The sequence below is a fragment of the Cornus florida genome, unplaced genomic scaffold, assembly GCF_030987335.1.
Source record: "Cornus florida cultivar Cherokee Brave unplaced genomic scaffold, ASM3098733v1 CherokeeBrave_3.0.0_Hap2_Chr09, whole genome shotgun sequence".
Classification (NCBI taxonomy): Eukaryota; Viridiplantae; Streptophyta; class Magnoliopsida; order Cornales; family Cornaceae; genus Cornus; species Cornus florida.
In genome coordinates this window covers 94,205,606-94,267,081 of record NW_026775579.1, presented here as the reverse complement: position 1 = coordinate 94,267,081, position 61,476 = coordinate 94,205,606, and the positions used below count along the sequence as shown (strand labels likewise).

At 36.8% G+C, this 61,476-nt stretch overlaps 3 protein-coding genes and 2 pseudogenes across 3 annotated transcripts; 4 read left to right on the top strand and 1 right to left on the bottom strand.

The window, feature by feature from the left end:
* Nucleotides 1–5,876: 5,876 nt before the first annotated feature.
* On the top strand, nucleotides 5,877–13,216 carry LOC132273175 (acetate--CoA ligase CCL3-like; annotated as a pseudogene).
* Nucleotides 13,217–14,189: 973 nt separating this feature from the next.
* On the top strand, nucleotides 14,190–16,523 carry LOC132273174 (putative pentatricopeptide repeat-containing protein At3g16890, mitochondrial; annotated as a pseudogene).
* A 3,244-nt stretch (nucleotides 16,524–19,767) lies between these two features.
* Nucleotides 19,768–28,769, top strand: LOC132275335 (AMSH-like ubiquitin thioesterase 3). Its single transcript, XM_059776799.1, has 14 exons — nucleotides 19,768–20,054; nucleotides 20,855–20,919; nucleotides 21,008–21,083; nucleotides 21,179–21,376; nucleotides 21,702–21,796; nucleotides 23,446–23,551; nucleotides 23,629–23,675; nucleotides 23,888–24,218; nucleotides 24,348–24,437; nucleotides 24,533–24,595; nucleotides 25,213–25,287; nucleotides 25,413–25,475; nucleotides 27,124–27,176; nucleotides 28,272–28,769. The coding sequence occupies exons 1-14, from the start codon at nucleotides 19,938–19,940 to the stop codon at nucleotides 28,444–28,446; spliced, it is 1,554 nt and encodes a 517-aa protein (XP_059632782.1). The 5' UTR covers nucleotides 19,768–19,937; the 3' UTR covers nucleotides 28,447–28,769.
* Nucleotides 28,770–38,691: 9,922 nt separating this feature from the next.
* On the top strand, nucleotides 38,692–40,148 carry LOC132275333 (GATA transcription factor 16-like). Its single transcript, XM_059776798.1, has 3 exons — nucleotides 38,692–39,118; nucleotides 39,264–39,395; nucleotides 39,510–40,148. Exons 1-3 carry the CDS (start codon nucleotides 39,098–39,100, stop codon nucleotides 39,831–39,833), a joined length of 477 nt encoding a protein of 158 aa, XP_059632781.1. The 5' UTR covers nucleotides 38,692–39,097; the 3' UTR covers nucleotides 39,834–40,148.
* A 3,433-nt stretch (nucleotides 40,149–43,581) lies between these two features.
* Nucleotides 43,582–44,466, bottom strand: LOC132275332 (leucine-rich repeat extensin-like protein 1). Its single transcript, XM_059776797.1, has one exon. The coding sequence runs from the start codon at nucleotides 44,293–44,295 to the stop codon at nucleotides 43,786–43,788; it is 510 nt and encodes a 169-aa protein (XP_059632780.1). The 5' UTR covers nucleotides 44,296–44,466; the 3' UTR covers nucleotides 43,582–43,785.
* Between the last annotated feature and the right edge of the window lie 17,010 nt (nucleotides 44,467–61,476).

Sequence of the window (61,476 nt, the reverse complement as noted above, 5' to 3'; positions counted from 1 at the left end):
AATAGAAGTTTTTTCTTCATCTGCGGGGTCCATAGGAATCTGATTATAACCTGAATATGCGTCCAGAAAGGTTAAACGCTCATACCCAGTGGTGGCATCCACCATTTGATCAATCTTAGGCAACGGGAAGCTGTCCTTCGGACAGGCCTTGTTCAAATTGGTGAAATCAATGCATACTCGCCATTTCCCATTTTTCTTCTGCACCACAACGACGTTGGACAACCACTCAGGGTAGTGCACTTCTCTGACAAATCCCACATCAAGCAGCCTATCGACTTCTTCCGCTATGATCTGATTACGTTCTGGAGCAAATCTTCGCTGCTTCTGTTTCACTGGTTTGAAATTGGGATTGACATTCAGGGAATGACAGGATACGGAAGGACTAATTCCAGGCATGTCTAGGTGACTCCATGCAAATACGTCGACATTGTGGGACAAAAAATCCACTAGCTCTTGCTGCTCTTCTCTGGTCAGTCTTATACCTACTCTGGTAGTTCGTTCTGGCCTGGACTGATCGATCTGCACATCCAGAAAGGGCTCCTCGGTCAAGTCGACTGACTCCTCCACCCTATTCTGTTCGAGCGGAGGTTTCTGTAATTGCTATCTGGGGCTTGTCGAACGGACGGGCGCCTTTCCTTTCCCAGCATGCTTTAGTGTGACGGAATAACACTCTTTGGCTGCGACCTGATCCCCCCGAATGTCTATTACTTTATCTCCATCGGGCCCGAGGCACCTCATGACCTGATGCAGAGTTGAGGGTACACCTCGGACTCTGTGAATCCATCCTCTTCCCATCAGGAGATTATACGAGGGGTGAATTTCTACAACCACAAAAGTTTCCATAAGAGCTCGTTCTGCAGCTTGAACTTCCACTTCCACCATCCCGACGGGTTCCACCCTCTTCCCATCGAACCCTAATAAGGGATTTCCGGTGGGCTTGAGCCTCTCTGGTTCAATGTCGAGCCTGTCAAATGTGTCCCTCGGCATGACATTCGCACTGCTCCCAGGATCGATCAGAACTCTGCGCACCAAGCAATCTGCCACTGTCAAACTGACTACCAACGGGTCGTCGTGAGGCAGTTGAACACGCTGCAGGTCTGTCCAGTCGAACTTTATCTGCATTGATGGGCTCTGCTGGCGTAGAGTAGTCACATTGCCGACCCTTTTCTTCATCTGCGCCTGTCGCAGGCGCACCCGGAGCAGCTCATCTGACTCTTCACTAGGCTCGGGTCGACCATGGATAGCATTGATTATACGAACTGGTTGCGAATTATGGGAGCTTTGTTTATGACTCCTTTTTATTTGTTCCACCGGTCGATTCTGCTCCATCGCCGAACCTTGAACATAACTCGCAAACTCCCCTCTAGCTATCAACATCTCCACTTGCCTCCTCAGGTTCCTGCATTCGTTAGTCTGATGACCGAAATCAGAATGAAAAGCACAATGTTTAGTTTGATCCCTCTGTTCGAGGGGTTGCCTAATTGGCAGTGGTGGATGAAACTTGTCTTTGTTCTCCTGATACAGCCTCGCCAGAGTGACCTTCAGCGGAGTAATCAACTCTTCCTCCCTGGACCTTTTTTCGGCCTTCCAGGTGGTCTGACGTTGCGGCTGAGCCTGCTTCTGCCTGATCTTTGCCTTGGACTTTTCCTCGGTCGACACAAGCGACGTTGTCCGAGCATTAGCTGCCTCCTCTTCTTCTAGGCGCACAAAGCCATCGGCTCTCTCATTGAGTTCATCCATAGTAGTCGGCGTGTTCACTACCAGACTGGTGTGAAATGGAGTTCCGCGTGTCATGGCTAACTTGAAGGCTTGAACTGCCGTTGAAGGGTGGCATTCGATCACCATACTCTTAGTGAGATTAAACCTGGTAAGAAAGGCCTGGAGACGTTCATCCTTGTGCTGCCGCATCGTGAATAGGCTCGAGATGTCCTTCGGCGGGCGTTTGTTCCCATAGTACTGGCTTATGAACCGATCGCACAGGTCTCTGAAACTACCAATGGAGCTCCTAGGCAAGTTTTTGAACCAGCTGAGCGCCGGTCCGGCCAGGCTTGTAGGGAAACATTTGCACATTAAAGAGTCGTTTTCCGTATTCAGGGCCATTTTCAACTGGATATGATACACATGATCGATCGGATCGGTCGTTCCGTCAAACAGAATAAAGACTGGCATAGCAAACTTCCTTGGATGCGGCGCATTCAAGATCTCGTCGGTGAATGGTGAATCCACCGTCCGAGCTGCGGATCGGAGAGCTTCATTCTCTCTCTGGAGTCCAGCGGTAGCTCTGTGAGTTACGGTTCTGCCCTCCGAACCGTGATGAGTGATAGTAACCATGGAGGGCCAGTAAGACGGATCGAACGACCGTTCCTCTATGAACTCTCTTTGCCAAGGCGACGCTACTCGACGGCGATCAACCTCCATCACTTCCTCTCGGTCAAACCTTTCCCGCTGCGGATCAACGTGAGTCGATCCTTCGTGATCTTCAACTCGACGAACATTTGGCGGCAAATTGTCCATCATCCTTTCATCACGGTGGTGAGCTGACTGATTGTTCTCGTCCTGATCGCCTTGATGCGCGATATTAGATGGAACACCTCCTTCTCCAACCGGAAGTGGATGCGAAACCGCAGGTATTTGCTGATGCTGCAGTCCAGCTTTCAATTCTGCATTTTCTTTTTTGAGAGCTTCAATCAAGTTCATCAACTCTTCAAGCTTTGTTTGCTGGACAGCCTCCATCGGATTGGAGCTTTCACCTATCATTATTCCCGAACGGAGTAAAGGCATTAATCTCAAGTTCGCGAGTAGATCTGAGCTTCGTGAGTAGGAATTTTTAGATCTGGCTTCTAATTCTCCGAATTACGCTCACTGTTTACGAGATCTGAATTGTCTGAACTCTAAATCCGTCAGATCCTGCCACAATCGAACAACTCGTAGATCTGAAGTCACTCCAAAGCTTCAAGAATTGTAATTCCTCCAGAGCAGGTCACAATCGCTCAGCTCTGGATTCAAATCCCAAAGATCGAGTCTCGATCAACCGAATTGGTTTGAATCCATTCGATATTCCTCATTGATCAACCAAACTTCCATGCGTTTCCCACAGACGGCGCCAATTGAAGATGCAAGAAATTCCTTCTCCTCTTTCTCTCTCTAGAATTCTTACACCTCAACCCCCAAAAAGCTCCTCCTCCATTTCATTCCATCTCCTATTTATAGATATTTACAAGATATTTACAAGATATTTACTAATTGCTGGATCTGGGCCTATTCCTTCGTAAGCCTTGGTCACCTTTGATGGTCTTACTCTCGTTCGGCCCATATGGCAGTGTCCTTCTATGGGCTGGCCCAGCTGTACGGACTGAATGCTATGTTTGCGAGTCGGATCTGGCCCATGTCATCCGGGGCCTCCTCAAACTCATTAACTCAGCTAATTAGAAATCAGATGAATGTGATTCATTATTATTAAGCTTCATTTGTTAAGTTGAAATATATGATAAGATTTTTGAGTCAGAGCTTATAATAACTCAGCTAATTGGAAATCAAATGAATGTGCAAAGACTCATTATTATCAAGCCTCATTTGTTAAGTTAAAATACTCTGTACAAGGTAAGAGGTTGAAATACAAGATAAGATTTCTAAGTCAAAGCTTACAACAACTCAGCTAATTGGTTATAAGTAAGGCTACAAGTTGGGCAAGTCCAACCCAGCTCGGTCCCAACCCTACCTCAACTCAAAGTTATACAAAATTGGGCTATGTCAGTAAGTCGACCCCGAATATTTTTGGGTCCTCTTTTTTTTTTTCTTTTTTCTTTTTTCTTTTTTCTTTCTAACAAATATGCAAATTACATATTTGTTTCCTTTCTCCCTTTGCAACCTCAAAATTTTTGAGAAATTTTTAATTCATTAATATTCTCTCTTTCTCTCCTTTTTTTTTTTTCATTAATATTCTCTCTTTCTCTCCTTTTTCTTTTTTTTTTGTCTCTCTCTCTCTCCAGATCAAACGGTTAGTATTGAGACTGAAGTATTCAATTATTAATTTTTGTGTACTTCCAACTCTAGTTTTAATTTTATGGTTCGAGTATTTTTGGGTCCTCTTTTTTTTCTTTTTCTTTTTTTCCTTACTAACAAATATGCAAATTACATATTTGTTTCTTTTCTCCCTTTGAAACATCAAATTTTTTGAGAAATTTTTAATTCATTAATATTATTTCTTTTTTTTTTTTTCAGATCAAACGGTTAGTATTGAGACTGAAGTATTCAATTATTAATTTTTTTGTACTTCCAACTCTAGTTTTATTTTTATTAAGACAAAAAAATATATATAACTTTCCTTATTTTATTTTAAATATAAAAATAAATAAATAAAAACTTTTAATTTTGGGTTTTGGGTTGGGTTCGGGTCGAGCCCGAGCCCAACCCGAATATACCTGGGTTTTGAGAAAACCTAACCCAATTTGAGTCCGATTTGAAAATTTAAAAATCCAAATTTTAAAAAATTCGACTGATTAGCCTACTCAAGTGGCACCCCTAGTTATAGGCATTTTTACTTTTTCATTTTTGGTCGCATTTATGAATAGGATAATTATATGGGTTGAACTTAACTATAATATGTTCGGGGATTGGTCAATAACAAATTGAAAAATAAACAAAAGAGAAAATAAAATGGACAATTTTGTGTTATTAGCTAGGAGTCTAGGACCATGTAATATAGTTGAAAAAATAAATCTAAAAAACTTACATAATTTATATTTTTTAGAACGACAAATGCATAATTAATGGTATTACATTTCGTGACTGCGAATTAGGACATTTACAAAACAAAAAAAAAAATTCTTTCAAATCAAATTCAATTATAACTAACAAAAAATTTATTATATATTAAAATTACAAAATATATAGAATTCGTATCAATTATCATCACTTTATACCAATATTAACACAATATATATTTATACACATATGTATTTACACAAAATTAGGTAGGCTGACACTGAATTTGGTTTGTCTGGTACCTCAGCTAGCACAGTTCAAGTTAGATTTGAATTCTAAAAAGTAGGTCAAAATTTTGGAACTGTATCAAACTGGATGAATTTTCTTTCACCCATTGCACCGTGTGTAGTAGGCACATTCAATCATTCATTAGCGTACGCACAATACAAAGTGTGGCCGCGTGAATTATAATCTGAATGTACTCATTGCACGGTGTAATGGACATATGGAAGTTTTCTCATACATTTGGTATAAATTATACTCATAAATGATAAAGAAATACTAAATTCTTATCTTCAAACCTACTTTGTTTCGGTAACTATTTTATAATTTTGAAGTGGTTCTCAACTCCAAGCATAGCCAAAAGTTTATGAAATTGAGTTTTAAATACTTTTTTTTTTGTATTAATAAATTTATTCTTATCATATTATAAAAGAATACTCGTAATTGGTGACACTTACATAATATTTAATTAATTCAATATCAAAAAAGATATTTTGGAATTATTATAAAAAATATATATACTACATTTATTTTTGAAATGAGACATATCACATGTATTTTGAAAAGTGTCAAAATAGAAAGATAAATATGAATTTTGGAAGGGAGGAACTAGGAAGTAATAACAACAATTTTAGTGTTATTTTAAAATTATATGGACGCTTAAAAAAAAAAAAAAAAAAAAAAAAAACCACAAAAATTTGACCCAATCAAAAGTTGTCTCAGCACAAGCGGTGAGTGTAAAAGTCCAAGCGTGCCTATCTACTTTTAATTAATCCATTTAGATATATATTACGTGGTATGTATGACAGTAACACATTGAGTGCATTGCTAAACTGAAGTGAGGCTGTTATTGAGAAAGAAAGAGAGAGGTGCAGCTCTGGAGTGTAGAGATGGTGTTGGAGAGAGACATAGACGATCTGCCGAAGAACCCAGCGAACTACGAAGCACTGACACCACTTGAGTTCTTGGAGAGAGCAGCTCTGGTGCATCCCTACCGTAAATATGTGGTCCATGGGTCTCTGCACTACACGTGGCTCCAAACTTACCAGCGATGCCGTCGATTGGCCTTCGTTCTTTCCAACCGCTCCATCGGCATCGGTTCCACGGTACTTCCATTGCTTCAACTGAAATTTTGCTCCACCCTCTGTTTGGTTGTTCAGAAAACTCAGGAAAAATACAAGATTCGAATAATTAAATTGTCTTCTATAACATTTATTTGCAACTCAACCGAACAGAGTTACGTGTTTTGTATATGCAATTTGATGACTTATTTGTTGACTGAATTACTATTTTGACCATCTTGTGGAGTCGTTCGGATTTAAATTATGCAATAGAACTGATTTTCTTGCTCATTTTTTATGTCGGATTTTTATAGTAATATATTCATACAAGATTCATAGTTATTTAGTTTGTTAAGATGGTTTGGAGATTTTTTTGGTTGGTGGATCGAGCTTTGATAAGGAAAAATCTGACCTTTGAGAGAAGATAAGAATTTAATCTTGACTTTGAAATGTTTCAATTTGAGGGACACTAATACATATTATACCTGAGTATTTCATAAGTGTGTGGAGAAGCAAATTACTGTATTGTTGCGTTTGGGAGCACCGAATCGACGGATTGGATTTGGAAGTGGAGAAAATGTATTTAAAACTTTGAACCAAACTTCTTTAAATTCCAAATCCAGATTCAGTGCTCCCAAACATAACAGATATATATTTGAGAATCCCAAATGAAATATCATTTTGTTCCCTGATTTCAGCATTTTAGTTGTATTGAGTCAAAACTATATTTTTGTGAGCTTGATTGAAGCTATGAAATATCAATTAAGTTGGGCTGCTTATATTTTAACCAACCATGCTTATCAATAAAAAAAAGTCTCAATTTCAACTGGAAGCTCACCTAATCAGTAAATGTATGAAATTCAAATTAAAATCATCATAGATCTTACCTTGAATTGCGCACTGATCAGGAAAGGCTATTGTGGAGTTAAGTTTATTAGATCTATAATCTTCACTATTATCTTATTGCTCTTATTTTGTAAAGCAATTGGCATTGGGGTAGGCATAATGATAGTTTCGATTTTTGCATAACATGTGTTGTATTTTATCGGCGGAATACTCGTTTGTCTAAGTAATGATATCAAAGTTTGCTTTGAAGGCAACCTAGGCAGTCTTGGTCTGATCTGAAATCTACCAGAGCCAAACATGTCTAACTGCCAACTCCTCTGGTGACTGTGGAAGCTAAAAATATCATAATCCTGAATATCTGTTGTGCATCTCAATGCATTTTTTTGTTGTTTAAGAATGATTTTTCCTTGTCACCAAGACCAAAATTTCTTTCTAATTAAACTAACGAAAATATGTATGTTTAAGTTTCTCTAATATTGAATATCACATGATATATTTTGTAGGGTAAAGTACAAGAAAGAAACCATCTAGTGGCTAAAAGATTAAACTACAAACTACAAAATAATGAATAATGGCTTTGCCATGTATAATATATATTTATGTGAGGTACTTGTTCACTTGTGCAATTTGTTTCAGAACTTGTTCAAACTTGGCAGCTTACTGTTATTTTTCCAACACTGGCAGGTGACCGTAATTGCACCAAATATCCCAGCTATGTATGAAGCTCATTTTGGAGTTCCAATGGCTGGAGCTGTCATAAATCCTGTCAATATTCGTCCGAATGCATCAACAATTACTTTTTTTCTAGGGCATTCGTTATCTGCAGTTGTAATGGTGGACCAAGAATTATTTCCCTTGGCAGATGAGGCTTTGAAAATTTGGGCAGACAAAAGCAGAAGCGATTTTAAGCCTCCACTTCTGATTGCCATAGCTGATGAAAGCTGTGATCCAGAGACACTGAAATATGCTTTAGAAAAAGGAGCAATAGAATACGAGAAGTTCCTGGAAATGGGTGACCCTGAATTTCCTTGGAAACCACCACAGGATGAGTGGCAGAGCATTGCTTTTGGATACACTTCGGGAACAACAGCTAGTCCAAAGGGCGTGGTGTTGCACCATCGAGGGACATATCTCATGTCTTTGAGTAATGTTGTATTATGGGGGATGAACGAGGGAGCTGTATACCTGTGGACATTACCCATGTTTCATTGCAATGGTTGGTGTTTCATTTGGACACTTGCTGCTCTTTGTGGGACAAATATATGCCTTCGACAAGTAACTATTCGTACTTTTCACTTGATTAAATGGGAAATTCACGTGCTTCCCCTTACGCGTCTCTTGTTTTAACTTTACTTGTCTCCTCTTTATCTTCATCCTATTACAAATTACTTGTCTCCTACTCATATAATTCACGGGTATGCAAATTGAATCCTTAAATTGCATGGAAGCAAGTATTAGACAATCCACTACCTAGTTCATGCAGATATATAAAGCTCGAATTGTGGTTTGTGATAGGTAGTTTTTAACCTAAAAAGAGCTGGTCTTTGGTATAACAACTAGCTTGTAGGTGGGAGAAGTGAAATTAACATTGATTATTAGATTTAACTGAAGTATTACATTATTTAGCAGTACTTCTTATTGCGAGATTTTGTTCTATGTTGCAGTGTCAATTTTCTACTTGATTGGGTTCTTCCACCATTTTAAAATTTGGATCTGGAACATAATTATTTTTTTTTAAAGTTTATTTGATTGTGGTTCAATTTGAGGCATTTGTTTGTTTGTTTGTTTGGTTTTTATTTATTTATTTATTTATTTTTATGCTGGTTATTAATTAATTCAATAAAATTTGCCTGTTTTAGCTCTATCACTAAGCACATTTAGCTCTGCATTTATACAGATAACAGCTAAGGCAGTTTATTCATCCATAGGAAAGCATGGTGTGACAAATTTTTGCGCTGCACCTGTTGTACTCAACAACGTAGTAAATGCTCCACAACATGAGATCATACTGCCGCTCCCCCATGTTGTCCGCGTAATGACAGCTGGTGCTACGCCACCCTCTTCTGTTGTCTTTGGAATGAGCAAACTTAGCTTCCGTGTTACCCACACTTATGGCCTCTCGGAAACGTATGGCCCTTCCACTGTGTGCGCCTGGAAGCCTGAATGGGATATGCTGCCTCCTGAAACTCAAGCTCGTCTTAATGCACGCCAAGGTGTTCGGTACATCGCCTTGGAGGGGCTGGATGTTGTTAGCACCAAAGACATTGTGATACCCCCTAATTTTGGAACACGGATTGATTAAGTCCGCGCACAAAATCAAGGGATATCAAAACAATTTAAGTATTTAACAAGCACAGAATACAAAGATGAATAATAAAGAATAAATAAACCGCTGAAGAAAACTAATAAATAAATATTACTTAATGATTCTCCAACAATTACAATTCGGAAATCCCATAACTCAAGGACCCCTTAAAACATTATCCAATAATCCAATACTATTTAAAAGTACACAAGATGAATAGACGAATGACAGTCTCCCAGCTGCGGATCCTCAACCTCGAGACTGGAACCTCTAATAACCTGAAAAATAAATCGTGGGTTAAACCCTACGAGCAAGTTCACTCTACCAGGCCTCTGAAAACCAATAAGCAGATCATCTCTGATCAAAACCAAACCTAATAAAGTTTTAACTTTAATAAAGCACGATATACATGTCTATATATAATTATATATACTATACTAATCACATCCATTAATAGGTTTATTAAATTTCCATACCTATTAAATAATTATTAAAATAATATTCATACCTAGACCAATCTACCATTTCATTTTATAAAAACTCCTTTGACCTTAATCCCATCCTAGTCAGTTGTTTAATCATTTTAACAACAAATTATAATAAAAGAAATACTCTATTTAATCCCAACCCGATAATGATTTTAATTGTTTAAATCACATATCCAAAATCCAAGTTTTGACAAATCATCCACGTCTTCCCCAATATTATTTTATTAATGGAAAATAATACACTAACCAGTAAGTACTAAACTATTCTCATTTAAGAATATCTAACCCTAATCCAATCCATACATACAACAACCATAGATGATATTTTAATCATCTAACACATAACAACGTAATTATGCTTTGGCAAATCAACCATGCCATTGTAAATATTTTTATTTATATATTGGCAATTTAACCATGCCTCCATAAGTATATTTATTTATACATTGGCAATTCAACCATGCCTCCGTGTATGTATATTTATACATTGGCAATTCAACCATGCCTCCGCATGTATATTTATTCATACATTTAATTAGCAATTCATCCATGCTTTCCATATATGTATTCTATTCATACAAATATTTAGGTAATATATTTAATCATTTGACAATTCATCCATGCCCACACTTTAACCATGAATTAACTTTAAAATTAACAATACGCTAAATCATACATAGCCATCACATGCATATTATACGCATATCATTAATTTAACAACCAGCCTATTAAGATATGCCAAATAAGAATGATAATATTAATCATCTTAAATGATTTATATATATATATACCTACACATATGTTATTTAATGTATATATGTGTTTAACACCTTCTTTAATAATCCTTGATTATTTAAAATCAATATACATACATACATACATACATATATATATATATATATATATATATATATATATATATTCATCCTTCCATACAACTCATAGACAAATTAAACTATATATACACATATATAAATAATTATATATATATATATATATATATATACCCTTCCTTCCATAACAAATTATTAATTTATTATATTTACCCAAATTAGTGCAACTAAATATGTCAGAAATAGTTTCCTTTAAATACTCCATACCGGTTTAAATAGTTTTCCGACACCGTCTCACTAAAACGTAAATATCTCTTATTAGGATAAGAATCTGATAATGAAATTGGTACCATTGGAAAGAGGACGAAAAATCCTTGAATTTGAGCTCAAGAATGACCCAATTTCGATTTAAGATGACTAAGTTATGACCGTTTTAATTTTATGTCACAAACAGACAAAATAATTGGCTAAGCTCAAACACTACTGTGAGCGCGCCCACACTTAATTAGCTCACTTGAGCTCACACAAACGCACCCACACCAGATTAGCTCACTTGAGCTCACATGTATGCACCCACACCAGATAAATCTTCTGTTGACCAAACTTAATCCATGGTCCAGATTCACATGCGCACCAAAGTTTTATGCGCCGCGATGCACCATATCAATTCACATAAGTTTAATTAATCAAATGGCCCTAATTGGCGTATACACCCTATTATCCTACACCGCACCGCACTGGATCAATTCTTTATTGTGCCGCCGCTCCACATGCGCCAGTTACCTAGTATATATATATATATATATATAATTATTTTCCTAACAAATAATAGGAAAATAAATCATAATAAATTCCTAAAAATATCAGAAAAATTCCAGAAAATTACAGAACAATTCTAGAAAATAAAGAAACCATAATTAACTCTCTTGGGTCACAAATCCACCTATAGATTGATTTTAAAATATACATAACACCTATATATATCAATTAAAATCCAATAATCTAAAAATCAAATATAATAGTTTATACTTTTTAATTATTCCGATCTAACCATAATTTTTAAACAAATAAATTTAATTAAAGCCTTGATACTCAAGGTGAAATCCTTATGAGTTCTAAGAGAAAAGTTAGAGAAAACTCGCCTGAAGGTTTCGAAACGAAACCGACGCTTTAAGCTTTAATTATCTCTTCCAATTCCGACGTCCTCCTTTTCAGATCCGACCTCCTCCTTGTCAGCCTTTCTTCTTCCTCTCTCTCTGTCTGTTTTATTTTTCTAACGTGTAAAACCTTTAACCCTAAAGCCTTATGTGTATTTTTATACACCTTAAATTCCAAATCCTATTCCAACTAGTATTATGAATTAAAATAATAACCTTTAAATAATTTATATCTATAAACATATATTATATATAAATATATATTCCTTCCATAATTAACTCATTAGTTAATTAAATCATATATACTTATAAATATCAATAAATATATATCTATATATATATATCTTTCCATAACAATTATTAATTAATTATATTTATATAGAATTATATATATATATATATATATATATATATATATATATATATATATATATATATATAATTGATACAAAAGTGATCATTTAAATAATTAAATAACCACGGACCTTCATTAAGTAACCCAATAAGGTTTCATACAAGCCCAAGACCACATCTTTTGGTCCAACTTTCCTTAAGCCCAATCCAATTAATTTAAATAAATAAGATAATTAATTAAATACAGAAATTAAAATACTAATTACATGAAGCACATAAACAAACAAGAATTTACAACTAAGCCATATAATACCAATAAAATCAACACACCAATAATTCAATCAATAATCAACCACACAAACAATCAATCATCATACATAATCACGAAATATAACTTAATTAAAATAAGATAATTAATCTAGCACTCAATAAAATAAAATAAATCATTGAAAAATAAAATAAAATAATTAATCCTAATTAATAAATCTTTTAAAATTATCGGGGTATTACAGACATAAAGCCTGTTCCTGCTGATGGAACTACCATTGGGGAGATTGTGATGCGGGGCAATGGTGTGATGAAGGGCTATTTGAAGAATCCTAAAGCCAATGAAGAGGCTTTCGCTAATGGCTAGTTTCATTCTGGTGATCTCGGTGTGAAGCATCCTGATGGGTATATAGAACTCAAAGACAGGTCAAAAGATATTATAATCTCTGGAGGTGAAAACATCAGTAGTGTGGTAATTGAGAATACTGTGTACTTGCACCCAGCAATTCTGGAGGCATTTGTGGTGGCAAGGCCGGATGAGCAGTGGGGAAAGTCGCCTTGTGCTTTTGTGACATTGAAGCAAGGGGTAGACAAGTCTGGTGAACATCGGTTGGCGGAAGATATAATGAAGTTCTGCGGTTCAAAGATGCCTGCATATTGGGTTCCAAAATCTGTAGTGTTTGGACCACTGCCAAAAATTGCTACAGGGAAGATACAAAAACATATGCTGAGGACAAGGCAAAAGAGATGGGACCAGTTAAGAAGAGTAGGGTATAATCTTGAGATGGTATAGGGCAAAATAAAATAAGGCATACATGTGGTGCTTATTTTCTGCTTCCTTTTTTTGTTCTTCTTTAGTTTCAAAACCTTACTCTTTTGTATAAAACATTTACTTATGGGGTTAATTTACAAACTTCTCTGCATATCAAATAAGCTTTTATCAATACTTAGTGCTAAGACTCATTCAAAATATTTGTCTTGAAATAGATTAGCACAAAGATATATATTCAGGAGGACTTTTCTTCACATTATTAACATACTATAACGATATAACCAAAAGCAATGGATGAAATCATCAAAATGAGCAGATTGTACAATAATATAAACTTTTGATAACATCATTGGAATCAAATAATTCAGATGGGCACCACAAAAACCAGTTTTTATGCGAGTAAGTCAAAAAGGACTTCCATACAAATAAAACAATATATATTTTTTTTTGAGTTTATGAATAGGATTTATGGAATTGGTTTTGAGATAATTATCTTTTTAGTCTCGAGAACCAACAATTTTCACATTGTCTCGGCTAATTACACGAGGTCGTATATGTAACCGTGTCAGACTTTTGCACTTGAGGGCGACTTTTTCTAAGAAAAATATGTTTAGGTCACTATAACAACCCTTAATTTGACACGGTGACCTAATTTATTTTGTACCCAAGCACATGTAGACTGCTTTTGATATGCTTTGGTTGTAGTCGTTGAGTTCTGACATTTTTATTATTGTAGTGTAGACGCAGACTTTTACAATAAATCGAGATGTCACATTGTTATTTTGAAACTATGAAATAATATTTTTGCAGTTTGATTCTTTAATTGAGGTTGCAATAAGATTATTTCAGTGTTGCATTATTATAAAATTATTATTATTATTTTAATTAGACAACAAAACTTAATTTAGATTTGGATATTATTTCAATGAATATTAAAAAAGTTAAAATTAAGGCGAACAAAACAAAAAAGCTTAAACTCTTCACTTTACCATATCCCCATAATAATTATGTTATAATCGATTGATTTTACATCCTCATATTACTGAAAATTGGTAAATACGGCAAAAAAATTATAATTTCAACTGCAACAAAAGGGTGAAAGACTAATGAGTATCTAAAATTTGGGTTTTTTTTTTTTTTTTTCTTTTCGAAATCCTAAATAAACAACATCGAAAGTAGTATTCTTGAACTTTTGTGTAGGGAGAAAAACCAGCCCGATTCATTGATCGGTCCAAGTTATACAAAGTTTTGTAGTCTTCACTTCCTCAGCAGTTGCTCCAAGGGACATGAGAGGGTTTTCTTCTTTGGCTTCTAGGGCTTTACTTGCAATCCGAAACCAATCTGAAAAATTTCACAATCAGCGAAAACAAACCCCAATTTTTGAAAATTTAACGGCTGTTGACCACAAACCTACCAACATCAACAACATCGAAGCTTCTTTTAGAGGCAAGTCTTCATTGAACTCTCAATTCAAAAACCCCAACTTGCCTTCTATTTCGAACAGTCACATTTCAGTTAATAAACACAAATTACATGGAAAACCAATCGACCATCAGTACATTTCTCATATACTTTCAAGGAAATACCGGTTCTTGTTGCTAAACCACGAGTTCAAAGTGAAGCGGATCAGTTTGAATCATCAGTTAATTGTGAGTATTCTACAAAATCAGGAAAACCCATTGCATCCTTTGAAATTTTATATCTGGGTTTCGAATATCGACCCTGTATTCGCGAGAAATGAATCGATTAGGGGTGTCTTAGCTAATTCCCTTTATAGAAAAGGTCGGGTAGTCTTATCAGTTTAGTTGATTCGAGATATTAGAAGCTCTGGGTGTCAGGTTACTGAAGATTTGTTTTGTATTTTGATTGGTAGTTGGGGGAGATTAGGGCTGGCAAAATACTGTGATGAAGTTTTCGGGCAAATTTCATATTTGGGTCTTAGTCCAACTACTAGGTTGTATAATGCATTAGTGAAATCCAATTCACTTGATTTGGCTTATCTGAAATTCCAACAGATGCCGTCGGATAATTGCAATCTTGATAGGTTTACATATAATATCCTCATTCATGGAGTTTGTAAAATTGGTGTAGTGGATGAGGCAATGCGTTTGCTGAAAAAGATGGATGGTTTGGGATATTCACCCAATGTGTTTACTTATACGATACTAATTGATGGGTTTTGTAATGCAAAAAGGGTTGATGGAGCGTTTAGAATATTAGAGAAAATGAGGGAGCAAAATGTGAGTCCAAATGAAGCCACGTATAGATCATTGGTTAATGGTGTGTTTCGTTGTCTACCTCCACAAAAAACATTTCAGTTGTTATCTACATTTGTGGAGGGGAAGCCGGTTTTGCCTAAAGTAGCTTGTGATACTATATTGCATTCTCTTTCTAATAATTCTTTGCCAAGAGAGGCGGCGGGGTTTTTGAAAAAGGCTAGCGAGAAAGGTTATTTTACTAACAGTTCAACATTTAATGTTACAATAACTTGTTTTATTATGAAGGGACTGGACCTTGAGGAAACATGTAAGATACTCGATGGTTTTATTGATCGAGGTGTGAAAATGGGGTTTGATACTTTTCTTCTTCTCATTGAGGCTCTGTATAAGTCCGGACGAGATGAAGAAGGTACTCGGTATTTAAATAAGATAATTCAGGATGGACTTGTGGCAAATGTCTTCTCATATAACATGGCAATTGATTGCTTCTCCAAAGCTAAAATGATGGACAGAGCATTGGAGACCTTCAGAGGGATGCAACAAAGAAATATTGCTCCTAACCTTGTCACTTTCAATACTCTAATTAGCAGGTTTTGCAAGACTGGGGAAGTAGGTAAGGCACGGGAGTTGTTGGAGATGCTCTTAGAACAGGGTTCAGACCAGATATTTTCACTTTTAGTTCAATAATTGATGGCCTTTGTCACATGCACCAGATCAAGGATGCTTTTGATTGTTTCATAGAAATGCCAGAGTGGGGCATCATTCCAAATGCTGTCACATGTAATATTTTGATCCGCTCGTTATGTATTGTGGGGGATGTTGCCAAATCAATGAAACTTTTGAAACAGATGCAAGATGATGGAATAAGACCCGATATATTCTCTTTCAATGCTCTTATCCAAAGTTTATATAAAATGAATAAGATTGAGAAAGCCCAGAAGGTTCTTGTAACCATGTTGACTTCAGATCTGAGTCCTGACAATTTTACTTATTGTGCTTTTATTAAGGCATTGTGTGAATCGGGGAGATTTGATGAAGCTACGAACTTGTTCTTCTCTATGGAAGCAAATGGATGTGTTCCTGATGCTTATACTTGTCACTCATTGATTGATGCCCTAGTTCAGTCAGCTTACTCTGAAGAGGCCAAGGATATAGTCAAGAAATGCAAAGAGAGGGAAATTATGTTATAACCCATCCTTATCTCATATAATGGGGTTTTCTTCAGATTCTTATGATTTATATTCATGAGGTTGGGCTGCTACGTTGAGCTTTTTGCTCTGAAAGTAGGTGGAGCTATCGATTACCAGGCTGCTATGTTGCCTGCTGCATTGTGGAATCAAGTACATTTCAGGTACATAACACGAACTCCAATGTTGTCCACACTGAACTTCCCCCCACCCCCCTTATTTCCTAGCTGTTTGCTGCATGCATTCCCGGTGGATATCCTTGTACAGTTTCTGAATTTGGATAGTTATAGTATGCAGTTAAAAATTCTTTTAATCTGCGCTAAATTTTTTTTCTTTTCGTGTGTGTGTGTGTACTATCCTGGAGATTTCTTCATGTATAATTAGCTGAGTTTTTTTGAAGGAATTAATGATCTTATGTAAAAAGATAAATTTTGTTTTTTTATTTTTTAAGAAAACTAATGTTTGATGTGATGACATGGGTCAATTCTTGCGATTCCTTGGCTTATTTTTTCTAACTGAGTTGAGGTTTGTTTTGTTATAAGAATGCCTATCATTAGCCATGCCTGCAGAAAGATGAGTTCCAATTATAAATGCTTGCAATTCCTTATAAATTTCGCTGGCGTGGACTATGTTATTTGCATGATAAACTAATTTGAGATTCTGGTATTCTAGCGTTCCAGCATTTCCTAGCATGCCATTTGTTGGAATCATAATAGTTATGGTTGCTGTAACTATAACGTCCCTTTATATGGAGCTTTTTAAAATTTGAATCTCAACCCTTTCACCTTTTAAGTGAATTTTGCCATTGTGATCTAAGAATTAGTTGAAATCATAGTGACACAGGAGGGGAAAAAGAATGTTTGTGTGTGTGAGAGAGAGAGAAAGGACATTAGTAAATCAAATATTCAATCATAAAGCTGTAAATCACTATTATACCAAAGCCATGCATATTTCTTGAACATAATAAAAGAACTACTAGATAGTCAAACGACTCAAATCCCTATCAGATACTAGAACCCTAAAATAAGAAAATATTCCTAAAAATTACCCCTTGAAGTCTTTCGCCAATGTCTAAATTTTTTGCATATCGCGTGTCTCGCAAAGCGCATCATGATCAATATCATTGGTACATGTGAATAGTGGATTTAAAATGACTTCTAAGTATTGATACAAGCATACTGAATAGGGCATTATGATTGACAAAAGAAGATTATTCCAATATTGAATAATTTGGACTAGCTCAACTCTGTAAGAATAATCAGATGTTTGAATTATTTACTCTTCAACCTATCCCCTTCGAAAGAGAGTGCCTTAACCTCCAACTCCTAAATTGGAGACTGTGCTGGTCGTTTCAGCTTTTTAAGATGAGTAATGGGCAGGGAAAAGGTGGTGCTCGAAACTGAAAAAAGCTAGAAGAAAAATGAAAATCAGCACCATTCCTATTATTTCCCACCCTTACGAGTGCTTATGTTGAAGGGCTAACGAAGGGGCAGCATATAATGTTGGAATAATGGAACAACATATACTCCGTATTATTTAAGGAAGGATACTGGACCTTCTGATTGATTTTGAGTGTAAAAATGTTGCAAATAAATGAGAAAAAGGATTTGGATTTGAATATGATCTACGGTAGCGTGTACCCTGTTATCAGAATGTGGCATTGGTGGGATTGTTTCACTCTTTTTTTTGCTGAATATAGATGTAGAACTCCTTTCATCCCTACGCAGAAATATTCTAAAATGTCTCGTCTTGAAACTAGTTGAATTTTGCAAAACTGAATTTATTCTAATTTTATATATTGATTTGACCTAAAATTGGGATAAAATTCATGAAAGATTTATATAATCCCAGTTTCAGTTGTTGTGTTTATGCAGCATCTGTCGTCTTCTGAGTTCTGAACAGCAGTAATGTTCTGGGAATTGCTTTTCCTGGTATAATGAAGGCGGGTTAGAAAGAAAGAGAACAAGTACTCAGCTATTTGAAATTATTCGGAAGTATTGCTATATCAAGAGCCTGTTTATTGTGTTTTCCAATAGGAGCAAATTGACGGTTTCTCAATAAAACCTAGAGTGAAATGGGCTCTGAAGGCTCATTGTAGATGCTGCTGTTGAGTTGACAGATTGTTTTGCTTGCTTGCTTTCAAGTTCAAGTGTTTTGGAGTGAGACGACCAAATCCCTTGTATGGGACAGGGGATTCAGCTGTTTTATACAATATTATCTCTAGGGTTTCAAAGAAGATACATCATTTACATTATTCTGCAAGTAGTTGGTTCGCAAGTCAATTCTTTGTTGTGATACTATATTTTCATGTGTTCGGAGACCATGTTGAAGGCTGGGTTATTGCCTGGACATTCACGGACAACAAAATGAAATAAATTACTCGGATATAGCATACTAACTGATATTTTGTAATATTCATTGTGTTTGAAGTAAACAATTTTGTATTTTTTTCCCCATTGATGTGAGGTGAACTATTTGTGGGGAAGGGCTTTAGGTTGATCACAGAGACTGCCATTTCTGACTTTTCAGCTTATAATTTGTAAAATTTTACTGCTTGTAAGATATTACAAATCTTTCAGATTTTGTGTAAAAGCAAAAGAGTGAGAACTCTAAGGCCATGTTCGGCTGCATAGATTTGGAGTTTTATAATTTGAAATCAAAATTTTTTTTTTAATTTCACCGATTCTAATTCTAAGACTTTAATTCCATGCAATTAGCCTAAAATTCTTTAATTTATTCGGAAGGCACATCATTTGTCTTGTTTGTACATCATTTTCGTCTTCTCCAGGTTGTGTGGCTACCTTGTGGCATTCAAAAACAAACTCACTAATTACATTCTTGTTTGACGCACTTCTTTTTGTTTTTTAAATAGTTAGCACTCTGCTTTACTGCTAACTATTTTTTTTCCTTCTAATTTTATTTTATTTTATTTTATTTTTATTTTTTTATTTGCGTTGAGATGATTAATAAAAAGTAGCTCTAATTATTCACAATTAAGAAATTTTTAAGTATATAGAGGTACAAAGAGCACAATGGTGAATGTAATTAATTCATGTCACCCTCTATTCAACATTTACAATGAGACTGCTTTTTGTTTTAAACTTGTTTATATAAAAAAATATTAAGTGTTATTTTTATCTTTTATTAAAAAAAAAAAAATTACGACAACAAGATTTTATTTTATTACCATTGGATTAATAAATTCAGCTAACAATATTTTTCTTTAATACTGTATAAATTTTATATAAATGGAGGCAGTGAAAATATGTATATATGCGAGAGTAGAAGATTGAATTGAACAATAGGAATCAAGCCTTCTTTTAATACGACGAGTTTTACTTAGCGGACACGTCCAGACCATCGATCTCTCAATTTAATCGGTGTTTACGTCGCCGAGTGGAACGACTCCGTTTTCCTCCGCCGTGAACCCTCCCGGCAAATCCCGGCTGTTCACGCCGGAAAATGAGGCCGCTTCCGGAGAATCCGTTCAATTTGAACGCGGTCGCTCGAAAGATCGACGTTGACAATCGAATCGCTCTCCGCAATTACTATCGAATCGCCGATAACCTTCTCAAACAGGTTCGGTTATTTGTATATACCTGTTCGATATTCAAATTCTCTATATATCTCTGTTTTTCATGATCATTGTTTAATGGATCTGATTTTATTTTAAAAAGTTGATTTAGTTCTGACAGAAGAAATTTTGCTCCGACCTAGCAACACCATTTTTTTTTTTAAAAGAAGAGAGAATAAAATAAAATTAAAAGCATCTTGCTATAGTCTAAATTTGACAATTTATTATCGTTATTTGTAATCGAGTTGTTGTAAATTATAGTAGATAGTTTCGTAATTGATGTGTTTATTAACTTTATTTCGAAGTGAATGAGTATGCAATGCAGGAGCTTAATAAGTTTCAGTAGAATGAGATTGTTTGCGATGATGCCAAAGTTTAGGATGAGCCGGTTGCTCCTTCCAAAAACCTTGATAAACCGGACTTGGTAGTATGTGTCATTCTGTGAATGTATGACATACCATGTTGAATTTTGCTAATGCACTTAAATCTGAAGTGTCTTGTTATCCGCAGCATGTACATGTTAGACATGGTTGTAAAGTTATGTTCAAAGTGGATTAGCTTTAAGGACATGTTTTCTCATTTATAAAGTGACTTATTTCGAAGTAATTGAATTTTGTCAATCTGTTAAAGTGCTTTAAAAACCCTCCAACTGTTCTTATTCGGATTGTCATATAGGTATGAACTAATATTGGCAGCATCGATTTACAGTAACTCAATTTCTTAAGCAACATAAATTTGAGCCTCTTTTTTTTTGCTGTTTTCTGATGTAAATTACTTTATTTCTTGGCATATCACTTGTGTCCAGGCAAGTATTTATCGGGGGGAAAGGAATATCGTAGACTTGTATATCATACTTCTTAGGTATTCAAGGTGAGGAATGAATGTTGCTGTCAGTTTTTTCCATATTGCTGAATTTATGAGACATATGGATGCATGTGCTTATTCTTCATTTTCCCAGTTTGGTGTCTGAAACAATACCATTCCATCGAGATTACCAGGTTTTTCTTACAAAAGAGAGAACATATTACAGGAAGGTGAGTAGGGTGTACCTGTTTTCGTAGCTACTCTAATTATATGTTTCAGATTCATGGTGACACGGCATCTTCTTGCTGTTATGTTGTTGTTTCAGAAACTGTTAGCTGTATTAGATGAGCTTGAATCTTTGAAGCCAGAATTCGACCGTCGAGTGAATGAAATGAACAAAGGTTTTGCAAGAGCTCAACACTATCAACTTGATGGCCGAGAAAGAACATATAGTTCAGATGCATTTTCTCTGGAATGGCCGCCTGTCAATAGGAAAGATTCTTTGAGCATAGATAATAAGCAGGTATTTAGCCAGTACATGGTGTTTTAAAGTCTTACTTATGTTCACTTTAGAGTGTTATGAACATTTCTTTTTCTTTTTTCTTATTTTATATCCTTCAATGAGTGGTTCTTTTATTATTTAATTTTTATGGATTCATTTGCTATGCATTTATTTATTTTCCTTATTCCTAGGAGCATCTCAGTTATAATGTCCGCTAAGTCGTCGTGTCCTTTCTTTCTTAATTTAATTTCAGTCATTATGTTGTCTTCCAAAATTTTGTTGCGTTTTACCGGATTTTTTTTTCTTTCTTTCTCCTCACTCTTTTTCTCTCTTCTTGTGGTCGCAGCCAGTTAGGACGACACCTTTGGCTTCACGGATGCAGAACAATGGTCAGACTCGGGTTTTGCCATCAAATTCTATTGACATGCAATTCCAGAAGCTGTGAGTACACTGTTCAATGATAACATCATGTTTTAGAGTTTTGAGACCTGTAAATAATGTTTGTTGGCTTGTGCATTCTATAAAACTTGTTAAGTTTGTATTTTTGGAAGTTGCTACTGGAATATGTGGTCTTTATATGTCATAGGTGAAGTTATAGTCATCAAACGGTGATTTCTCTGTCCTATTCCATGAGTGCCACTTTCCTTTCTGGCTTCTGTGGTTGTCACTTACTGTGATACTGCCCATTTCCAGAGTACTTTATGTCTCATTTTGAGAGAACGGTCCTCAATGGTGTTAACTAAACTCAAAAGATTGTGTTGAATGCATGTCTAGGAGTGTTTGCAAAGTGTTAATGTCCAATGCAGACATAGAATCTTGTAGAAGTGTCTCTGCGTATGAGTTTTGATTTTTCTGTAGGACAATGAAGGATCAATGATTCCATCTTTAAAATTTATAACATATTGCAACTTTTGCGAGTTTGTTGCTTTTAATTTTCAGGAATGAGTTTAAATGCAATGGTATGTTGTTTGTTATTCAGTCATTGGCAGAGGTTTGGTTAACAAGGGATTGATGGTGTTTAATTTGGGATATCTTATGGAGAAGGTTGGTGGAGGGAAATATGGGAGCAGTTGGGTGGTTGGGTTTGGAGGGATTACAGGAATTTTCTGCGGTTGGTCTTATGAAGGGGTGGTGGATCTTTTAGGTCATCCTAGGTTTGATGTATGGTATGGGAACATAGCTTTGAGAGTTAAATACCTAGAAGGCTAGAATTATGATGGAGAGAAGTGGAGGCACACTTTACAACTATAAGAATGTTTCCAAGGATGAAGCTCTGATATGGCACATGTTCTATGATATGCAGACACTTGGGACCATGCTATTTTCTTTTTGAGTCATGCATTTTTATACCTTTTGTAATCTTTTCGGTTATATGCTACTAGATGAGTTTTTACTCCATCCTGTACTATTTTTTCCATTTTTACAATTTCAAGTTTGCAAGCATTGAATGCATTGTAAAAGTGAAAGTAAAAACTTTCAAGGCTAATCCTTTGTTCAAAATTTCATGCTAGTTGTTGCATTCAAATTCAATTAGAAAAGTGTAATATAGGAATCTTACAACAAACTATAATTTGATTTTTTGAAGCGTCCATCTATGCAGGACATCCAAAAATGGAAATATGACGTGACAAATAATATGGGGTAAAAAAGCACCGTGTTTTCGGAATCAAGGGTATTATTATAATTTGTAGGTTTTCTCAATTATGAGCTGTAGTTGCAAGTCCCGGTTCAGTTTATGTTATGTTATTGGGTCATGGTATATGGTCTATACTTTATGATTGGTTTAGATGAGTTCCATTAGTGGAAGGTATAAATTTTTCTTTTTGGACTCGTACTCCTAATTGGGTTGAGAGATCTCCACCAGCATATACTCCATAACTTTTTATGTCTGTATTCCTTCGATTTGTATTTTTAATTTCTCTGATTGTTGCTTTTATCTAAACTGCGTACAAAAGATTTTTTGCACGAGTTTGAAGAAGAATAGGCTGTATCTTGTTGATACTGATTTGTAAATGTGAATTTAAAATTTTAAACATCTCTGTTTTTTCTAATTCTCGCAAGGGTTACATATGGTATATGGTTGACTGCAGATCTGTTAGTCTACCTCTTCCCAAGAAGGAAACATTGTCTAGACACTCAATTTTAGGCCCAGATGGTCTTCAAGGTCGGTGGCTGGGTCCTAGTGCAGAGATAAAGGTAAAATTCATTCATGGCATTTTATCTAGTATTAAATTAAAATTCCTTGAATTGATCAATTCCATTATGTAATACAGGTTCATTATCCAAGCAATACGGACTTAACTGCAGATGAAAATTCGGGGTCAGGACTTCAACAAAACTCGATGATTCCTATTTTAACCTGCAAATTCTTACTTCTTTTATTGTACCTGGTTTGAGGTTCTACTTAATATTCTTTTTGTAGCATTTGAAAGAACTGCCTCAAATATTGCTCTTGATACTTTATGCTAATTTTATTTTCCTAAAGTTGCCTGCTTGTAACATTTTTTTATCTGCTGTCACCTATTGTTATAGTCTGAATCAGGCTGGACAATATGACATCGTGGCAGTAAAAGATGGCAATTCGGAAGTGAATAGATCTACCATGGAATCAGTGCTCTCCTTAGATGATGGTAGATGGGTATCTCCTTCAGAGGATTCCTGTCCTCCATTTAATATTGAAGCAAGGAGAAATTATCTTCCACTGGGCAATATCAGGCAACCTTCTCCACCTCCTGTACTTGCTCAAGTACAACCAGATATTGTTCCAATCTCCCCATCAAGAGTTGCGGATCCAAGACCCGGGCCTGCGAATCCGTCCAAGGATGAGATTCCTGGTTCTAATTCTTATCAGCATTTACACATTGTATGGCTTGTGTGCTGATTTTTGAGCTACAATTTTTTTGTTAACAGTTGATGCTGACAAACTTCTTTAATGTTGCGTATTTATGTTGTTGATAAATGTGATTTTAATATCATTTTACTCCTATTGCAGTCGGTAAAGATGATGGAAGATTTTTTGAGATTGGCACAAGCAAATACAGCAAAAAACTTAGAAACATGTGGTGTTCTTGCTGGCTCACTGGTAATTAGCACAAAGTTTCTGAAAATATGAAAAAGCTGCTATCTTTGATTTTTTATAAGTGTAATTTCTTATGTTCTTTTTTATTCTTTCTGTAGAAAAACAGGGTATTCCATATCACTACACTTATAATCCCAAAGCAGGAGTCAACTTCAGACTCGGTAAGAAAATAGTTCTCACAGATTAGTTGGTTCAGTTTTATTAGCCTTTTGTAGTTTCAGCTTTTGATATTTTCAAATTGTTTTTCTAGTTTTCTTAATGCTGCCATTTAGTTTTTTATATTTATTATATATATATGTTGTCAACTCTGAATGCTGATTCTTGTCACTGTTTGAGGAGGAGGAGGTTTCAGCATCAATGATATTTAAATATATCCTATGAAAGTTGCTATCTTTATTTTCCCAGGAGGATCCTTTTGGAGGGAGAGGTGTATCCTATGAAAGTTCCTATCTTCTTTTTCCCAAGAGGATCCTTTTGGAGAGGTTTATCTGTGCTTTTGCCACTGAGGCAAATACTAAAAACTTTTTTCACTGGTTAAATTAAAGAGTTGCTATCCTGTTTCTGAGTTTTCTAAATGAGGCAGATACGGTGTGAATAACGTGTTGATAATTCTAACCCAACTATAACAAGTGTTAAAATACAAGCTTGCGCTTGACTTCATGGTCACAGAAATCCGAGCAACCATTGATCAAAGTCTCTAATTTAATTCTGATATCTTATTGATCATGCATTGGCAGTTTTTATTTAGTATTATATTGATGCATCGTTTAATGTTCAGTGTCAGACATTGAATGAAGAAGAAATATTTGAGGTTCAAGACAAATTATCCCTTTTCCAGCTCGGCTGGATTCATGTGAGTGCCACAATATCCTTGCCGACACGTCACAAACTTTGTTGTCTAATATCTTGCATTCGAAGTAACTGGTTTTCTTTATATATGGAATCAATATGCTAACAGATACATATATTGATTTTCAGACTCATCCATCACAAACCTGTTTTATGTCATCAGTTGATCTGCACACTCATTATTCATATCAGGTGAGAAATTGTATTTCTGGGTGATGTTTATTCATTAACTTCAATGTTTAGTTCTACTTTGAGTTGGTCTTTGAAGTTTGTAGTCATAGATGTACCTGTTCTCTAATTTGAAAGGTGCCTTACTTGTACTATCATGAGTTTGAAGTTGGATTTTTTTTTTGCCCACTTTTCTGTGTGATTCAACTAGAAAATTTTGATTTGATACATGCAAAATTGATGTGAATTTGCAATCTCTCTCTCCCCCCACCCCCACCTTTCATAAAGAAAAGTAAATCTCAGTTTGATTGCTAGGTAAAAACTTATTCATGCATGCATATTGCTATGAAATAAAGGCTCATTACCCTATGTGTCCTCATTAATTGAGGTGCTGGGAGGGGCACATTGGATACAAACTTGACCTTTGGCATTATTTGCATGCTTATTGCTATATATTCTTCTTCATATGTAATATCTTTTATCGATAAGTTCATAGTTACTCCCACCTTGATTGATCCTTTGTGAAGCCATATTGTGTTTTAGTCCCGTCTTTCATTAGCTTTTATATTAAACATGCATGGCTTTTTCCCATTTAAATTTGCTGCTGTGTTTTTATCTAAGTCATTGTATATACGTACATTGTCATAATTAATTCTTTAACTTCTAAATCTCCAGTGTCAATAATTTCTGAATTCCAAATTTGTCGGATATCATGCACATATAGGCACAAAAGCTGAGAGAGCAATGGCATGTTTGAAAGTCTTAACAAAATTTGGATAGTTTTATTGAGTCTTTGTATAGATTTCAGCCTGAGTCTAATATTTCTTATGGAGCCAAACTCACAGCCATCTCACAAATGGATGATATTAAATATATGAATGTTGTAATACCAGACACATAAAAATGATCACATATCCATGATATTAAAATTTTCCAAACTTGGGAGTAATTTTGGCGAAATTTGGATTCTGACTGGGTATTTTGCATTCGTATAGGAAAAAGTTTGGAAGAAATAAATTGGCTGTAACAACAGAGTTTTGTTGGAATTTGGAAGAATTCTGGATTAGTATTTTGGCAAAATAAAGGATTTTTATATTTTCATTCTCTCAGCTAAAAATCCGGTCAATGTTGATGAATAGGGCTATTAAATTTGGGCAAAATGTTCATAGTTTTAAGTACCAAGTATTTCTGACAGCTATATATTATATGTTCAAGAAAATTTGAAAATTGGCGTGAATTTTCAGATTGGATCAAAAAAAATATTGAAAAACTTGCGAAAATACTTTCCTTAGTGTCCCTTTTCAGTTGTGTTGATATTTACCCTTCAACAATTACATTGGGACCATTCATATTCCAAGGGAGATTTAGTCACAGGCGTATAATTTTATTTTATTTTATTTTATTATTATTATTTTTTTGTAATAGATGATTAATTTGATATGTAAAATAAAGATTATTTGGTTTTCAACAAACAGCTAATTCCAAGAGTAAGTTAAGAATGTACTATTCTTTTAGGTTATCTAATTCCTGCGAATAGTTGTACTGTTCTTCACCATCGGTGCACATGACCTTGCCTATTACTGGTTCTTTACTTCTATTATCTCTGCTGACCTATGTGTGATCTATTATAATTGTACTCGACTGAAGTATCTGGTTTGTGGCTTCTTCTTAGATCATGTTACCAGAAGCAATTGCAATTGTTATGGCTCCTACAGACACGTCCAGGTACTGTTCTTTTGATTCCCAGTTTCCTTGTATCCTATTTTGAAACAGTCTTTCAAGAATTTTGCTTGGGAAATGCATGAATTTTAGTAACAAATAATTTTGAGTGGTCAACTTAGATAATGTATGTTTGCACGCATGTGTGTGTTTTTAACTTAAAATTTTATCTTCAACATCTCTGACTGCTGCACGAGTGAATTATGTGACGTTCATATATCGTGTGCAAAATTTTTTATCTGCTATATATGTAGTTACAAACCACACTGCAGAAAGGTTCGACTCACCTTGACTTGGCAACTGGCATGGACCAAGAAGTTGTAGTTAGACACTGCTATATACAGTGATTTATTTTTGTTGAAAGATATAAAATTTGAAGAGAGAAATTATACATGAAGAACACAACACACAAAGCCCAAATGGCTACATCACTTTTGTTATATTCTCTCTTAATCTTGTTTACAATCAGCACCTCCATATACAAGTGATAAATATGGAAATACATTGATGGAGGATTCCTAAAATCAAATCATATATCAATCCATAAATCATTGATGGAGGATTGGCAGGAACTGGTAAAAGACACTGTGTACTTGGCCCTTTGGTCGTTACTACATCAATCCAAATTTCAGGTCTCAACTTTGGGTTTCTGGATCTTAATATCATCCAGATTGATCTTAATCTCATATGAGATTAACAGAACAGTGGGAGGTAGGATAGTATGTTGAACGTCCTATACAACCATTCCGTTGCCCCAATGAAATCTCCAATATATAACCACCATTGCTCGACTGACCTCACTGACTATTAAGGGGCAGGTTGTCAGTTCTCTCTCTCTCAAGTTGACTAGCATGAAGATGCATGTTTGATTTTCACTGTAGTTACTTTGTGCAAAACGGTGTTAAAAGTTAGCTTCCGCCCAGTCTTCCCCTCCAAACACTGTGAATATAGGTTGCGTTGGCACTGGATAATGACCTTTTTATTTATACACATTTGTTCATGAATGCATACGTTTCTTCTGTATAAGTAATTTTGAATTGATGCATGTTTTCAAAGTTTTGTGGCACTAATATTCATTTTTTGTCTTTTATGCTACTGCAGTCCGCATGGCATTTTTCATTTGTCCGATCCTAGTGGTGTTTCTATTATTCGAAATTGTCAACAACGTGGTTTTCATCCACACGAGGAGCCTGAGGATGGAAGTCCAATATATGAGCACTGTTCTCATGTTTTTATGAACCCCAATTTGAAGTTTGATGTAGTAGATCTTCGGTGAGTTAGCAAGCCCTTAACCGTTATGAGGTATTATTACTATTTTTTTAATTTTTTTTACGGAATGAAAAAAAAAATACAGAACATCTGTGATCTCTTTTAGATTATCTGTCAAGCACATTGTAAAGTCAGTGGTTTTTGTAATTAGAACTTGTAAGGGAAGTGAACATCATATGCATGTGTTTATAACACCATCAAATCGTCTTGTTATCCATGTTGGAGCATTGATAATGGAAAAAATATGTATTATTACTAGGATTTTGTACCAGAACAATTAACAAGGAAATGATCATTCACATTAGTGATTGGATGGGTTTGATATGAGTACCAGAGGTGTACTGTATTTAATATGTGTAATATTATCTAAAGCTCTTCACCTTTCTGATGATTCGAGTATACCATTTGAGGTAGGGCTGCAACTTGGGCGGGTTAGCCCAGCCCAGCCCAGCCCCAACCCAGAAATTTTGAAATTTGGACATACAATTCACAAATCGGGTTATGTTCGGGTTGGGTTTTGTTAAAACCTAGACATATTCAGGTTGGCCCAAAATTAAATTTTTTTTTTTTTTCTCCTTTCTCTCTCCTCTCTCTTCTTTCTCTTTCTCTCTCTGCCGGAGATCTGGGTTGCTTCTGCTTGAGCCGTCTGGTCGTGGTTGTCTGATCCTGAGTAGGCCTCAATGTGATGTTGCTTCTTCTTTCCGGCAATGGCGCCTGCCTCCTCGCTGGAGATCTGGGTTTCCTCTCCCTCGCTCCGGCGATTTCGCCAGAGGACGGCCGTCTCTTTGAAACCTTCGCAGGGTATTTCTTTGACGGTTTCTTCTTCGGGTGGCGGCGGAGGAGGAGGAGCTTTGCAGTTGGCATCAGATTCCGGCGAGTGGTGGTGGTGATTTGGAGGAACCACATCTGGGTTTTAAAATAAATAAATAAAATTAACACTGAGAATATTCGGTTTTGAACTTTTGATTATTGCAACAGATAGATAAACTGAAATATATAGGTTTTGAAATTCTGATTCTTGTAGATTTAGTACTTCGCAGTTGCAGAGTGAGACAGAGAGAGAAGGCAAGTTCAGAGTTGGGAACGAGAAGAGAGTTGGAGGCGGCGATTGGGGAGGCCGAATCGATTTGCCCTAAATATATATATATATATATATTCACAAAAAAAAAATTATATATATTAAAAAAAAACTCAACCCGTCAACCCGACGCAATCTGTTCGAAAATATTCGATTCGGGTTATGACCACAACCCATGTTAAGTACAATTCGGGTTGGTCCAATCCAACCCGATTCGGGTTGGTCCAACCCAACCCGATTCGGGTTGAGGTTGGGTTGGGGCTGGGCTGGGTTGGGCCAACCCAACTTGCAGCCCTAATTTGAGGAAAGTTGAAAGAATAAATTCTGATGCTCATTCAATTGAATGCCCTTTGATTGTATCCTTGGCAGTATCTTCATTTACTTGGGCTTTATTGTGTGAGAAAATGCAGACTATGGAGGATCTATCTTTTTGGTCCTTGTCCTTTCACACTATCTGATTTTCGAGGGAAGAAAGCGGAAAGGAAGTATTTTCTTTTCCATGGTAATCAAATTAGAGGAAATGATGGCTTCTGCACTGTTTTGTTTCCTCACTAAATCCACAAATAAAATGGAGCCTTTTGTTGCTTGAAAGATGACTGTGTGGCATTTTGGTAATAAAGATAGGGTCGTAATAGTCCTCCTATGTAGCCGCCTCTTTGGGTACACAAGATCTTGACTACTTGAGGTGGTGGGCATATCTGTTGGCATTTGACATTGTGGAACCGCAGCTGTCTTCATATGGGCACTGATTACTTGTGCTTGAACTCAGAATTCAGAGTGTTGTGTTTAAATCAACATTATCTGAAAAGTTAATTATTTTAAATTTATCTTCATTATTTGTTGTCAAAGTTATTTTAAAAGGTCAAAAATAAGTAGATATGATCTAATATGATATGTTCACTGTTTAGTATCAAGATAGCATGGACATCCAAAATTTCGTCCCCTTTTATTGTATTATACTGCTCATGATTTAAAATGTATATTTGAAATAATTCGCTAGGAGGAGACTATATATAAAGCTATGATTTGACATAATAAAATTATACGGAATTAAAAAAGGTAAGGTGACTCTAAAGACAATCTTTTAAACTCTGAATGAGCAATGATGGATCCGAAATTGCTAATGGGGGTGGGTTAAAATTTTTTTTTTTCGGGGTGGGCTTGAGCCCACCAATCCTAACACCTTTTTTTTTTTTTTTTTTTTTTTTTTGCAAGAAACTGACTTGTCGCCTCTAAGAGAATATTTAAAATGAAAGAAGAAACTATATAAAGCTATGATTAGACAAAATAAATTTACTGAGAATTACACGATTTCATGACTTCTTTCAAAAGGGTGATTCAATTCTATTTTAGAAGATATTTTAAGCTATAGAATGGAATTTGAATCCTGAAACTTCTATTTTGAAATGTGAGAAAATATCACATTCCATGATTTAATTGTGTATATATATATATATATATATATACACACACACATGTATGTATGTACCAGCTCATGGTGTAGATTTGCATCTCAAATGAATAGTATTTGCTCAATATATATCCTGTTTCCTATTCTAAACCAACTAATGGAAACATTATGCCAATATTACTTCTTAAGCACTAGAGGCCATAATGCCATTATCTAGGTTATGTATTAGACTCGTGATTTCTGAAGCTTAAACCACACACACAAACACACACATACGCAGAAATGTGTATGTCGACTCCCATTTCATCTTCCATGAATTTCAACTCAATCTCATTTTATGCACAAAGAGAATGTGTATGTTCCACACGCACATAGAAGTTCCAGGATTGACATGGTTCATTAACAACACAAGTATTGGACAGATAATGATGTTGTGAAAATGACGAAAACAGATATGCATTACACAATCAAATACCATGATATTAAGGGGGCAGTTCTGTCCAACGAGAAAAGCATGCATGCATGCATGTACTAATTATGTCCATGCACGACCGATGAGCACTTGTTCTTCACCCAACGAAAGCTGCTACGTAGGGAAGCTTTCACCTTACTTTCCATGGCATAGGCCTTGTATGTGGCCACCCTTTTCCTTCTTTTCATCTCTAGATCACCGACGCGCCGTTTTGATCTGGTGTATGGCGATGATGTTGATGATGACGAAGACGACATTGTCGACTTTGAAGCTCTCTACCAGAACGTAGAGAGTTAGAAGAAGAGGAAATAGAATTTTACAGGGACAAAGAGAGATCGAAGTGGGGTATGAATATTTATATGTGTTTAAGGTTTTTTTTTTTATGAAAATTGGATCACTAATTGGCTAGACATGATGAGGATATTGCAAATTTATGGTTTCTACATTCAAAGATTGAAGAGATATAAAGACTCTTTTAATTAGCTCTCATGGCTTTTGATTCAATTATTGGAATCATTTCAATGTTAAAAAAATTTGAGGGAAAAAGAAAAAAAGAAAAAGAAAAAAACAAAGTAAATATACATGTGGAGAAGTTGTGGAATATGGACAACGTAAGATTTATCATGTATTCCAATTTTGGAGGGTTTAATTTTTCTTTCTTTAGTAAGATTGATTAGACTGGTCAAATCAAGCACCTGATTTTTTGTAATTGTTTTTCTTTTATTTTAGGAGTTAATGATGAAAAATATTACTTTGAATTTATCATATTTTCTTATAGTAGTAAAATTACACATGTAAATGCACGTTGTTAAAAATAATTTATATTCAATGTAAAATTGATCTGTGAAACATATGAAAATAGATATGAAAATAAGATTAGTATACCTAACTCGACCATTTGGAAATCCTATTTTAAGAGAAGATAAGATGTGATCATTTGGAAAATTGGAACTCGATCAAGTCTTGAGCAAACATATGAAATAGAGTTGCTAAAAGTTGAAATAAAAATAAAATAAAAAACATGTGGTATTGCTTTTATGACAGACAGTTTCTTGAATCTAAAAAATTGAAGGTGAATTAGTTTAAATAATTTGCAATTTGTATTGGTAATTGAAATTTAAAAGAAATTATTCTCATCATCATCCTAAACAATAAATAAAGAAACTGTACTAAAAACAATGGAGAAGAAATTTTAAGAAAGTATCAAACAGTCCTTATCTTTTTTTATCTTTTTTTTGAGAGATATTGAACTACAACGTAAAGTGAATAGACGATGTTAGAACAGTGAGTGACAAGCTAAGACACCTTTTATTTATTTAAACAATTAAGTTATTTTTAATATATTTTATCATCCAAGCCCACGTCGATGATATAAGCGTGGAAAGTAAATGGTGTTACATTGTTCCAAAAGAGTTCACAACTTTAAACCCACAATAAATTTTGTGTCTTTGTCAATCCACTTTATAAAAGTATGAAGCATATTCATTGGCATAGGCCCATCAAATCATTTACAACTCGCTTATTTTTATACACAAATGAGCTTATATTTATATATATTTCTGGGTAGAATAAAAAATTGAAAATGAATTGGACTCAAGCTTGTATTATTAGAAGAAGTTAAATATTTCGTACTAAAATAAGTGTCATGTTTTTTTATTTTTGTCTATTCTGAAATAATAGTTTTTTTTTATTTTCAAATAATATTTTAAATTTAAATATTCAAAATTTAAAAGACAAGTTAGTAACCTTTCAAGCTAACAATGTATGTCCTATTAAAAATTATTACTCTTAAAAAACAACACTTAAATTAAGACGCAGAAAATATTCAGCATGGAAAAATTAATGGGCAGCAGGAGTTATAATACAATTAATTTCCTTTTTCTTTTTGGATAGGATAACTAAATTACAGATGTAAAATGATTGGGATGTGACGGCACTGGTGGTAAAAGTAAATTTTATTTTTTATTAGTATTTATATTTATTTTCACCGAACGAGTATTGGTACAGTCCATCAATTTCTTCCAGCCGCCAACGTGTTTGGTAACGAAAGTTATTATTACCCACCTTCTCACTCTAACCGAATTGCATGCATGCCTTCCAAAAGTGGTTAAATTCTTTTGCCAAACGTCACAACTACTTTATTGCTCAAATTTCATTTTTTTTTTATTTTTAAAAAGACAAGTGTTGAAAATTCAGTTTTCACTTATCCCCGTACTAAACAAGCTAGTGGTTTATTTATTTATTTATTTTATTAAGATTAAAAATCCGTTTACTTTGAGATTTTTTTTTTTTAAAAAGTGAATATTGAAAAACAAAACAAGAGGGGATGCGTATGATTTCCTTATTATGGCTGGAATGTTACAATATTTTATTGCCTCCACGTGGAACTCGCGCAATTAAGGTGAATGGCATCCTTTGTTATAAACCTCCAAGCACTATCAATTCAATTCAAGTTGTTAATGGAAATGATGCATTCAATAAACATGTAAATGAACCATTATCAAATAAGGACCATGCTACTTGGCACAAACACTTGAGAGCCAATAATTTTGCATCTATAAATTCCAACCCATGAATGCCAAGTGTTCGACTGACTTCCTTATCATTTTAAATGGGTAAAGTGTAAAAAATCCTTTTGTGATTTTAAAACTATGCAAATAATATTCTTGGCGTTCAAATCCCAAGTAGTTTGAAAAGTGAGCAAATAAGGACTTTCTATTAGAGGGATAGGTAAATATACAAAAATGCCCTCTAATATTCTTTATATAATAATAATAAAATATAGTTAGAAGTTAAAATTACTTAAATAGATATTTCACTAAACTACAACATTTTGGGTCATGAAGCAGCAAGTGACGTGGCCCAATAAAATTGCAACAAGGGTCTAAAAATAATATAAAATAAAAGTTGGGCATTCCCCATCTATTTCTGGGTATAACCCATCTATATTTTTTCTTTTCTTTTATTCTTTCCTTCTTTCTCTTTAGTCTTCACGTCCAGCTTCATAACTAACTCCACCTTATTACTAGAGTAAACCAACCAATTGAACTCCAACTCAGAGAAACTTAAGAACCTTTTAACAAACAATGAAACTTTGTTCAAGGGTTTGATATCGATAGCCATTTGGAGTTTCGAATCCGACAGAGAGGTGGGTTCGGCATCAGTGATTGGATTTGAATTGGGATTTGGGATTGAGGCGGTGATGAAGACGACGGCAACGGGACAGAAGAAAGAGGAATAATAAAATGAGGTTGAGGTTGAAGGGGAGTTGAGATGGTGTTTTCTAGGGTTTTGAAGGATTTGGGTTCTGTAATTTAGGGCATTGAAAAGGCGTGGATGAAGAAGAGATGGAGAGTGGAGCAATGGTGGATTTACACGGTTCATGACAGTATATGCGCGTGTATAAGTGGCTTTTGGGTTTCGATTCGTTGCATTTTTAAATTAATTTTTTTGGTTGATTTTGGTTACATTTGACATCAATTGATGGCCAAATATGATTCCAGTGGATTAACATATAAATTTGGCTCATGTGCGTGCATAGATGGTGGTTGTGGGGTGGGGATGGTAGTGACTGTTATAGGAATGTGGATGTTGTTGCTGCTAGGGATGTACAAAAAAATCATGGAACCGAACCGATTAACGGATATGGATTGAATAAAAAATCTGATAACCGATAATGATCCGAATCTAATAACCCATTAATTTAACAAATCAGATGTGGATTAGGCCAATCTGATCCGATAATAATCCGATCCGATTCAATTTAAATTATAAATAATTATACTTTTATATGTATATATGTATGTATGTATATATATATATCAGATATGACTGTTGGATTTGTTTAGTTGTAACTTATAATGATGTTCTTACTCACAAAATAGAACTCTCCCAATATACATATGTTGTATATCACCTAATTTAGGGCACGATGAAAACTGAGAGGCGAAAGTGAAGGGGAATTGGGGAGGCCGCGGATGGACTGCCGGAAGTGGAAGAGGAAGGGCAAGCTAGCAATGGATTGCCGAAACCATGGTTGGAATGCTTGCGAAGTAATTTTTTTTGTTTGTTACTTATTTCTCTCACTTTTCTTGTATTCTTCCTTTTCTCCTATCCAGCCCTTATTTTCCTTCTTTTATGTTTTTTCATAATTTTTCTTTCACTTTTCAATTTCTTTTTCCCTCTCAATTGTTCTCTCATTTTGGTTATTTTTGGTATGTATTACAAAAGCTGTTTCCCTCTCTTTTAATACCCTAACTTTGATTCTCTTTGTTTTACCAAATTAAGCATATTTTCAGCAATGGAATGACCTTCACAGATGAATTTCATAGATCAAATACATGTTGATATTTGGTATATTTGGATCATTTTGTTTGATTTTTATTTCTTCAAACTGCATTTGTATAATATATAATCGGATCGGACATCTGATACTGTTAATATCGGATATGAATTGATTATGAAAGGATTCGTTGGATCGGACTAGATCATTTATTTTGTTTATCGGATTTGGTTCGAATTGATCATGATCCGGTCTGAATCCGACCTGTTGACAGGTCAAATCGTGGTTTTACGGTTAGGTTTTGGTTCCGGACCCGTGGGAACTGAACCGAACCCCACATATATATGATTATATATTTAATTATATATATATATATATATATATATATATATATATTATTAATTAAATTTATCATCCAAAAATTACCATCGTCACAAAAATTAATCAATATGTGATGATCATCATGACTATGTCATATTAATAGAAACAAGATTTATACTAGTAAGAATAAGAAGCGTATCTTTGACAGTGTGTCTCCGGCAACACATGATATAAATATGATGAGGCCAATATTTTTGCCTCTAATTTCCTTAATTCGTGTCATTTGTGCCAGAAAAACCTCCATGGGAACTCTATTGGGGAATAAAAATATATAGTTGGGGAACCGTGGAACCGAACTAAAATGGTATTCACAGTTCGGTTCCATATGTAACGATTTTGGTTCCATTGTTAAGGAACCGTTGTGACCGATTCCGACAGAAACTGTACCGAACTGAACCATGTGTATTCCTATTTGCTACCTCTACCGTCGATGGTGGTGATGCTACCGCCCTTTAATGGTGGTGCTTTAGTATCGGCGATGCCAAAGTGAGCATTTGGGATGTCGTCGACCACAGTGTCCAGTCGTCGGTGATGAGGAGGAGGAAGAAGGCGAAGGCGGCAGACTATAAGAGATTGAGAAGGAAAAATAAAATAAAATAAAAAATACAGATGGGTGAAATAGATGGGCAGTGCACTTAATTTTATATTTATTTTTAGACACTTGTTGCAATTTCATTGGGCCATGTCAAAGCATCGTCCTATATTAAATATTAAGTGTAGATATAGTATTTATGGTTAGAGAGTACAAAAAACTCCCATCATATTGATACTGTAATTATAGAAACATCTATTATAGAGAGAGAAAGAGCCGTTTATATGTAGAGAGAAAGAGACTTTAGAGAGGATAGAAAATAAAAAATAAAAAAATTAAGAAAATGAAAATTATTTAGAGAGAGAAAATATCTCTATTATATATAAAAAAAAACAATTAAATAAGAATATTATATATATTATATATAGAAATGAGAGGAAAATGAATAAGTGGTAGTTTATGTAATGCAAAAGGGTAATATGAGTATTTAAGGGTCTTTTTTAGTTACAAGAAATCTTTATTTGCTCACCTTTTATACTAAACCAGAGGTGTTATTTGCACAGTTTTGTACTTACGAGGGTTTTTTTTTTTTTTTTTTTTCATTTGCAATTTACCCCATTTTAAATGTGCATGCATGATTGTAAGTCAAACTTTTTAAGAGATTGACTTTTAATATTTCTTTATTACATAATTTTACACTTTGCTTTGACTTGGTGGGTCCATAATGATTTTTATCCTTTTCAAGATTATAAGGATAAATTGGAAATATAACAAAATAGAGTGCATTGGGTTTTGAAATGAGACAACTAAAAATAGAAAGATGGACAATTAGTCTCACTTTTCATCTAATAATAATATTGTTTACATACTTTTATTCCAACTCCAACTCACAGACTTGCAAGTTTCTAAGGGATGCTAAAATTGTTCTTTGTGACAATGAATGTAAAATTATATTATCATATTAGAATAATTTATGAATGAATTGAAAAACTTACCCAAAATGATTTCACTAGTTTTTGAACAACTTGAATATCTCATATATGTGATACTCCGATCAATAAATGATCATAAAAAAAATTTATTTGTGTTGATAATAGAGAAATAAAAAATTTTCAAGAAAATTAATGATCATCCATTGGCCGAGTATCACATGGTAGACTTGTTAACTGGTTGAATTCGGAAACACATTTGGCTTGATCTGATCCGACGAAATTTTTGTAAGTGAATTCATATCCGATTTGTTAATAAACGAATATTCGATCAAATAATCCAATCTAATTTGATAAAAGTTTATTTTTTTTTTATATATAAAAAAAGAAAAAAAATTAGTGTCAAAACAGAATAAAAAACAATGATAGAAAACAATAAATAAATAAAATACAGAAGGAAACAAAAAATAGATTATTTAGCCTTTGTTAAAGAATAAATATTTAACATTATTAATATGTATATTAGAAAATTTGTTAATATGTGGATGAGAACACCATACTATTGTATATATAACATTATGATTACTTATTATTATTATTATTTTGTTACATCTAATATAAATTTGATAGAAGTATTATATACATATAATATAAAATATTATTATATATATATATATATATAAATAAATTTAATCGGATTGAATTATTATCGGATCGAATCAGCATAATTTCATATCCGATTTGTTAAGGAATCGAATTATTGGATTTGGATTTAGATTTGAATTGTAATTGGATTGTTCGATTTTTTGTTCATTCATATCTGAATAATCGAATCAAATTTTGATCCGAATTTAATCTATTGACTGGTTTATCACATAGTAAGTACCCGGATACGATAAAACTTTCTCTTAACATTAATTGATCTCAATTACACCGCCTACCAATATGATCACACTAAACGGTGCGATTGATAAACTCTATGTGATTGGAAATGTAGCTGTAACACCGTATCATTACCATAAATTGCCACCTGAAAATAATTCAATCGCGCCCTTTCCCATTCAGAGAAAGTTTTGGCGGGGATCAAAAAATTTAGGAAGCAAGGGTATTCTCGTCATTTCAAATATCGGTTTTTAGGGTTTTCCCGACTCGCTGATAAGGATTCTTTTTCTAGATCGGCTAGCCGTGGTGCTTTGTCGGTTCACTCTCCCTCTAAAACTCTCTCTCTACATCTCTTTCTCTCTCTACGTTCAGTCCTCGTCCAAATTCATTCATAGACACTTCACTGCCGCTCACTTCAACAATCTCTCTCTCTTTCTCTTGTTCATTTCTATTCAGGAAATACTTTGGTCTACTGTGCTCTATAGCTCTGATTTACTCTGTTTTTCTGTGTCTTTCGTTGTTTTGGCAGAGATTTGGTTCGATCTCTCTGAGTATGCTGTGTTCTGATCCCAATAAGTCTGCTCTTATTAGGGTTTGATTGGGTTATTCAAGTCATTCGGTGTCTGTTTTGAGCACTCGAGCTATCGATTTATTCCGTGTTTGTTTCAGATCTCCCAAATAGTTGATCGACATGGTGGATCCAAGTGATAAGGTGAGTGATCACGAGCTTTCCTATCTATGTTTTCACTGATCCATCTTACATACGTGTAGATACATGTAAATCTACATGTGTAGACGTGATTATGTTATGATCAGAGTTTGATTTGATTTGTTTTATTTTGATTGTTTGTTTTCAGGGATCAGAATCTGAAGAAATGAGTAGCAAAACCTCAGATAGGGTTTCATCAGATGGAAGCAATGTGAAGACCTGTGCTGATTGTGGTACCACCAAAACCCCTCTCTGGAGAGGTGGCCCAGCTGGTCCCAAGGTATCAGATTCAACTTCAATACCACACAAATCTATGTTTATATATATATATATATATATGTTTGTGTATATTGTTCTGATTTTGATCATGTGATCTGTGTTGTATATGTATCAGTCACTGTGCAATGCGTGTGGGATCAGAAGCAGGAAGAAGAGAAGGGCACTTCTGGGTCTGAACAGAGGAGCTGCAGAGGAGAAGAAATCGAAGAAAAGCGCCGCCAAAAACAACCACCACCACCACCACCACCACCACCACAGAAGTGGCAATGGAAATAACCCTAAATTGGGCGATACGTTGAAGGGGAAGTTGTGGGCGTTAGGGAAAGAGGTGGTGTTGCAGAGATCAAAAGTGGTGGGGAAGCAGAGGAGGAAGCTGGGAGAGGAAGAACAAGCCGCCGTACTGTTGATGGCTCTTTCTTGTGGCTCATTCTATGCTTAGAGTTAGTGGAGAGTGTTAGTAATATTAGTATCCAGATTATTAGTGGATTAGTGTTAGTAAAAATGAAAATGACGATTATGTATTTGTTGTCATCACTTCTTCAAAATTACCTACCAGTGCCTATGCCTTTTTCTGAGTGAATTTTGTGTCTTCTTTCAGAATTAAGTTATGTGTTGGATTAGTTCATTATCATTATTATCATTATTATGGTCTTCTAACTATTAGTATTATTATTGTGAGTCTCTTGAAGAAAGACAAAAATAGCAAGAGGAATGTAAGAATACGAGATCAATTATAATTCTTTATTTTTCAGTAGGATATGGTTTTTTTTTCTTTTTCAATTTGTTTGTTATGTTTGTTTTTTTTTTAACATGTATTTGTGTAATTGTCTTTAAGTGGTCATTGCTTGCAAGGATAAATATGGTTTCAAGAGCAAATTCAAACACATTCGTGTAATTGAGTGAGTTTGTCGAAATGGTGAAGCCTAAACTTACAAATTATAAGTATTTTTAGCATTTTTATTTCAGCATACATTTTAGAAAAAGAAGAGTACATTTTACTTATAATGTTTTTCTTAGGAAATTGATAGGTCGATTAGAATTTATTTGTTTTAAAAAAACAAGAGCTAAACAACTAATAAGCATCCACTCTTATTATTTCCTTTTAAATATTCCCACTTTAGAAAGAAAAGTCAATACACCAATAAAAAGGTCATGCTATTCCACTTTTTTTTTTTTTTTTTTTTCTTCCTTTTTTTTTTTTTTGGTTTTTTTAACAAAAAAGAAAAACAGATATAAGATGAGATCTTTGTGCTTTCAATTCCCTCGAAACAGATATAAGATGAGGTCCTTATGCTTTCAATTCCCTCAAATCTAAAAGAGGTAAAAGTTATTCTCGTCATCCTTTTCCTCCATCATTCCCTTTTGGTTAAAATAAGGTAGTGTTCCATGTTTTTTTAAGCCAGGTAAATTCAGTGGGTTTTCGGTAATTTTGTGGGAGGTACTTGGTTCTTGTTTTCTTTCCTTTTACTACAATACTACTTAAAAAAATTAAAAAAAAAAAACCAAATTAATATGTAAAGAAAGGTACAAATTTATAGGTTGTGATTAGTCGGACTATATTGAGAAATTATTGAGCCAATCACTACTCCTAGCCGACATGTATCTAAATAGATTTCAACTTAATTATTTTTTTGTTTAAGTGTTGAATTACACCATGTAATAATTTGTTATGAGGAGTTTAAAAGCACCAAATCATTAGCTTCTTGTCATAAAGAACTTCTTAGAAGCAATTAGGATGTAGTGTAAGAACCAAATTCATTTAAGCTTTTGGAAGTGTTTGATTGAAATCTTGGGCCACCTAAAACACCCAATATGGAGCCTAACATATCTGGGCCCAATTAGACATGTATTATCTTACCATCTCATTTCAAATTAGACATGTAATTTATTACTGAAAATAATAATGAGAATGAAACCAAAAGTCTTTCAATTGATTATAATTTACCTAGTTAGTTTATCAAAATTATAAGTAGCAACAGTAATTCTATAAAATTGATTTAATTTCTGATTTACCCTTCAACAAAGTCTTTTAAGACCAAACAAAAGACAAAAAATTGTTGTCTCATATTTAATCCTTTTTGCCAAATTGAGTGGACCCAGCTCTGTGACAAAACACAGCATCCAGCTTATCATCCACAACCACATGTCCCAAGTGTCTCTCCATTATTGGGTTTCATTCCACACACACCTTTACCTTGTGAAAGTGTGTCTTCAACTTGATAGGCCTGAATTCACAGCATCCAGCTTATCATCCACAATCCCGTGTCTCTGTCTCTCTCCATTATGCGTTGGCATCCCACATCGTTTATGAAAGAGTTTATTGACACTTACACGTGTACACATCTCTTTAACTTTATAGACGTGATTTTAAAAAACTTGAGTAAACAATATCTACACAATGTAAAGAGTGTCTAACTGACTGTATCAAATTCGATCCGTAACAGAGGTAGCAATTCGTGTTCATAAATTATAATCGTGTCGTGTCGATTTAAATATATTCTACTAAACAACTTAACCCGAATACCATTCGTTTAACAATCTTTCAAAGTTGTTTAATTGATCTCAAATAAATATATGACAAGAACTAAGTCATGACCATGCCATATATCAAGTCAAAAATAAATTATATATAAGTGTCAGGAACCCTCAACACTAACTTAACTTATTTATTAAACAAGTTACACATTTAATAAAATAATATTTTATTATTTAAATTATTAATAATATTCAATCAAACATTAAATAGAAGAAAAGTAAGATATAAGTTTAAATAGTTATTTTAAAACTTAATAGAAATTTGTTTATGACATGTATAATTAAACAGATCTTAATAAGTTACATGGGTTGATCCACTCAACTCAAAAATGACACGATTAATTAAACTAGTTAATCGTGTCGATCCGTTTACGATCTGAACTCGTTTAAGGTTAACCCGAATCTATTTAACTCGTGTTGTGTTTGAGTCGTGCTGACGGATCGTGTTAAATTTTGTCACACCTAATTTTCGGATACCAACAAAAATGCGGGTTCCAACTCCAAGGGTGAGATATATACACATGGACCGGGTTGTGACGCAAAGTTTTTGGACATTAATCCCCATGGAAATTTGAATCCAACCGCAACGTATGAGGTGAAAGCCTTGGCATTAAGCTAGTGATTAAGATTTGTACTCTAGAGCTGTCGGTTGCAGCAGTCAATTAGATCCTAGCATGATTAAACTTTTAAACCATATTTCTACCATACGTGTGTATGTATCTACAAGATATACCTTTTTGACCAAATAATACAGGCTTCGTAGTCCCTCAAGTACATAATGGAAGGTAGGAGCTGCACCTGAATTGCAGAGGATCTATGAAAAGATCCAAAAAAGAAAAAGAAAAGAAAAAATTAAAAAAAAAAAAAAAGACTTTTAATAATGCAGAGAGCCTAGGAGAAGCATCTCAAAACAGTGGAAACTTTTGGTCCACAATGGAGAAAAAGTTGAAACTTTTGTAATGTGGAACCACAAGAAGATATAGTAGTATTAATCACACTCTTTTGAATTAGATGTTCAACTGTGTTTATGTCACTGAATTTATATTTTTCAGATATACAACATTTATAAGCAGTACCATTCCCAATTCAATGCTCTTACCACACAAGTTCTAGAAACCCCATAAGAAAATATACCCAAATCACTCTTAAAAACACCAGCAACTCAATTGCTACTACTCAGCTAATATGAAATAATTAGCATTAATTAATCAACAACCATACATAACATTTACATCATATCTATCTCATATATATATATGTGTGTGTGTATGTATTACTTTTTTTTTTTCAATGGGCCTCACAAATTACACTCACCCACTTGGACAAGAACATCTGAATCTTCCACTAGGTAAAAGTTAGAGGAAATTTATGATCAAGACAATTATTTTATTTTTTATTTTTTCAACATTTCATAATTGAAAGCAAAATGACTAATTTCCTTACAATTATACAAATATTAAGCAATAGACAGAAAAGGTAGAGGAAATTTATGATCAATAGAAAGACAATTTTTTTTAAAACTTTTTTCCACATTTCATAATTGAAAGCAAAAATGACTAATTTCCTTACAATTATACAAATATTAAGCAATAGATAGAAATTTTTTAAAAAAGGCATAAATTGTCAACAAATTACAGAATACTACAGACAGCTAGAGAGAAAAAGATTACTTGAGTTCAGTCCTCATTATCATTCTTGCTTTCATCTTCCACAGAGTAGTGTCTTATTCTATGCATCAGGATTGTGTGTATTTTTCTGAGATCAGAAAATTCTCAAGACCATCACTTTCTCTCACCATCAAGCTTGTAGATCTGCAAATCTGCCACCTTATTCCAACTGAGTTTTCGATCTTTGCTTCAAAATAAGTAGAGAGAAACGAAAGACAGAGCAATCGTGTAAGCTAGAGAACTTGTCAATTGAACAGAGGCAGAGCGTACACCAGGTGGTGGGACATGATAGTAAAATGGGAAGTAGGGAACAATCGGGTTCGGAGGTGGCGTATGATAATTGTTGTACGCAGGAGGATAGTAACCGCCGCCGATGAAACCACTCGGCGGAGGCGGCGCGTTAGTGTAGGTGGGCTGAGATGGTGGCGGCGGGGAGTAGTAGTACGCCCCCCCTGAGCTTGGCGGAGAAGGCGGCGGAGGACAATTGGGGGATTTTGGTACCGACGGTGGCGGCGGAGAGGGTGGTGGAGGGGAGGGGTTACATGGGTTGTCGCAGGAGGAGCACATTGTGCATTCGATCTGGTACTTGGATCCGACCCATGAATTTGAAGTGGATTGTGACGCGTTTGGTGATAATAAAATTATCAGAAGAGTAAGAATCACAGAAGAGGGCTTCCCTTTGGAGATAATTGTCTTCATTTCCGAGAAAATGTGGATGGGGATTGAGAAATTGGAGGAAAACTGAGAGTTGGGTATGAGGAAAGTAAAGAGAACAGAAGCTACTGTGTACTACTGATGAGAGAGAGAGAGGAGAGAGAAAGGAGCAGTAGTGGTGGCTCGGGGCATAGTACTAGTAAGGGGTCTTATCTTTGGTGCTACACCATACCTTTTCAATGATGAACAATCAACGGTAAATACGAAAAAGAGAGTGGTTGGCATAGTAGTTTTAGGCCCTGTAAAAACCGACATATGAAAACTCAGTGAGAAAGTTCAATTGATGAGGAAGTTTAGGCTTGATTCACAGCATAAAACTTTAATTTAAGCTGGTCTAATCTTCAACTTAAGCTAACCCAACTCAAGAGTTCAAATTGGATTTGAGTTTAAAAAGTTTGATTTGATTTATGTCTTACAACTAGTACTTTATTCTATCTAAAAACTAATTCTTAGCATATATACTAATCAAATTTATGAAAATAAAATTGGATTCTAGACATTGAGTAGCAAAACATAACTCAAATATTTTTTTTTGGGGAGCATATTAAGGGCCATACGTTTCTATCTTTAGTCTCTCACTAGATCATGATTTGCTGCATCGTTAGATACGTCATATTTCGAGTGATACGTGACTCTTTTTTAGGTTTGATATGTTATCTGTCTCGGTCAGTTTATATTGATTTTGTTCGAATTCGTTATACCGCAATCGTGATTGCGAACCATGTACCAAATACTTCCACACCCGTCTTTATATACACATATAAATCCAAAAATCATGAACACTAATAAAGAGTTCTGAAATTTAGGGTTTTGAAAGACAAAAAAAAATAGGATAAAAAATTCAGAAAAGGATGAAAAGAAGAAAAAAAATTAGAGATTGCGAACCATGTACCAAATACTTCCACACCTGTCTTTATATATACATATAAATCCAAAAATCATGAACACTAATAAAGAGTTCTGAAATTTAGGGTTTTGAAGGAAAAAAAAAATAGGATAAAAAATTCAGAAAAGGATGAAAAGGAGAAAAAAAATTAAAGAGAGAAAGAAATATTAGGTTTTTGAAATCCTTAAAGCAAAATTTGAATAAGATAAAGAACTGGACAGTAGTGTGAGAGAGGGAGAGAGAGGAGGGGGGAGAGATGATCCGAAGGGTAATCTCGCCATTAAGATGTATATTCTTCCTTTTTGCAAACAAAACTGGTGCATTTTCCATAAAAGTTTTCTGTTTTTTTTCTTTTTTTGGGGGAGATCAAACTCTACCTGACGTGGCTGCATGTCCACCGCTCGATGGCACAGAGGACAAAAGCGGACTAAAGGTAGAACGCAGAGGAGCCGAGCCCAAATGGAATATACCAAACGCAACTACATTCTTCTTTTATAATTACACATGCGACAGTTGGCTCAAGCAAGAGTGAGTTTTGACACAGTAATAAAGTTGCTCCGTTGTTACTTAAAAATTACAGATTTAAAATAAAAAAGAGTCTCTCTATATGACAGTATCCCTTCTCAAAACTCACAATGACAAAAAATTCATACACTGAATTAGTCATTTTTATCTACAATGGCTCAATTCATAAACCTTCCTACTGGGTTACTAATCGTTCCAAATGTTTGTGTTAGAGAATGGACCCAATCAGGGGCGGAGCTAGAATTTTGAGGTTGGGGGAGCCAAAATTATAAACAACATTACCTAACTAGAACTTTGAAAAAAAAATATATATATTAAAAATATTTTATTATTTATTATATTCATACAAAAATATATCTATTTAAACTTTTCTCAATTTATTTAAATAAAAAAAAACTAGTTATTTAAAGAAATTTTTTATCAGACTTTCTGAACAAACACAAATAAAATTTATGCTAAAATTATAAAAAAATTCAATTAAATAACTCTCTTTATTTACCGAAAAGGAAAAAAAAAAACAAAAATAACTTTTAAAAAAATGTAACAATTGAAAATTTAACAAAACAATAACAATGATAAAAAAAAAACACAAACAAATTAATAAAATAAAAATTTAGATTCTTAAATCATCGATTTTTGTTGATATTCAAAACTTCAAATGAAATTTTTGTTCTTGATTTTGTAAAAATTAATTTCTTATAAAATTCTTATAAAAGCATTTCAATAAAAATGAATAAAAAGAAAAAAAAAGAAGAAAAAGTGATGGAAACAATCATGTATGAGATGAAATTTTAGAATAATAAGGTTATGGAAAGAATTGTGTTTGTCACATTATGGAAAAAACGGTATTTGAGTTGAAACTTTAAGATAGACCCATTAAATTTTTATGTGAATTAATTTTTATTGAGATTCTATAGTCGTTAATTAAACCACTATATAAACTATCTTTTGTTAAATTCTAATTAAAGAAATAATTTTTTTTTCTTAAGGGGGCCAAGTATACATTTTATACTATATATACTATATATTATATTTTTACTTATACTAAAAAAAAATTTCCAAAAAATTAGGGAAAAAAAAATTTTGTATATAAAAATTGTGCAAAAAAACACCCTTGTAATGTCCAAATTGCCTCATAATGTCATGTCAATTTTGACAATTTTATTTTATTTTATTTTTATATTATTATTATTATTATTAAACCCTCCAAATTCCCTTAGACATAAAAAAAAAAAAAAATAAGTATTTTTATTTTTATTTTATCAAGCATTTTAAGTATTTCAATATTCAAACTGACAAATTGTCCTTATCTTTTTTACATTTCACCCTGATATAATCAGGTTCCAAGCTTCATGCCTACCTGTACGTGGTTAACAAAACGGACCAAATAAAATTAAATTTTTTTGAAACAAAATTTTGATAGGATGTTAGATTACCAGTTGTCCTATAAACTTAAAGAAGAGTAGAGAATCGATTATCAAACTCCAACAATTTTCAGAATTTTTCCTTTTTTATATTTGGTATTTCACGTTTAGTTTTTTAGTTTTATTTTTGGAGGCAAGAAAATCAGAAATAAATAAATAAATAAATATATATATATATATATATATATATATATATTTGTGTGCATGATTCACTGTATTGTACAATATGTGACATATTATTTGATTTGTAATATTTTTCAATGATTCGATATTATTGTATATCTCCATGAAGTGACGGATTCATCAGCTTACACCGACCACAAACAAGCCATGACACCGCGACGGCTCTCGTGTGTTTTTTTGTGTATCTAATTGAGGCTCAAGCCCTTGTGATCATTCACACGGGAAAGGATGGTGACTTGTTTGGTTTTAGATAACCTGTATAAGCAAAACGACCCTAATTCCATAGGGTCACTTATTAGCCATGGACCATCACCGCATTGCTTTGTGTATATGTAGAGGGTAGTGGGACCCAGGACACCAAACCTATGAGTCGGACAAAATCATTGTTTGTTTGTTGTGTGCCATTCGCATGTTGTGGACCGCAGTGAAGATTCTACTAAGAGGAATTTTGTCAAGCACTTCAATCATTCTCACTCCACGGACCACGTATTAGGGACCTTAATTCAACTTAATTGATCTTCTAATTAGTAAATCTAATCATTGTATTTTGCTTTCTTTTAACAAATTTATGATTTTGGGGGTGTTCTCATAAGAAGTCCTCACAAATTCTCAAGGTGGAACCCAATTTACCAGCAGGTTAATTTTAGATAAATCTGAAAATTTTCACATGTCAATGCAACAAGCACAATAATTAATCCGGAGTAATTTTGAATTAGTGAAAATCGGTCACACTTGTGAGTGGTCGAGTCGTAAGCATCATTCAACTCATTACCAGGTGAGCTTTTCCGAACAGGATGAGACATGAGATAAATTTTTATATGATTTGAAAATACAGTCTTGATAAATCACAACGTGACATGCAAGTAAAAAATCATGAAGCTTACATATTTTTTTGCATGTCGAGTTGGGATTGACAAAGATCATGGAATCTCGGATCATATAATAATTTCTTGAAACATAAGGTCTATTAGCCTTCGAAACTACTCATATGCGTTCTCAATTTTCATTAACAATTTCTTAGCATTCTGATGTATGAAGATGTGTCTCGTTTTCTGTTCTGACGTTGATAACTTTTTTTCTCGAAAGGTTCTAATGTTGATACGAAAAATTAATAATATGTTATTATACATTAAGTAAAATCTCTCACCAACATTGCATAAGGAGTGCAACTTAAGTTCAGCAACTTAAACTAAATTACAGTCATGTTACTGAAGATTACTAATTTAGTTCAGTTCTATCTACTCAATATAACATGTTAACAAAATTATGAATTGAAAGAAGTAACGGTCATGGGTGTGTGATTGGTGTGCTCTTAAAAATGCACCACTAAATCATTTTACCTTCTTTATTAAGCCAAGCCCAGCTCAATCCAATTCATTTATTCCTTTTCAAAAACCCAATATATGAAGCCCATCACCAACTCAAGCCCATCCTAAGTATTCCAGCTTAACCTAATCCCTTGTATTCTCTCTCCTTTCAAACAAAACAAACCCTAGGAAGGAAGGACGCTTCTCTCGGCGGCAAGCAAATGACAACTCTGCATCAACCGCAAAATAAATAAATAAAAACTAGTACTACGTAACTATTAGTCTATTACTATTGTTTTTAAGCTTTGTTTCAGCTAAAGTGAACTCATCATCATCATCATCATCACGACCCTCCTAGAGAAGAGAAGGAGATTGGTTATGGTGGTTCAAAAGCATCTAAGTTAACCATCAGGATTAAGGTGAGTTCTTCGTTTATGAGGAGGCCCCGGACGACATGGGCCGGATCCGACTTGCAAGCACTACATTCGGTCCGTACAGCTGGGTCGGCCCATATAAAGACACTGCCATATGGGCCGAACGCGAGTAAGCCCATCAAAGGTGACCAGGACTTATGGAGGAATAAGCCCAGATCCAGCAATCAGTCAATATCTTGTAAATATCTATAAATAGGATAAGGAATGGAAAGGAGGGGGGATCTTTTTGGGTTGAAGTGTAAGAATTCTAGAGAGAGAGAGAGGGAACGAATTTCTTGCATCTTCAATTGGCGCCGTCTGTGGGAAACGCATGGAAGTTTGGCTGATCAATGAGGAATATCGAGTGGATTCAAACCAATTCGGTTGATCGAGACTCGATCTTTGGGATTTGGATCCAGATCTGAGCGATTGTGACCTACTCTGGAGGAATTACAATTCTTGAAGCTTTGGCAGGAGTGGCTTCAGATCTACGCAACAACGAGTTGTTCGATTGTGGCAGGATCTGACGGATTTAGAGTTCAGACAATTCAGATCTCGTAAACAGTGAGCATAATTCGGAGAATTAGAAGCCAGATCTAAAAATTCCTACTCACGAAGCTCGGATCTACTCGCGAACTTGAGATTAATGCCTTTACTCCGTTCAGGAATAATGATAGGTGAAAGCTCCAATCCGATGGAGGCTGTCCAGCAAACAAAGCTTGAGGAGTTGATGAACTTGATTGAAGCTCTCAAAAAAGAGAATGCAGAATTGAAAGCTGGAATGCAACATCGGCAAATACCTGCGGTTTCGCATCTACTTCCGGTCGGAGAAGGAGGTGTTCAATCTAATATCGCGCGTCAAGGCGAACAGGACGAGAACAATCAGTCAGCTCACCACTGTGATGAAAGGATGATGGACAATTTGCCGCCAAATGTTCGTCGAGTTGAAGATCACGAAGGATCGACTCACGTTGATCCGCATCGGGAAAGGTTCGACCGAGAGGAAGTGATAGAGGTTGATCGCCGTCGAGTAGCGTCGCCTTGGCAAAGAGAGTTCATAGAGGAACGGTCGTTCGATCCGTCTTACCGGCCCTCCATGGTTACTATCACTCATCACGGTTCGGAGGGCAGAACCGTAACTCACAGAGCTACCGCTGGACTCCAGAGAGAGAATGAAGCTCTCCGATCCGCAGCTCGGACGGTGGATTCACCATTCACCGACGAGATCTTGAATGCCCCGCATCCAAGGAAGTTTGCTATGCCAGTCTTTATTCTGTTCGACGGAACGACCGATCCGATCGATCATGTGTATCATATCCAGTTGAAAATGGCCCTGAATACGGAAAATGACTCTTTAATGTGCAAATGTTTCCCTACAAGCCTAGCCGGACCGGCGCTCAGCTGGTTCAAAAATTTGCCTAGGAGCTCCATTGGTAGCTTCAGAAACTTGTGCGATCGGTTCATAAGCCAGTACTATGGGAACAAGCGCCCGCCGAAAGACATCTCGAGCCTATTCACGATGAGGCAGCACAAGGATGAACGTCTCCAGGCTTTTCTTACCAGGTTTAATCTCACTAAGAGTATGGTGATCGAATGCCACCCTTCTACAGCAGTTCAAGCCTTCAAGTTAGCCATGACACGTGGAACTCCGTTTCACACCAGTCTGGTAGTGAACACGCCAACTACTATGGATGAACTCAATGAAAGAGCCGATGGCTTTGTGCGCCTAGAAGAAGAGGAGGCAGCTAATGCTCGGACAGCGTCGCTCGTGTCGACCGAGGAAAAGTCCAAGGCAAAGATTTGGCAGAAGCAGGCTCAGCCGCAACGTCAGACCTCTTGGAAGGCAGAAAAGGTTCCAGGGAGGAAGAGCTGATTACTCCGCTGAAGGTCACTTTGGCGAGGTTGTATCAGGAGAACAAAGATAAGTTTCATCCACCACTGCCAATTAGGCAACCCCTCGAACAGAGGGATCAAACTAAACATTGTGCTTTCCATTCTGACTTCGGTCATCAGACTAACGAATGCAGGAACCTGAGGAGGCAAGTGGAGATGTTGATAGCTAGAGGGGAGTTCGCGAGTTATGTTCAAGGTTCGGCGATAGAGCAGAATCGACCGGTGGAACAAATAAAAAGGAGTCATAAACAAAGCTCCCACAATTCACAACCAGTTCGTATAATCAATGCTATCCATGGTCGACCCGAGCCTAGTGAAGAGTCGGATGAGCTACTCCGGGCGCGCCTGCGGCAAGCGCAGATGAAGAAAAGGGTCAGCAGTGTGAATACTCTACACCAGCAGAGCCCGTCGATGCAGATAAAATTCGACTGGACAGACCTGCAGTGTGTTCAACTGCCGCATGAAGACCCGTTGGTAGTCAGTTTGACAGTGGCAGACTGCTTGGTGCGCAGAGTTCTGATCGATCCTGGGAGCAGTGCGAATGTCATGCCGAGGGACACATTTGATAGGCTCGAGATTCAACCAGAGAGGCTCAAGCCCACCGGAAATCCCTTGTTAGGGTTCGATGGGAAGAGGGTGGAGCCCGTCGGGATGGTGGAAGTGGAAGTTCAAGCTGCAGAACGAGCTCTTATGGAAACTTTTGTGGTTGTAGAAATTCACCCCTCGTATAATCTCCTGATGGGAAGAGGATGGATTCACAGAGTCCAAGGTGTACCCTCAACTCTGCATCAGGTCATGAGGTGCCTCGGACCCGAGGGAGATAAAGTGATAGACATTCGGGGGGATCAGGTTGCAGCCAAAGAGTGTTATTCCGTCACACTAAAGCATGCTGGGAAAGGGAAGGCGCCCGTCCGTTCGGCAAGCCCCAGATAGCAATTACAGGAACCTCCGCCCGAGCAGAACAGGGTGGAGGAGTCAGTCGACTTGACTGAGGAGCCCCTTCTAGATGTGCAGATCGATCAGTCCAGGCCAGAACGAACTACCAGAGTAGGTATAAGACTGACCAGAGAAGAGCAGCAAGAGCTAGTGGACTTCTTGTCACACAATGCCGATGTATTTGCATGGAGTCACCTAGACATGCCTGGAATTAGTCCCTCCGTATCCTGTCATTCCCTGAATGTCAATCCCAATTTCAAACCGGTGAAACAGAAGCAGCGAAGATTTGCTCCAGAACGTAATCAAATCATAGCGGAAGAGGTCGATAGGCTGCTTGATGCGGGATTTATCAGAGAAGTGCACTACCCTGATTGGTTGTCCAACGTCGTTGTCGTGCAGAAGAAGAATGGGAAATGGCGAGTATGCATTGATTTCACCAATTTGAACAAAGCCTGTCCGAAGGACAGCTTCCCGCTGCCTAAGATTGATCAAATGGTGGATGCCACCACCGGGTATGAGCGTTTAACCTTTCTGGACGCTTATTCAGGTTATAATCAGATCCCTATGGACCCCGCAGATGAAGAAAAAACTTCTTTTGTTACCGAGCGAGGAACATACTGCTACAAAGTTATGCCTTTCGGACTAAAGAATGCGGGAGCAACTTATCAAAGACTTGTTAGCAAAATTTTTAAGAATCAAATGGGTAAGATTGTGGAAGCCTATATTGATGATATGGTGGTAAAGAGTAGGAAGAAGGATGATCATCTGAAGCATCTGCAAGACGTATTTGATGTACTGAAGCGATATGGGATGAGGCTCAATCCAACCAAGTGCTCGTTCGGTGTGAGTTCCGGACAGTTTCTGGGGCACGTGGTCAACCGCAGAGGCATCGAAGTTAGCCCCGCTCAAGCAGAGGCTTTGATTAAGAATGCCGAGCCAAAGACGATCAAAGAGGTGCAAGCCCTCACAGGACGAATAGCTGCATTAAGTCGATTTATTTCAAAATTGTCAGATCACTGCAAACTGTTCTTTGACACGATTCGGAGCCATGGAAGGCAGGTCTGGGGGGATGAGCAACGACAAGCATTGATTCATTTGAAGGAATATATGCAGAATCCACCAGTCCTGTCAGCCCCAGATCAGGAAGAAAAGTTATTTCTATATCTTGGAGTATCTGGTGTCGCGACGAGTGCCGTTCTGATTCGTTGCAAGGAAGGGGTGCAATACCCGGTTTTTATGTAAGCAAAACACTGACAGAGGCAGAAAAAAGATACTCAAAGGCCGAACGGGTGGTACTTGCACTTGTAAATGCAAAAAGAAAGTTGAGGCATTATTTCGAATCCCACCCCATAGCTGTTCTAACAACTTTCCCAATCAGAACGCTTATGCACAAACCAGAGCTTTCGGGCAGAATGACAAAGTGGGCCATAGAGTTGAGTTCATTTGACATAACGTATGAGCCGCGAACAGCTGTTAAAGGGCAAGCGGTGGCCGATTTCCTGATAGAATGTGATGCCGAAGATACGGAAGAGGACCTTAGATCCGGCTCTTGGAAACTTTTTATGGATGGCTCCTCTAACCAGACGGGGGCTGGAATTGGGATCAAACTGCAAACCCCAGAGGGTACTTCCTTGAGCCAAGCACTCAGACTTGAGTTCCGAGCCACCAATAATGAAGCGGAATACGAGGCGTTGCTAAATGGATTAAAGTTGGCCAGAGAGCTACAGATCAAAAGTTTGACTGTGTATAGTGACTCGCAGCTGATTGTTCGGCAGGTAAATGGTGAGTACGCGACCAAGGATGACACGATGGGGGCATATCGTTCTGCCGTTCTGCATAAAGCCAAGGACTTTGCAAAGATTGAATTCATACAGCTGCCGAGGGAACAGAATGCAGACGCGGACCGGTTAGCATGTAGTGCTTCGAGTTGCGGTGAAACATTGGCGAGGGTGATTCCAGTAGGAATACTGACCCAGCCATCTATTCTCGAAGGACCCTTGGACTCTGACCCTTGGCAAGTCAACGTCATACCGTATGAACCGAGTTGGATTGACCCCATCATCACCTATATTCGAGATGGCGTTTTGCCTATGCAGAAGGATGAAGCTAGGAGACTCAAAAAGAATGCTGCAAAGTACGCCATCGTGCGTAGCCAGCTGTACAGAGGTCCTACTCTGGCCCATACTTGAAGTGTGTCACCCCCGCGGAGGCGCAGCAGGTATTGCGAGCTATTCATGAGGGTGTGTGTGGCAATCATTCTGGGGGGCGATCGTTAGCGCATAAAGCAATGACACAAGGGTATTTCTGGCCAAACATGTCAAGAGATGCGGAGGAGTTTTCTCGAAGGTGCGATAAATGCCAACGATATGGACCATTGATCCACCAACCACCTGAGGAATTGCACGTAATGGCCTCGCCATGGCCTTTCGCGCAATGGGGGATGGATGTGGTCGGTCCTCTGCCAACTGCGAGAGCTCAGAACAAGTATGTGTTACTGGCCACGGATTACTTCACTGAATGGGTGGAAGCAGAACCATATCCTAGCGTGACTCAGACTCATGTGAGACGATTTATTTGGAACAATATTATCTGCCGTTTCGGTGTTCCCAGATCAATAGTCATGGACAATGGCACAAACCTCGACAGCAGGCAAGTAAGAAAGCTGCTGGAGGAGTATGGAATCAACCAGAAGTTGGCTGCAGTAAGTCATCCTCAGGCCAACGGACAAGCAGAAATCACAAACAGAACCATTTTCGCCTGCATCAAGAAGAAGCTGGAAGATCATAAAGGGAAGTGGTTGGATGAATTCCCGAACGTTCTATGGGCTTACAGAACCACCCCAAGGCGGCCGACTGGGGAGAGCCCGTTTGCAATGGCGTATGGTACCGAGGCAGTTATACCGGTTGAGCATTTGGTCCCCACTATCAGAAGCTTAGCATGGAGTCGAGATCAGAACGACAAGATGTTAAGATTGAACCTCGATATGATAGACGAAAGGAGGGACACAGTGGCTATAAGGTTAGCTTCGTATCAGCAAGTATTGGCGAATAGTCACAACAAAAGAGTAAAACACAGGGATTTTGCCCCTGGCGATCTGGTTCTGAAAAGAAAGGTGGGGATGGTCAAAAAAATGATGCCACCCTGGGAAGGCCCATACAGAATTGCAGAAGTCATAGGCAAGGGGGCATATACGTTGGAAACCATGGCGGGAAGGTTGGTCAGCAAGCCCTGGAACGCCACGTCTCTGAAGAGGTACTACCAATAAAAGCTAAGTTTCGGCTTTAATTGGATGTTGTTTGTTGTCAATCAAATACGTATGAATGAGCAAGTTATTGAAATTTATAAAAAAAATATATATAATAAATAATAACCTTTTTTTCCAACGGCCTGCTAAAAATTTAAAGCCAAGTGGCAAGTGGCATTCTAGCCGAGCGCCAGGCACTTGAGCAAGATAAGTGGCAGCTGGCACTATAAGCCGAACGCCAGACACTTGCTAAAAATTTAAAGCCAAGTGGCAAGTGGCATTCTAGCCGAGCGCCAGGCACTTAAGCAAGATAAGTGGCAGCTGGCACTATAAGCCGAACGCCAGACACTTGCTGAAAATTTGAAGCCAAGTGGCAAGTGGCATTCTAGCCGAGCGCCAGGCACTTAAGCAAGAGAAGTGGCAGCTGGCACTATAAGCCGAACGCCAGACACTTGCTGAAAATTTGAAGCCAAGTGGCAAGTGGCATTCTAGCCGAGCGCCAGACACTTAAGCAAGATAAGTGGTAGCTGGCACTATAAGCCGAACGCCAGACACTTGCTAAAAATTTAAAGCCAAGTGGCAAGTGGCATTCTAGCCGAGCGCCAGGCACTTAAGCAAGATAAGTGGCAGCTGGCACTGTAAGCCGAACGCCAGACACTTGCTGAAAATTTGAAGCCAAGTGGCAAGTGGCATTCTAGCCGAGCGCCAGGCACTTAAGCAAGAGAAGTGGCGGCTGGCACCATAAGCCGAACGCCAGACACTTGCTAAAAATTTAAAGCCAAATGGCAAGTGGCATTCTAGCCGAGCGCCAGGCACTTGCCATAAACAAACACACGGCAAAGCTAATATAAAAGAAAAGAGAGAAAAGATATGTATGTATTGAAAATAAGTTGAATAGAGCACAACACATAAGGAAAAAGAGTTCTGTCATTTCATTGATATTGAGCATTGAGTTTACAAAAGTGAGATGTCCATCGTTACAAAAAGATATGGAATGGAAGAGTCCAAAGGAGCCCTAGCTAGACGCCTCAGTACCAACAGCATCCTGGTCGTGCCGACCCGCCTCCTCGGCCCCATCAGCCGTCTCACCTTCACGAGGTGGGGAATCAAGATGAATGACTGAATCGTTCGGCTGGGGCTCAGCGTCAGCAGTGGCTGTGGAAGGTACCACGGTTGACGATTGAGGAGCGGTCAGAGGCAGAGCGGTAGGAGGAGCTGTGATGATCCTGGAGGAAGCAATGTCCTGGCACTCGTCGAATATGCGCTCCGCTTCGGTGGGCTCTGGGTCGACATAGACCCCCAGAGGTTCGATCCCTAGATCTTTGTCGACCTCATCTGGAGTGGAACTGGTTTGTCCCTCATTCGGAACTCGGTCGGCGAAACCTTCCCGGAATCCTTGAGCATACCTAAGAGCACCGACCCTTGAGAACCGAGCGTGAAGAGCCAGCATCCCACCGCTCACTCTGCTGATCGCATCGATCAGAGCGGTACGCTCGTCCAGAGCTCTTTTCTCGAAAGCCATCCGAGCAGACTGTTCGTCAGCCAGAAGGCGCTGGAGTTCTGCCTTTTCTTCTCTAATTGATTCACGCTCAGTCTGCCAGACGCTCTTTTCAAGCTGGAGGGCGTCCTTCTCATCCTGAAGGGAGTCATTCTCCTTCTTCAGGACATCTCTCTCTTGCTCGATTTTGTCAAGCCGAGCCAGTACCTCGGTATTCTTCATGGCGAGGAGGTCGTTTTCTTTATTAGCCACCTCCAGGCTGTCAGAAAACTTACGGGCCCTGGCGTTCCCCATCTCCACCTGCTTCTGCATGGCCATCATTCCGAACAATGTCTGCATAGGTGCACATTAAAAACGGTTAAGCCAATAGTCAGGTCGGGTGAAGGCAAGACCAAATAATATGAGAGAATTCATGAGTTGGAAAATAAAAGTCACCTCCATAGCAGATTGGGGAAAGCGGCTGAACACATCCTTCTGGGATAGGCCCTTTGCCGCCTCAAGGTCCTTCGGAGTCCACATGCTCCTGTAGTAGGCCATGGCGGTCTGGCCATCCTTCAGCATGGTCTCGTTCGGTTTCACGAACGTCCCATCCGTTCGGGTGTACCGAGGGGCCCATGGCGGTAAGGTGGGGATAGAAGGGGGGCCTGAAGCAGAAGCGGAGCCACCAGCTGCAGTAGGCCCAGAGGGAGCAGGAGCTCTGATCGCTCGGTGCAAGAGAGCACCCGGCCCGGAGACCCGGGTCCTTCTAATGAGAGGCTCCTCCTCAGGATCGACTTCACTGTCAGGATGAGGCCTTTTGCCTCGTTCTTTGTCCCGAACGCCCCCCGCAGCAGCAGGAGCTATGGCGACAGAGTTAATAGCCTTTGTGCTCGGGACAGTGTCAGAGATGGTGGCTGAGGAAGAGGCTGACGCTGGAGAGGAGGTCGCCCCAGCAGCAGGAGTGGCTGGGGGAGTATTTTTCTTCCTGCCAAAAGAAGGAATCTGAAGTCTGCTCATGTTGTAGCCGAGTGATGAGAGCGCTAAGAGGTTGTCTGAAGTGAGGAGATCTGAGCAGGAAGGAATATCGTTCAGAACGTATTTCTTCAAGTAGTTACTCCTATCCCTGCAAACACTATAGCTCAAGTCATCACAAGGTATTCCTAAGGAACGGCATAAGAAAGTGCAAAAACGAGGAACGCATGTTTCGCAGGGGCAATCATGTTTATGAGATTTGAATTTCTTATAGGAGGAGACAGAACAGACACCAAAGGCGCTCGGGATTGGGTAACCCTCTGCAGCCGGCGAAGACCAAGCCCCACTAATGCCCACGATGCTATCCCTCCAACCCTTCTCAGATTTTATTGTGTCCGTACATATGGACATCTTCTCGAACGGGTAGAGGTGGTAGAAGGGTTCGTTAGTACGGATCTTACTAACCTTATAGCACAGAAGAAGGTCTATGAGGTCAAGGTCCAGATTTCTGTCACGCCTCAACAAGAGCATAACAGATATGATTCTAAAGAAGTTGGGGTTGACCTGCAAGGGGGATATCCCCAATCTATTGAAGACATAACTAAAGAAAGGGTGCAGAGGGAACCTAACAACATTCAATTGAAGGTTCGTGAATAAGACTTCGCCGGGCAGGAGGCCGGCGCCGGTCATAATGTTAACGTCCTGAGGGCAAACCCTAACTTCGATGTTGTCAGGAAGTCTAAGTCTCATACGAAGAACATCCAGATCTACAACCATGGTGGAAGTGCTTGAAGAATCTAAAAGGGGGTAAATGGAAGCCTGCCGAAAGTAAAAAAGAACGAAACTAACCTCGGAGGACTGCAAGATCGCTGGAAGAATGACTCTTGAAGGATTTCACCAGAAAAAGCTTAGCACTGTTCTAGAAAGAGAGAGACTTGACTGATGATGGAGACGGTAAAAGGACGTGAAGTGGTATTCTAGAGCATTATAAAGGCGAGGGGGCCCGAGGGCCGAAGCGTCGGGAAGGCGAGAAATTCCTCGAGCCCCGGAACATTGATTCTGGATCTGACCGTCCGTTCCCCCACGTGGTTATCTCGAGCCGTCAACATCATGATGAGACGCCATCAATAATTACCCCTTATTAAATAAGGGGCAATTATGGGGGCAGTTGAGGAGGCCCCGGACGACATGGGCCGGATCCGACTTGCAAGCACTACATTCGGTCCGTACAGCTGGGTCGGCCCATATAAAGACACTGCCATATGGGCCGAACGCGAGTAAGCCCATCAAAGGTGACCAGGACTTATGGAGGAATAGGCCCAGATCCAGCAATCAGTCAATATCTTGTAAATATCTATAAATAGGATAAGGAATGGAAAGGAGGGGGGATCTTTTTGGGTTGAAGTGTAAGAATTCTAGAGAGAGAGAGAGGGAACGAATTTCTTGCATCTTCAGTCTATCGTCTTTCAATAACAATGATTTATAAAACACTAGTAGTTCGTTTTAGATGCTCTTCTCTTTTACATTCAACAATCCATCATAACTTGTTTGTCCTTCAAACACATCCATTGTCTTCATCTCTCAAATCCATCTCAACGTCCACAAATCAACACTCTTTTACAGTTAATTACCTCATCAATTCTTGTGGGTTAAGTCCAGAAAAAGCTATTTCTGCTTCCAAAGCAGTCAATTTTAAAACCCCAGACAAACCAGATTCAGTTCTCAACTTCTTCAAGAACCATGGATTCAGCCAAACCCAGATCTTAGAGCTCATAAGAAAACGCCCACTTCTTCTCACATATGATCCCAATAAAACCCTTTTGCCCAAATTCGACTTCTTTTACTCCACTGGCATTTCTAGCACTGAGCTCGCCAAGACAGTATCCAAATGCCCAAATATATTGGAATATAGCTTGAAGGACCAAATCATCCCATGTTTCAATTGTTGAAGAATTTTCTTCATTCAGATGATAAGTTAATCGCCGCCTTCAAACAATATCCTGTGATTTTAGGTTACGATGCTAATATATTTCCCAACATTGAAATTTTGAGACAACATGGCGTCCCAGATTCCAACATTGTGGCCTACCTTACTACTCAACCTAGGTCATTCTTCATTAATCATGATAGAATGAAGGAGATAGTGGAGGATGCTAAGAAAATGGGTTTCAACCCGTCACAATTCCATTTTGTTGATGAGGTTCGGGCATTGTCGTCAATGAGCAAATCAAAATGGAAAAGGAAGATGGAGGTTTATGAGAAGTGGGGTTGGTCTGAGGAAGAAACAATCTTGGCTTTTTCAAAACATCCGTTTTGTATGACGGCATCCGAGGAGAAGATAATGGCGGTGCTGAATTTTTATGTGAACACAATGGGTTGGCAGTCTTCTGTAATTGCCCATCGTCCAAAATTAATGACACTGAGCTTGGGTAAGAGGATAATTTCCAGGTGTTCAGTACTTCAAGTTTTGTTGGCGAAAGGTTTGATTAAGAAACCCATTAGCTTACCGGCATTGTTGGAGTCCACAGAGAGTATGTTCCTCCACAAGTTATGAGGAAGCTCATCAGTTGTTGAAACTATATCAAGAAAAAATGGAGCTTTCCAAATTACATGAAGGTAAGAGTGGAACAAATCAGTTGTAGAATATCGCCTGTTCTTTTACTTGCTGCTCTCACACCATCACCTTTTTGAATTAGGTCTTTATGAACATTTTTTTTTTTATCCCTGGAATTTGATGACCGTAATTCAAATATATATCCTATTTATTTGATTTCGTTATTTAGCAGAATGATTTCACAACTCTGACTTTGTGAGATCTTCTTAATCGACAAAAATTACATTCATGTTACTGGAAGATTGCAAACTTAATTCAGTTGTACTTTAATATAGCATTTTGTTCCAATTCCCTAAGCAGCTTGTGTCTGGTTTTTCATAATAATCTGCACATACCTATTCTTCATGTTCATGTTTATTGGCATTTAGACATGCATGATAATAGCATACGAAACAATTCATTTGAATCTGTAGTATTCGTTCTCCTCACACACATTCTCACCAATGTTCTCACACACATTCTCACCAATATTGCAGAATACCAACAATAAACAATACGGTCAGTCATTCTTGGAAGCAATTACTTAAAAGGCAATCCTGCACCTTGACAGTGATTCAAGCAACATATATATTGATAGTATACCAATAATAGCAAGATACTCCATGTTAGCTTAAGCTCGAGATTGATGTTATAAGATTAAATCACTAGTACTCTGTTAAACACTAATTACCATTTTTTATAAACAATGCATCAAAGCCACCTGAAACCTATAGTGTCACCCTCATGGGCATTTTATCAAGCAACAACAATGCTACTACCACCACCATAAACTTTTCTTCGCCCAAATTTCTCTTAATGCAGAACGTACTGCACTCGCTCAGAAACAGAAAAGGGCTCTTGAAAACCCTAAAAATTCAAACAAGCATAAACCCTAACATACTTGTGTGCATGGTTTACCTTTTCGTTTGATAAGTGATGTATCGTTCGATTCGTAACTCTTTTTTAAAGTTCGATACCATTATATACTTTCATGAACCGGCCGATACCATTATATACTTTTATAGACTGGCTGATTTGATCAATTTATTGATATTCATCTGGCTCTGTTATACAGCGATCGCGAGCGAAACCGCAACGGTGCGACTACAAACCATGCTCTTGTGTGTTTTTTGTAACTAATTGAGGTTCAAGCCCTTGTGATCATTCAGACGGGGAAGGATGGTGCCTTGTTTGGTTTGAGAGAACTTTGTATAAGCAAAATGACCCTAATTCCATAGGGTCGCTTATTGCTTTGTGTATATGTAGAAGGTGGTGGGACCCAGGACACCACACCTATGAGTCGGACAAAATCA

Excerpts from the sequence above, each read along its gene's own strand:
- LOC132275335 (XM_059776799.1), top strand. The coding sequence starts at position 19,938 with ATGAGGCCGCTTCCGGAGAATCCGTTCAATTTGAACGCGGTCGCTCGA. Across the intron at positions 23,552-23,628 it reads GTCCTAGTGCAGAGATAAAG|GTTCATTATCCAAGCAATAC; the intron begins GTAAAATTCATT and ends TATGTAATACAG. Across the intron at positions 24,219-24,347 it reads CTTATCAGCATTTACACATT|TCGGTAAAGATGATGGAAGA; the intron begins GTATGGCTTGTG and ends CTCCTATTGCAG.
- LOC132275333 (XM_059776798.1), top strand. The coding sequence starts at position 39,098 with ATGGTGGATCCAAGTGATAAG. Across the intron at positions 39,119-39,263 it reads TGGTGGATCCAAGTGATAAG|GGATCAGAATCTGAAGAAAT; the intron begins GTGAGTGATCAC and ends GTTTGTTTTCAG. Across the intron at positions 39,396-39,509 it reads GTGGCCCAGCTGGTCCCAAG|TCACTGTGCAATGCGTGTGG; the intron begins GTATCAGATTCA and ends TATATGTATCAG.
- LOC132275332 (XM_059776797.1), bottom strand. The coding sequence starts at position 44,295 with ATGAAGACAATTATCTCCAAAGGGAAGCCCTCTTCTGTGATTCTTACT.